A 70,042-nucleotide genomic window follows, 5' to 3' on the forward strand; every position below is an offset into this window, starting at 1 on the left:
TACTAATTTATCCACAACTGAATAATTAGTGCTCTGGTTTGTACAGTCGACCAATCAGTAGCATTAGGAGGAGTCACATGGCCTTTCAGTCCTGTTTCAGCAAGTACGACAGTAACAGATGCATCATAACAGCTTTATTAGCCCTAACGAGGTCAGCTGCTAGCTGAGTTAGCTGTTAGTCAAGTTAACTGCTGATTAGTGCTTAATTAACTAAACTTAATAAAGCACTAACAGCTGATAGTGATAATAGAAAAGACTCAATTATAATAATGAACACGTCTCATTAACACCTGATCATGTTAATGATCATCTGATCTCATCATGGACCAGTTCCAACATTTTTACTACCTCCCAGTCCTTCAGACACCAGGATGTGGACAGAGAGGATCATGGGTAGAAACAGTGGAGTGACTCTTTAAGGTGAAGCCTTGTTGTTGACCTACATACCTGGAGGACAGAGGTGACCAGCAGTGATTGGCCGGCCTGGACGGCGATGGTGCTCAGAGTGGTGACAGAGGGAGGAGGCTTCATGCTGCCTCCTCTCCCTCCTCCATCTGTCCTTCCCGTCTCCTGCCGTCCTCCACCCGTCTCCTGCCGTCCTCCACCCGTCTCCTCGGTCTCTCCGGCCGCCATGAGGATCCAGTTACAGGCGGAGGGATGAGCGGACCTCGTTCACTGCTGCCTTCCTCTCACTTCCTCACTGACCCACTTCTCTGTGGAGCTGAACCAGTTTGTGTTCCCACTGTGAACCCGTCCACCCAGACCCAGCCCGGAGGGTCTCCTGTTCTCTAGACGTCCAGTCTCCTACAGAACCTACAGAACCTACAGAACCTACGGAACCAGAGTTTCAGTTCAGCTCTCCAGAGAACGACCCTTCAAATCAAACCTCCCTGAACCCAGACGGACGTCAGTGTCTCAGAGGCTGTGCTGACGTTTCTGTTGAGTTTAACGTGGTTAGAAAATGAACCTGCTCCTCCTGTCAGTCTGTGAAAGGATGACGCTAGCTAACGCTAGCTAATGCTAGCTTAACAGCCACAGCGTGACATTAAAGTCTCTTTATTCTCAATAACAGCAACCAGCTTTCTGCATGAAAAACGACTTCAAGAGACACTAAACAGCCACAAAGACACTAAACAGCCACAAAGAGACGCTAAACAGCCACAAAGAGACACTAAACAGCCACAAAGACGCTAAACAGCCACAAAGAGACGCTAAACAGCCACAAAGAGACTAAACAGCCACAAAGAGACGCTAAACAGCCACAAAGAGACACTAAACAGCCACAGAGACACTTAACAGCTACAAAGAGACGCTAAACAGCCACAAAGACGCTAAACAGCCACAAAGAGACGCTAAACAGCCACAAAGACGCTAAACAGCCACAAAGAGACGCTAAACAGCCACAAAGAGACTAAACAGCCACAAAGAGACGCTAAACAGCCACAAAGAGACACTAAACAGCCACAGAGACACTTAACAGCTACAAAGAGACGCTAAACAGCCACAGAGACACTAAACAGCCACAGAGACACTTAACAGCTACAAAGAGACGCTAAACAGCCACAGAGACACTAAACAGCCACAAAGAGACGCTAAACAGCCACAAAGAGACACTAAACAGCCACAGAGACACTAAACAGCCACAAAGAGACACTAAACAGCCACAGAGACACTAAACAGCCACAAAGAGACGCTAAACAGCCACAAAGAGACACTAAACAGCCACAAAGAGACGCTAAACAGCCACAAAGAGACGCTAAACAGCCACAGAGACACTAAACAGCCACAAAGAGACGCTAAACAGCCACAAAGAGACGCTAAACAGCCACAAAGAGACACTAAACAGCCACAAAGAGACGTTTGAGGTACTGGTACCTCAAACGTGTATTTCAGGACAGTAGATGAGTAAATGTGAAGTAAAACATCTTTGATAAAGTAAAAAACATGAAATACTTTAAAAGTCACCGTCTGCAGCTTTTATCAAACAGTCTGTTGTTTTGGGTTCAAAGCCTAAACACAGTAGTGATCCACTGGATCCCTTTAAAGGATCCACCAGAGGAGAAGCAGCAGTGAAACGTACCTGAATGTTTTCCTGCTGCTGCTCAGCGAAGCCTCGAACACACTGAGAGGAAGCCGGCTGGGGGGCAGGCAGGCAGGGAGGGGGTAAAAATAGCTGCTCTCCACTGGGATTATCACACCGCTGACTGACAGACAGACATGTGCCTCCAAAAGCAAACACCCCCCACACACAGAGTAAATATATCTGACAGCCACAAAGACATAAACACCTTTTAACAGGGCTTCAGTGGACCTTTTTCATTCCAGCAAACATTTCACAGTCAGCAGCCATTAAAGTTAAAACATGATCACAGCAGAGAACACACAGGATGAATTAGTCATTAGCTTCTTTACTCTCTTCTGCCGTGTGACAGCTAGCTGCACAGAAAGCTAAGCTAACAGTAACTAGCTAGCTAACAAACTGGATCAATAACCTCAGAGTGAAGCAGGCTAGCGACACGGCTAATTAGTGACCGTGTCTATGAATGCAATAATATACAGGCCTCATATTCATAGTGATGTATTATAACGTTAGCTAGTCAGCTAACGTTAGCTATTAAAGTTTACCATCACATGAATGAGCAAGTGAATATCAGACAGAATAACTAAAACAGAACACCTGATCTGTTATCGCTCCACAGCGGACTGTTGCTATGGACACAGTTCTGATACCAGAAACAATAAAATCATTTTAAAATCAGAAATCTTGTTTTTAAGTCTTTATTTTCTGTCAGACTGAAGTCGTTCATCCTGAGGATCACGACCAGCAGCGTCTTTGTTGCCAAAGCGTCGTCATCATACAGATTCACAGTGAGCAGCTCATTAACGCTGCTGATACGGTTTCATCCTTCACTTTCTATTCAAACACAAGAAGCACCTCAGCGGTCCGTTCAAGTGTTTCAGGACGCCACAGACTGACCATGCTAACGTGCTAAGTGCCGTTAGCGCCTCCTGCAGGCTGCAGGCGTCAGTACAGACACAAGGAGCAGGTTAGAAATGTAAACTTTGGCTTTTATTGAACTTTATACAAACAGCCGACCTCTGACCTCCACACCCACAGCTCAGACTGGAGGATCATGGGAAACGTAGTGCGTCATGACCACAGAATATAAACACAACAATAAATAATTCAAAACAGTCTGACTGAGAGCTTAAAGAGCTGATCAATAACTGACATCAGGAGGGTTTCACAGGACCTGGACCTGGACCTGGACCTGGACCTGGTCTGGCAGGAGTGATTCTACACTAAACAATAGAAGTCCTGCATTTGAAACCATCCAAAGCATCAAAGGTGAAAGTACGAGTTGTTGCAGTAAAATGTTTCTGATGTTTCTTCACTTGAATAAACTGAGTAAAGATGTAAAGTTAAAACATTCTGGGTTTTAACTCAAGAGTTAAGACCACGTTGGACTGTTTCCCCCCTGGTCCTCTCCCCCACATCCTGGTGTCTGAAGGTAGGTAGTAGAAGTGTTGGAACTGGTCCAGTAGACAGACCTGGAAGTCACTTTTGCTCTCAGAACGCAGGACTTTGGTATTTTAAAGGGTTAGTTCAGATAGAACACAATATTCATACTCAGTAACACAAGCTTAGGGTCCCTGACATCGTTCGGCTCTGTTTGTACCGACTGTCCCTGAAGGCAGCCTGCATCATGCTTTGATGTCACACTGCAAACAGCCAATCAGAACACAGCTCTGCCACCATGTGTTGTGTTTAATGTCCTCTGAGGAAACTTAGCAAAGCCTGGTACTGAAAATGCAGCCGTTTCCATGGTGACAGCGGCATCAGGTGGTCTTGGGGTCTCTCTCTGGGTTCGTTCAGGTTTTGGTCAGAAGCTTCCACACAATAAATGATCCACCTGAGGAATCACAGGAACCTTTGGGGCAGAGCTTTTATTGGCCGTGCCCTACGATTGGCTGAGGGACATCCTGAGCTCCTCCTCCCTCAGGCTCTGGTCCAATCGCAGCGTCTCAGACTCCAGGACGGACGGGATTGGACGGCGTGTGACGGCGGCCAGTGAATCGCTGAGGTCGTGCCTCAGGGAGAGCAGCCATTGGCTGTTCCTGGAGGACTGCTGGATAAACTCCGCCCTCTGCTGCTGGTCCACGGCCAATGAGAGGCGGAGCTGACTCACCTGAGGGAAGGAGACACGGTGACATCATCAGCACCCACCTGACCACTGACAACATCTGAGACTCTTCTTCTGTGGTGCCCTCACCTGGTCCTCCAGCTCCCGTACTCTGCTCCTCAGGCGCTCTTCTTCTGTGGTGTCAGCACACTGCTGCACACATGACAGGTTTACACACACGCACACACACACACACACTCTAATGTACCTGTGTGTGTGTGTGTGTGTGTGTGTGTGTGTGTGTGTGTGTGTGTCTCACCTGAGATCTGCTGCTGTCAGTCAGCTGCTGTCTGAACCTCGAACGCTCGTCCTCCACCTGAAACACACAATACAGAAAACACACAGGTGTGTGTGTGTGTGTACCTGTCCCCGATGTGTGTGTGTGTGTGTATGTGTATGTGTACCTCTCTCAGGTGTGTGTACCTGTCTCAGTGCGTGTGTGTGTGTACCTGTCTCAGGTGTGTGTACCTGTCTCAGTGTGTGTGTGTGTGTGTACCTGTCTCAGTGTGTGTGTGTGTGTGTGTGTGTGTGTGTGTATACCTGTCTCAGTGTGTGTGTGTGTGTGTGTGTGTACCTGTCTCAGTGTGTGTACCTGTCTCAGGTGTGTGTACCTGTCTCAGTGTGTGTGTACCTGTCTCAGTGTGTGTGTACCTGTCTCAGTGTGTGTGTACCTGTCTCAGTGTGTGTACCTGTCTCAGTGTGTGTGTACCTGTCTCAGTGTGTGTGTGTACCTGTCTGTGTGTGTGTACCTGTCTCAGTGTGTGTGTGTGTGTACCTGTCTCAGTGTGTGTACCTGTCTCAGGTGTGTGTACCTGTCTCAGTGTGTGTGTACCTGTCTCAGTGTGTGTACCTGTCTCAGTGTGTGTGTACCTGTCTCAGTGTGTGTGTACCTGTCTCAGTGTGTGTGTACCTGTCTCAGTGTGTGTGTGTGTGTGTGTGTGTGTGTACCTGTCTCAGTGTGTGTACCTGTCTCAGGTGTGTGTACCTGTCTCAGTGTGTGTACCTGTCTCAGTGTGTGTGTACCTGTCTCAGTGTGTGTGTGTATACCTGTCTCAGTGTGTGTGTACCTGTCTCAGTGTGTGTACCTGTCTCAGTGTGTGTGTACCTGTCTGTGTGTGTGTGTACCTGTCTCAGTGTGTGTACCTGTCTCAGTGTGTGTGTACCTGTCTGTGTGTGTGTACCTGTCTCAGTGTGTGTGTACCTGTCTCAGTGTGTGTGTACCTGTCTCAGTGTGTACCTGTCTCAGTGTGTGTACCTGTCTCAGTGTGTGTACCTGTCTCAGTGTGTGTGTACCTGTCTCAGTGTGTGTACCTGTCTCAGTGTGTGTGTACCTGTCTGTGTGTGTGTACCTGTCTGTGTGTGTGTACCTGTCTGTGTGTGTGTACCTGTCTGTGTGTGTGTACCTGTCTCAGTGTGTGTGTACCTGTCTGTGTGTGTGTGTACCTGTCTCAGTGTGTGTACCTGTCTCAGGTGTGTGTACCTGTCTCGGTGTGTGTACCTGTCTCAGTGTGTGTGTACCTGTCTCAGGTGTGTGTACCTGTCTCGGTGTGTGTGTACCTGTCTCAGTGTGTGTGTACCTGTCTCAGTGTGTGTGTACCTGTCTCAGTGTGTGTGTGTGTGTGTGTACCTGTCTCAGTGTGTGTACCTGTCTCAGGTGTGTGTACCTGTCTCAGTGTGTGTACCTGTCTCAGTGTGTGTGTACCTGTCTGTGTGTGTGTGTACCTGTCTGTGTGTGTGTGTACCTGTCTGTGTGTGTGTGTACCTGTCTCAGTGTGTGTACCTGTCTCAGTGTGTGTGTACCTGTCTCAGTGTGTGTGTACCTGTCTCAGTGTGTGTACCTGTCTGTGTGTGTGTACCTGTCTCAGTGTGTGTGTACCTGTCTCAGTGTGTGTACCTGTCTGTGTGTGTGTACCTGTCTCAGTGTGTGTGTACCTGTCTCAAGTGTGTGTGTACCTGTCTCAGTGTGTGTGTACCTGTCTCAGTGTGTGTACCTGTCTGTGTGTGTGTACCTGTCTGTGTGTGTGTACCTGTCTCAGTGTGTGTGTACCTGTCTCAGTGTGTGTACCTGTCTGTGTGTGTGTACCTGTCTCAGTGTGTGTGTACCTGTCTCAGTGTGTGTACCTGTCTCAGTGTGTGTGTACCTGTCTCAGTGTGTGTACCTGTCTCAGTGTGTGTACCTGTCTGTGTGTGTGTACCTGTCTCAGTGTGTGTGTACCTGTCTCAGTGTGTGTACCTGTCTCAGTGTGTGTGTACCTGTCTCAGTGTGTGTACCTGTCTCAGGTGTGTGTACCTGTCTCAGTGTGTGTACCTGTCTCAGTGTGTGTACCTGTCTGTGTGTGTGTACCTGTCTGTGTGTGTGTACCTGTCTCAGTGTGTGTACCTGTCTGTGTGTGTGTACCTGTCTGTGTGTGTGTACCTGTCTCAGTGTGTGTACCTGTCTCAGTGTGTGTACCTGTCTGTGTGTGTACCTGTCTCAGTGTGTGTACCTGTCTCAGTGTGTGTACCTGTCTGTGTGTGTACCTGTCTCAGTGTGTGTACCTGTCTCAGTGTGTGTACCTGTCTGTGTGTGTGTACCTGTCTGTGTGTGTGTACCTGTCTGTGTGTGTGTACCTGTCTCAGTGTGTGTACCTGTCTGTGTGTGTACCTGTCTCAGTGTGTGTGTACCTGTCTGTGTGGGTGTACCTGTCTCAGTGTGTGTACCTGTCTCAGTGTGTCCCTCAGAGTGTTTCTGTCTCTCTTCAGTTTTTCTTTCTGAGTTTCCAGGTGAGAGGTTTTCTTCTTCAGTCGTTTCTGGTCGAGCTCCAGTTCAGCGACCAGACGCTGCAGGACGACCAGCCTGTCCCCCACAGCCTGCACACGCACACACACACACACACAGTAACACAGTAACACACACACACACACACACACACACACACACACACACACACACACACACACACACACACACACAGGTGTGTGTCAGGTGTTCAGGTGTGACAAACACCTGCTGCTCGGTTTGTTTTGTCTGACTGACAGACTGACGGGCCAATCAGAGGCGCTCTGACCTGGTCTGTGATAGGCTCCGCCCCCAGGCTCTGCTCCTGTTGGTGGGCTCGCTCCCTGTAGCCAATCATCGCTGCCTCCGTCCGCTCCAGAGCCAATCGGATGCGATCCCTGTCCCTCTCCAGCTCCTCCGTCCTCTGAGTCAGAGAGAACACCTGCAGGAGGCGTGAACACACCGAGGGGACGTGAAACACACCTGCAGCATCTGAAAACACACCTGAGATGTGAAAACAGGGTTTTTTACCTCAGCTTCTTTCTGCTTCAGCAGCCTCCTCGTCTCCTCTTTCTCCTGCAGCAGAGAGACCTGCTCCTCCTCCTCCTCCTCCTCAATAAACAATTCACAACATTTAAATAACATAAATGACCTGAAAATGTTTGATATTTTCTCTTAATCTGTGTAGAAAGGAGAACACCTCCTCCTCTCACCCCTCCTCCCTCTTCATCTGTCTCTCGGTTCCTCCTCCTCCTCTGTCCGTCCTCCTCCATCATGGCCACTGTGGCTCTGACCCTGCTCAGCTCGGCCCCGCTCTCCTCCGCCTCCCTCCTGGCCTCCTCCACCCTGGACCTCCACTCCTTCTCAATCTCCACCTCTCTCTCCTTCAGCATCTGGATTTCTCTGGATAGAGCCTTCAGCTTCACCTCCTGCTGCTCCTCCATCTCCTCTACTCTGCTCCTCTGCTCCTCCTCAGCCTTCTCCTTCGCTCGTCGGGCATCCTCCAGCTCCTCCATCATCTCCCTCCTCCTCCTCTCCAGGGCCTTGGCTCTGGCTCTCAGCTCCTCCTCCTCCCCTCTCTCCCTCTCCACCTCCTCCTTCCTCTCCTTCAGAGCGCTCCTCAGACGCTCCCCCTCTGCGTGGCTCTCCTGTGTGGACAGAGAACCGTGTTGGTGTCTAAATGACTGCTAACTACAAGTGTTGGAATTGGTCCAGTCGATCACCTCAGAAGCAGCCGTTATACACACCAGACTCCATTGAGAAAAGAAGTAATTTTACGTCCCAAAGGATCACGTTGAATGTAGCCTGGTGTGTGTGCTGTTCTCTAAAATCCCTGTTTTAGTGAATGTAGCCTGGTGTGTGTGCTGTTCTCTAAAATCCCTGTTTTAGTGAATGTAGCCTGGTGTGTGTGCTGTTCTCTAAAATCCCTGTTTTAGTGAATGTAGTCTGGTGTGTGTGCTGTTTGTGGTTAAACCAAAAGGATCTTCCAGGTCTCTCTCTGTAGGGATCCTTTCCATGATGCTGTCACACACTTAGAATAACACTCTGAGCCTGTCAGTGGATCAAACAAGCTCTTTTAGTGGACCTACTGTGATCAGGTGCAGTTGTCCCAAAGGATCACGTTGCAGCCATTGCAGCCCGTTTGGTGTCTGCTGGCTGAGGTGATCTACTGGACCAGTTCCAACACTGTTACTACCTACCAGTCACTCAGACACCAGGATGTGGACACAGAGGACCAGGGGGAGAAACAGGGGAGTGACCCTCTAAAGCAATAAAGTAAATGCACCAGAGGCTCAGTGCTGGGAAGTAACTTTGGACTTTTACTATGCAGTGCTTATTTTCCTCCTCCTCCTCCTCCAGTTTTTGTCTCGTGTCCTTGTAGTTTCCCTGGTGCAGCCTCAGAGCGCCCTCTGGGGGCCATAACCACTGCTAACTACCTTCCCCTGTAATAAACACAAACACAGACTACAGTGAAGCAGGTGTCCAGCAGGAGGCGCTGTACCTGCAGGAGGAGCTTCAGCTTGGTCATCTCTTCCAGGGCGGCCCTGAGACCCTCCTTCATCTGCTGCTTCTCTTCCTCCTTCTCCTTCACCTCCTGCCTCGCCCGCTCCCTGCGCGCACTCAGATCACTCACCTGAAACACACAGGACTCACATGCTAACAGAGACGGTCCGAGATGCTAATTGTTAGCATGTTAGTATACAGTAGATGCTGTGCAGCTAGCATGTTAGCATTAGCATAAAGCCTGAGTACAGCTGAGGCTGACTCGTGGGCTGAAACGGTTCACTGATGCTTTGCTGCAGTAAAATGACCAATAACAAGCTGTAAGCAGTCTCTGTTACACACTAAAGTACTGCATTGATATTGTTCCTATAGATTTGAACTATTTGTTTAAAGGTCACACAAATACACTGTTTTTGTCAGTGGAGTCTGGTGATATAACGGCTGTTTCTTACCAGACTCCATTGACAAAAGCAGTAATTTTATCTATTATACAACTTTATGTACTATTTCTTACATCACAGTACTTTGTGACTGATAGTAAAATGACTGTTTTTGTGAATGGAGTCTGGTGTGCTGTGTGCTGTACCTGACCCTGCAGGGAGCTCAGGGTCTCCACCATCACCTCCACACTCTGCTGCACTCCTCTCAGCTCCTCCTGCACCTCCTCCCTCCTGCTCCGCTCTTTCTGCGCCTCCTCTCTCAGGGCTGTCGCCTCCTCCCCTGTCCTCATTAACTTCTCTTGTGCTTGCTCCTTCTCCTTTTCTTCCTTTTGCGCCTCCTCTGTGATGACCGTCAGCTCATTCCTGGTCCTCCTCAGCTCCTGCTGCACCTCCTCCCTCCTCCTCCACTCCTTCTGCGCCTCCTCTCTCAGAGCCATTGACTCTTCCCTCCTCTCCATCAGCTCCTCCTGCACCTCCATCTTCTCCCTTTGTTTCTTCTGCACCTCCTCTCTGAGTGCAGACACCTCCCTTCTGCTCCTCAGCTCCTCCTCCTTGAGGGCTGTCGCCTCCTCCTGCGCCTCCTTCTTCTCCCTTTGCTCCCTTTTTACCTCCTCTCTGAGAGCTGTCACCTCCCTCTCAGTCCTCCTCAGCTTCTCCTCCATCTCCTCCGTCTCCCTCACTACCTCCTCTCTAAGTGCAGACACCTCCTCTCTCCTCCTCCTCACCTCCTCCCGTGCTTTCTCCCTCTCCTGCTGCACCTCCTCTCTGAGAGAAGTCACTTCCCTCTCTCTCCTCCTCAGCTCCACTGACAGTCCTGCCTTCTCCTCCTCCAGCTCCATCACTCTGGACCTCCCTCTCTCCTCCACCAGAAGGTGCTCCTGTTTCTCCTCCTTCAGCTCATCCTCCAGCCTCCTCTTCTCCTCCTTCACCCTCTTCAGTACCTCCTCCTCTCCCTTCCTCCTCTCCTCTGTCTCCTTCAGTTTGTCTTCTATCCTCCTCCTCTCCTCCTCCTTCCTCCTCAGCTCCTCTCTTTGCTCCTGCTTCTCCTTCTCCATCTCCTCCCACCTGTACTCCAGCCTCCTCCTCTCCTCCCTGGCTCTCCTCAGCGCCTCCTTCTCTTCCTCCCGGTCCTCCTCCACCTCCCTCACTCTCTCCTCCAGCTTCCTCTTCTCCTCCTCCACCTCCCTCACTCTCTCCTCCAGCTTCCTCTTCTCCTCCTCCTCCCTCACTCTCTCCTCCAGCTTCCTCTTCTCCTCCTCCTCCACCTCCCTCACTCTCTCCCCCAGCCTCCTCTTCTCCTCCTCCACCTCCCTCACTCTCTCCTCCAGCTTCCTCTTCTCCTCCTCCTCCACCTCCCTCACTCTCTCCCCCAGCCTCCTCTTCTCCTCCTCCACCTCCCTCACTCTCTCCTCCAGCCTCCTCTTCTCCTCCTCCACCTCCCTCACTCTCTCCTCCAGCTTCCTCTTCTCCTCCTCCACCTCCCTCACTCTCTCCTCCAGCTTCCTCTTCTCCTCCTCCACCTCCCTCACTCTCTCCTCCAGCTTCCTCTTCTCCTCCTCTACCTCCAGCCTCCTCTTCTCCTCCTCCACCTCCCTCACTCTCTCCTCCAGCCTCCTCTTCTCCTCCTCTACCTCCAGCCTCCTCTTCTCCTCCTCCACCTCCCTCACTCTCTCCTCCAGCTTCCTCTTCTCCTCCTCCACCTCATTCACCCTCTCCTCCAGCCTCCTCCTCTCCTCCCTGGCTCTCCTCAGCGCCTCCTCCTCTTCCTTCCACTCCTCCTCCATCTCCCTCACTCTCTCCTCCAGTCTCCTTCTCCTCTCCACCTCTGTTTTCCTCAGCACCTCCCTCTCTCTCCCCTCCTCCTCCCTCTCCTCCAGCATGGCTCCTAGCTGCTGCACCTCCTCCTCTTGCTCCTTCAGGTTGTGATTGAGCTTCGCCGCCTCCTTTGCGCTCCTCTCCGCCCTGTCCCTCCACTCTTTCACCTCCTCCTCCAGCCTGTCACAGACCTCCTCCCTCTCCCTGGCTCTCCTCCTCACTCCCTCTCTCTCTGCCTGCGCCTCCTGCAGCTCCCTAGCCTGGGAGGAGATCTTGTCCTCTTTTTCTCCTCCCTCCCTCCTCTCTTTCTCCAGGAGCGCCTGTGTTTCCCTCAGCAGCGCCTCCAGCCACTCCTCCTTCGCCTCCTTCTCCTTCAATTTGTCGTTCACTTCCTGGAGCTCCCTCCCTGCCTCCTCCTCTCGCTCCTCTGCCAGCCTCAGCCACTCCTTCAGCTCCTCCACCTCCTCCTCCCGCTCCCTCACGGCACTCATTTGTCGCTCCAGGCTGCGCTCCCTCCGCTCCACCTCCTCCTTCACCTCCTCGCACTCCTCCTTGGCCACGCTCAGCTTCACCCTCAGCAGCTCCACCTCCCCCACCTCCTCCTTCAGCCTCTTCATCTCCTCCTGGGCTCTCCTCGCCTCACCCTTTAGTCTCTCCACCTCCTCCTCCCGCCTCCTCCTCCTCTTCTCCTCCAGTTCGGAGGTTTCTTTTCTCAGTCTGTTCATGTCCTCCTCCACCTCTTCCACCCTCCTCCTCCATCTCCCCACGTCCTCGTCTGCCTTACTCCTCAGTTGCTCCTTCTCCTCCTCCTTCTCCCATTCCAATGTCTTCACCCGGTTGCAGAGCGCCTCCATCTCCTCCTCCCTCTTCACCTCCTCCCTCTGCGCCTCCTCCTCCAGTCTCCTCCTTTCTCCCTCTGCCTGCTGGATTCTCTCCTTCATGTGGCTGATTCGCGCCTCCCTCTCCGTCACCTCCTCCCTCAGTCTCTCCACCTCTCTTTGCACCTCTTCCTCCTCCTCCGTCAGTCCCTCCGTGCGCCTCCTCAGGGCCTCCAGCTCTCCGTCCTTTGTGCCCAGCTCCTGGTTCAGAGCCTCCCTCTCCCTCTGCCATGCCTCCTTCTCCTCCCTCTGCTCCTCTTCCTCTTCCTCCCTCCTCCTCCTCCTCAGCTCCTGCGCCTCCTCCTCACTCCTCTCTCTCCTCTCCCGCTCCTCTTCTCTCCCGGCCGTCGTCCTCTCCAGTTCTGCTCTCAGACAGCCGACCTCCCCTTCACACAGGAGGGAGGAGTATGAGTACAAATACCACAGGTACTGCAGTCAGTACTGCAAACACTACCACAGATACTGCAGTCAGTACTGCAAACACTACCACAGGTACTGCAGTCAGTACTGCAAACACTACCACAGGTACTGCAGTCAGTACTGCAAACACTACCACAGGTACTGCAGTCAGTACTGCAAACACTACCACAGGTACTGCAGTCAGTACTGCAAACACTACCACAGGTACTGCAGTCAGTACTACTGTGTGCTCTCTCACAGCCTGTAGCGTGTTCTCTGTGTGATCACTGACCCTGTAGCGTGTTCTCTGTGTGATCACTGACCCTGTAGCGTGTTCTCTGTGTGATCACTGACCCTGTAGCGTGTTCTCTGTGTGATCACTGACCCTGTAGCGTGTTCTCTGTATGATCACTGACCCTGTAGCGTGTTCTCTGTGTGATCACTGACCCTGTAGCGTGTTCTCTGTGTGATCACTGACCCTGTAGCGTGTTCTCTGTGTGATCACTGACCCTGTAGCGTGTTCTTGGCCTGCTGCAGCGTGTGGATGTGTGTGACCAGCTGACTTCGGTGCAGCTCGGCCTCAGAGAGCTGCTGCTGCTGCTGACTGAGCTGCTGGTGGAGAGACGCCGACAGACATCTGAGAGAGAGAGGACACGTGTGACCATATCAACACGGAGACTCAGCAGCAAGCCCCGCCCCAAAGCCTGGGTCTGTCTGTGTGGTTTATGATCGGGATTATAGTCGGGATTAAAGGGTTTATGATCGGGATTAAAGGGATTATAGTCGGGATTAAAGGGTTTATAGTCAGGATTAGCAGATTATAATCAGGATTAAAGGGTTTATAGTCAGGATTAGCAGATTATAATCAGGATTAAAGGGTTTATAATCAGGATTAGCAGATTATAATCAGGATTAAAGGGTTTATAATCAGGATTAGCAGGTAATAATCAGGATTAGCAGGTAATAATCAGGATTAAAGGGTTTCTAATCTGGATTAGCAGGTTATAATCAGGATTAAAGGATTTATAATCGGGATTAGCAGATTATAATCAGGATTAAAGGGTTTATAATTGGGATTAGCAGGTTATAATCAGGATTAAAGGGTTTATAATCGGGATTAGCAGGTTATGATCAGGATTAAAGGGTTTAAATCGGGATTAGCAGGTTATGATCAGGATTAAAGGGTTTATAATCAGGATTAGCAGGTTCTGATCAGGATTAAAGGGTTTATAATCAGGATTAGCAGGTTATAATCAGGATTAAAGGGTTTATAATTAGGATTAGCAGATTATAATCAGGATTAAAGGGTTTATGATCAGGATTAAAGGTATTGTGTTCAGGTGTGTTGGGTCCATGTCAGGTCAGGTGCCCCCCCCCCTCACCTGAGCTCCTGCAGCTCCTCCTCCAGCTGCTCCTGGTGTCTCCTCAGGCCGTCCTGCTCCTCCTGCAGCCTCCTCCTCTCCCTCTGATGCTCCTCCTGCTGTCGCTCTCTCCTCCTTGCCTCCTCCGCCGCCTGCCGCAGCTGCTCCTGCATCTCCTTCAGCTCCTGGCACACCGCGGCATGCTGGGAGGACAGCTGTGGACGCCATACATGACATCATACATCACATGACACGTCGGACAGGTGAGGAGTCACGTGACTGTCAGCTGCTCCTCTTCACCTCCTCCAGCTGTCGTCCATCTTTGTCTCTGTCCTCCTTCAGGGAGTCCAGCTGTCTCTCCTTCTCCTCCATCGCTCTCTCCATCACTCTCTCTCCTTCCCTCAGCTGATGAACGGCATCAGACTCCGCCTCTCGCTGCGCTCTGAACGAATCAGAAAAGAGATCAGTATTAAAGCTTTATAATCAGGATTAAAGCTTTATAATCAGGATTAAAGATTTATAATCAGGATTAAAGGGTTTACAACCAGGATTAAAGCTTTATAATCAGGATTTAAGTTTTGTAATCAGGATTAAGGGTTTATAATCAGGATTAAAGCTTTATAATCAGGATTAAAGATTTATAATCTGGATTAAAAGGTTTAAAGCTTTATAATCAGGATTAAAGGGTTTATAATCTGGATTAAAAGGTTTATAATCTGGATTAAAAGGTTTATAATCAGGATTAAGTCAGGGTTTATAATCAGGATTAAAGCTTTATAATCAGGATTAAGGGTTTATAATCAGGATTAAAAGGTTTATAATCAGGATTAAAGGGTTTATAATCAGGATTAAAGCTTTATAATCAGGATTAAAGGGTTTATAATCAGGATTAAAAGGTTTATAATCAGGATTAAAGCTTTATAATCAGGATTAAAGGGTTTATAATCAGGATTAAAGCTTTAGAATCAGGATTAAGGGTTTATAATCAGGATTCAAGGGTTTATAATCAGGATTCAAGGTTTGTAATCAGGATTGAGGAGTTTATAATCAGGATTGAAGAGTTTATAATCAGGATTAAAGCTTTATAATCAGGATTAAAGGGTTTATAGTGAGGATTAAAGCTTTATAATCAGGATTAAGGGTTTATAATCAGGATTCAAGGTTTGCAATCAGGATTCAAGGTTTGCAATCAGGATTCAAGGTTTGTAATCAGGATTAAGGAGTTTATAATCAGGATTAAATAGTTCATGATTAGGAATAAAGGGATTATGGATTTAATTACCTGAGCTGGCTGCAGTCCAGGTTGAGGGTTTTGACCTCCCTCTGCAGAGAGCTGACCTCTGACCTCAGAGCCTGCAGCTGTGATTGGCTGTCTGACAGCTCACACTCCAGCTGGAAACACACACACACACACACACACACACACACACACACACACACACACACACACAGGTGATGGACTACAGGTGTCCTGCTCTGGAGCCTTTGAGCCAGGCAGCATCAGTACCTGCAGCAGCTGTTTGTTCAGCTCCCTCTTGTCCGAGGCCAGAGCCCAGTTCAGGGCGGCCATCTTGTCCAGGGCGTCCCGTCCCTCCTCCACTTCCTGCTTCAACACACACTCGGAGGACGAGAGGCGCAGCACACACTCCCTGGACTGAAGGAGGGACGGAGGCACTGTGAAGCTCGGCCTCGTTCCTGATGCTACAACTTTAAAATGTTCAAAGTCATTTACCTTCTGCAGGGCGTCTCTGGCGTCGGCAGCCTCTTCTTCTGCCCTCTGCCCGTCCAGCTCCTGCCTCTCCAGCGCCCCCTGCGGGAGGACAGAGGAAACACAGACCGTGATCCGTCCGTCCGAAGCAGGCGGCACGCGGCGGGCCGGCGAGTAAACCCGTACCTTCAGGGCGTGGATCTCCACCCGGTGGAGGGTTTCTCTCTCCGTCAGCTGGACGTTCTCCAGCAGCTCAGACTCCACTCTGAAACCAGACCAGTCCAGCATGAGTCAACCAGCAGCACCACGGCCTCGCTGTGAGGCCAGATTAAAATCAGAGTAAACCAGATTAAACCAGATTAAACCAGAGTAAACCAGATTAAAATCAGAGTAAACCAGATTAAACCAGAGTAAAATCAGAGTAAACCAGATTAAACCAGATTAAACCAGAGTAAACCAGATTAAAATCAGAGTAAACCAGATTAAACCAGAGTAAAATCAGAGTAAACCAGATTAAACCAGAGTAAACCAGATTAAACCAGAGTAAACCAGATTAAACCAGATTAAATCAGAGTAAACCAGATTAAACCAGAGTAAACCAAATTAAACCAGATTAAATCAGAGTAAACCAGATTAAACCAGATTAAAATCAGATTAAACCAGAGTAAACCAGATTAAATCAGAGTAAACCAGATTAAACCAGATTAAAATCAGAGTAAACCAGATTAAACCAGATTAAAATCAGAGTAAACCAAATTAAACCAGATTAAATCAGAGTAAACCAGATTAAAATCAGAGTAAACCAAATTAAACCAGATTAAATCAGAGTAAACCAGATTAAAATCAGAGTAAACCAGATTAAACCAAATTAAACCAGAGTAAACCAGATTAAACCAGAGTAAACCAGATTAAATCAGAGTAAACCAGATTAAACCAAATTAAACCAGATTAAATCAGATTAAACCAGATTAAATCGGAGCAAACAGATTAAATCGGAGCAAACAGATTAAATCGGAGTAAACCAGACTAAATCGGAGTAAACCAGATTAAATCGGAGTAAACCAGATTAAATCAGAGTAAACCAGATTAAGTCAGATTAAATCAGAGTAAACCAGATTAAGTCAGATTACCGTCTGTGTGTTTCGGCCTCCAGCTGTCTGCTCCTCTCCTCCTGTCTCTCTCTCTCCCTCCTCAGCCTGTCGTTCTCTCTCTGCGCCTCCTCCTCCCTCCTCAGCGCCTCCTCCAGCTGCTGACGCAGAGAGGACACCTCCTCACGCTCCCTGAGACACACACACACTTTGCTGAACGTCCAGGTACACTGATATCAGTCTGTCTGTGTGTGTGTGTGTGTGTGTGTGTACCTGCTTAGCGTGTCCAGAGTGTGTGTGTGCTCCAGCTGTGTGTGTGTGTTGTCGTCCTCCAGCTGTTTCAGTCGGAGCTGCAGAGCTGATTTCTCCTCGCCAAGCCGCCGCAGAGATAGCTCCGCCCCCTGCCACAGACACACACAGACACACACACAGACAGACACACACAGACAGACACACACACACACAAAGACACACACAGACACACACACAAAGACACACACACAGTCACACACACACACACACACACACACACACACACACAGACACACACACACACACACAGTCACACACACACACACACACACAGACACACACACACACACAGACACACACACACACAAAGACACACACACACACACACACAGTCACACACACACACACACACACAAAGACACACACAGACACACACACACACACACAGTCACACACACACACACACACACACACACACAGGTGTGAGGGCGGCCCTCTGACTGAGCTGCAGGAGGCTGTGCTCTCTGTGGGACTGACCTGTAGCTCCTGCTGTGTCCACTGGAGGGCGCTCTCAGTGTGGGACAGCACAGACAGCAGGGAGGACACGTCCAGGTCCAGGACTCCTTCTGAGGGGACGCACAGAGACCTCCTGCTGCTGCTGGGGGGGGCCGAGGTCAGGACTCTGGACTGGAGACACACACACACACACACACACACACACAGTGACCTCTGACCCCTGTGTGACCCCTGACCCCTGTCTCCATGGTTACGGCTCCTCTCACCAGTCTGAGGACAGCCTGGCCGACAGACTGCAGCCTCCTCTCCATCTCCTCCCTCTGACCCTCCTCCTCCTGCAGAGACAGAGACAGCTCCCCCATCCTGGGGGGAGACAGGGAGGAGACAGGGATGGAGGAGAGAGGAGAGAGGAGAGAGAGAGGGGGAGGAGAGAGGAGGAGAGAGAGGGGGAGGAGAGAGAGACAGAGGAGAGAGGAGAGAGGGAGGAGAGAGGAGAGAGAGAGGGAGGAGAGAGAGACGGAGGAGAGAGACAGGAGAGAGGAGAGAGAGGGGGAGGAGAGAGAGACAGGAGAGAGGAGAGAGAGGGGGAGGAGAGAGAGACAGAGGAGAGAGGAGAGAGGGAGGAGAGAGGAGAGAGAGAGGGAGGAGAGAGAGACGGAGGAGAGAGGAGAGAGAGGGGGAGGAGAGAGAGACAGGAGAGAGGAGAGAGAGGGGGAGGAGAGAGAGACAGGGGAGAGAGGAGAGAGAGAGGGGGAGGAGAGAGAGACAGAGGAGAGAGGAGAGAGGAGAGAGAGAGACAGAGGAGAGAGGAGGAGAGAGAGGGGGAGGAGAGAGAGACAGGAGAGAGGAGAGAGAGGGGGAGGAGAGAGAGACAGGGGAGAGAGGAGAGAGGAGAGAGAGGAGAGAGGAGAGAGAGAGGGGGAGGAGAGAGAGACAGAGAGAGGAGAGAGAGGGGGAGGAGAGAGGGTGAGACAGACCTGAGTAAACTGCTGTTACTCTGCTAGCTAACGTTAGCATCTGTGTACTACTGAACAATCAGCAGGAGGAGCAGGAGGAGGAGCAGGAGGAGGAGGAGAGACTTACTGTGCATTCAGCTGTGAAACTTCATTCTCATGAAGACGCTTCAGCTCTGAAATCTCCTGCTCCTCTTCCTCCTGCTGCTCTTCTTCCTCCTCCTGCTCTTCTTCCTCCTCCTCCTCCTGCTCCTCTTCCTCCTCCTCCTCCTGCTCCTCTTCCTCCTCCTCCTCCTGCTCCTCTTCCTCCTCCTGCTCCTGCTCCTCTCTGGGCTCCAGCTCTCCTGAGGAGGAGGTTCCCAGGGTGGAGGAGGAGGAGGAGTGTTTGGTGGGAGGAGCGCTGAGCTTCAGGGAGGAGGAGACGGAGTCCCAGCTGGAGAGGAGAGACGAGGAGAGACGGGAGAACTCTGCCCTCAGCTGCCACAGGTCCCTACAGACACAGACGGGTTAGTTAACTCACAGACGGGTTAGTTAACTTAACTCACAGACGGGTTAGTTAACGGTTACCTGTCGGCAGCGGTCTTGACGGTGTGACAGTGTCGTCTCAGAGCGACCACAGACCTCCAGACTGACAGCAGTCGAGCCTGCTGCTGACCCACATGACCTGAACGCCACTGGACACACACACACACACACACAGACACACACACACACACACACACACACACACACACAGACACACACACACACACACACACACACACACACACACACACAGACACACAGACACACAGACACACACACACACACACACACACAGACACACAGACACACACACAGACACACACACACACACACACACACACACACACAGACACACACACACACGGTCAGTCTGGAGCTGTCTGTGTGTGTGTGTGTGTGTGTGTGTGTGAGGTCAGAGGGTTAGGGAGTAACTCCAGACCTCCTTCTCTCTCTGCCAATCATCCTCTCTCTGCTCCGCCTCCTCCACGGCTCTCGTCCAATCAGAGGTCAGCTTCTGGAGGTCCTCCCTTAGTTCCTGGTTGGCCTGCTCTGATTGGCTGAGCTGCTCCCGGAGGAGAGCATTCGTCTCAGCCAGACCAACGGACCTGAGGACATACACACACAGGTGAGACTGAATCACACACACACACATACACACACAGGTGAGACTGAATCACACACACACACATACACACACACACACACACACACACACACACACACACACACACACACACACACACGTGAGACTGATTCAAACACACACACACACACACACACACACACACACACACGAGACTGAATCACACACACCTCTGTTGTTCCTCCTCCAGCCTGATGAGGGCGCTCTCCAGAGAGTGACTGTGTTCATCTCTGATCCTCCGCTGCAACACACACACACACACACACACACACACACACACACACACACACACACACATCACTACAGTACACCAACACTTGGACTGAAGCACAGCCATGTTTCTGTTTGAACTATAGTCGTACTGCAGTAATACTGTAAGTACCGCTGGTAGTACTGCAGTACCGCTGGTAGTACTGCAGTACCTTTGGCAGTACACTTACCTCTGTGCTGAGCAGCTGTGTGTGTTCATCCTGCAGCTGGAGCTCCAGATGTTGACATCGATCTCTGTACTCCAACACCTGCAGACACAAACAGTACTGTCACTACTCTGCAGTATCACTACAGTATCAGTATCACTACAGTAACACTACAGTATCAGTATCACTACAGTAACACTACAGTATCACTACAGTAACACGACAGTATCAGTATCACTACAGTATCACCACAGTATCACTACAGTATCATTACAGCATCAGTATCACTACAGTATCAGTATCACTACAGTATCAGTATCACTACCGTATCACTACAGTATCAGTAACTCTACAGTATCAGTATCACTACAGTATCAGTATCACTACAGTATCACTACAGTATCACTACAGTATCAGTATCACTACAGTAACACTACAGTATCAGTATCACTACAGTAACACGACAGTATCAGTATCACTACAGTATCACCACAGTATCACTACAGTATCATTACAGCATCAGTATCACTACAGTATCACTACAGTATCAGTATCACTACAGTATCACTACAGTATCAGTAACTCTACAGTATCAGTATCACTACAGTGTCAGTATCACTACAGTATCACTACAGTATCAGTATCACTACAGTATCACTACAGTATCAGTATCACTACCGTATCACTACAGTATCAGTAACTCTACAGTATCAGTATCACTACAGTGTCAGTATCACTACAGTATCACTACAGTATCAGTATCACTACAGTAACACCACAGTATCACTACAGTATCAGTATCACCACAGTATCACCACAGTATCACCACAGTATCACCACAGTAACACCACAGTATCACTACAGTATCAGTATCACTACAGTATCACCACAGTATCACCACAGTATCACCACAGTATCACTACAGTATCACTACAGTATCACTACAGTATCACTACAGTATCAGTATCACTACAGTAACACCACAGTATCACTACAGTATCAGTATCACCACAGTATCACTACAGTATCAGTAACACCACAGTATCACTACAGTATCAGTATCACTACAGTATCACCACAGTATCACCACAGTATCACTACAGTATCACTACAGTATCACTACAGTATCACTACAGTATCAGTATCACTACAGTAACACCACAGTATCACTACAGTATCAGTATCACCACAGTATCACCACAGTATCACTGCAGTAACACCACAGTAACACCACAGTAACACTACAGTATCAGTAACACTACAGTATCAGTATCACTACAGTGACACTACAGTATCACCACAGTATCAGTATCACTACAGTATCAGTATCAGTATCACTACAGTATCAGTATCACTACAGTGACACTACAGTATCACCACAGTATCAGTATCACTACAGTATCAGTATCAGTATCAGTATCACTACAGTAACACTACAGTATCAGTAACACTACAGTATCACTACAGTATCAGTATCACTACAGTAACACTACAGTATCACTACAGTAACACTACAGTATCAGTATCACTACAGTATCACTACAGTATCAGTATCACTACAGTATCAGTATCACTACAGTATCACTACAGTAACACTACAGTATCAGTATCACTACAGTATCACTACAGTATCAGTAACACTACAGTATCACTACAGTATCAGTATCACTACAGTAACACTACAGTATCACTACAGTAACACTACAGTAACACTACAGTATCAGTATCACTACAGTATCACTACAGTATCAGTATCACTACAGTATCAGTATCACTACAGTAACACTACAGTATCACTACAGTAACACCACAGTAACACCACAGTATCAGTAACACCACAGTAACACCACAGTATCAGTATCACTACAGTAACACCACAGTATCAGTATCACTTCAGTAACACTACAGTATCAGTATCACTACAGTAACACTACAGTATCACTACAGTAACACCACAGTAACACCACAGTATCAGTAACACCACAGTAACACCACAGTATCAGTATCACTACAGTAACACCACAGTATCAGTATCACTTCAGTAACACTACAGTAACAGTATCACTACAGTAACACTACAGTAACACCACAGTAACACTACAGTAACAGTATCACTACAGTAACTCCACAGTATCACTACAGTAACACCACAGTAACACTACAGTAACACTACAGTAACACTACAGTAACAGTATCACCACAGTAACACTACAGTATTACTACAGTAACACCACAGTATCAGTATCACTACAGTATCACTACAGTAACACTACAGTAACAGTATCACTACAGTAACTCCACAGTAACACTACAGTAACAGTATCACTACAGTAACACTACAGTAACACCACAGTATCAGTATCACTACAGTAACACTACAGTAACAGTATCACTACAGTAACACTACAGTATCACTACAGTATCACTACAGTATCACTACAGTAACACTACAGTATCACTACAGTATCAGTATCACTACAGTATCACTACAGTAACACTACAGTATCACTACAGTATCAGTATCACTACAGTATCACTACAGTAACACTACAGTAACAGTATCACCACAGTAACACTACAGTATTACTACAGTAACACCACAGTATCAGTATCACTACAGTATCACTACAGTAACACTACAGTAACAGTATCACTACAGTAACTCCACAGTAACACTACAGTAACAGTATCACTACAGTAACACTACAGTAACACCACAGTATCAGTATCACTACAGTAACACTACAGTAACAGTATCACTACAGTATCACTACAGTAACACTACAGTATCAGTATCACTACAGTATCACTACAGTAACACTACAGTATCACTACAGTATCACTACAGTAACACTACAGTATCACTACAGTATCACTACAGTAACACTACAGTATCACCACAGTAACACCACAGTAACACCACAGTACTACAGTCGTAGTACTCTCTAGGGTCTCACCTTGCCCTGCAGGCGGTGGAGGAGCAGGGCCTGTCTGGCCTCCCTCTCCCTCCCCTCCCTCACCTTCCTCCTCCACCCCCTCTGCTCCTCCTCCACCCTCAGAGAGAGGGCGAGTGAAGGAGACATCGACTGGTACAGCTGGAGAAAGAGAGAAGGCGGGGGTGTAATGGTTTGATTGACTGACCCTACTGATCACATGACCTCCTCCTCCCCCCTCCTCCTCACCCTGTCGCTCAGAACTCTGCTCCTCGACTCCAGCTCCTCCCTCTCTGCCCGACTCTCCGCCAGCTCCTCCTGCAGACGACTCACTTCCTGTTTAAGCTCCGCCTTCTCCTGCTGCCAACCAATCAGCAGCTCCGACTCCATGCTGACAGGTGGAGACAGACAGACACTTTAGTGTTTACTTCACTTCTAAGCACTTTCAGGGTTCCATCTTCAAAGGTGAGAGGACGCCGTGTGTCTGAGACGGTTGCCCTCATGACTCCTGTTTCTGTGAGAGCAAGACTGTTTTAGTTTCACCACAAACAGTCAATACGTCGCTCATCATGCACACCAGACTACATTCACAAAAACTGTGATTTTACCTCACAGCACACAGGAGCTGCTGGTCTGCTGCTGCCTCCATATGTCAGTGTGTTTGTGTTATTGTGTGACTTTGGTGTTTCAGAGGGTTTGTTCATATCCAACAGAATATCTGTGTAACACACAATAACACAATAAAACTAACTGATGGACGCAGCAGCAGAGCAGCAGCTCCTGTGTCCTGTTCTCTAAAATCCCTGATTTAGTGAATGTAGTCTGGTGTGTGTGCAGAGAGCGATAGAACGGCTGTTAGTGGTTAAACCAAAAGGATCCAGGTCTCTCTCGTGTGACTAGATGTGACTATAGCCCATGTGGACTGGGTTTGTGTCTGTGGGGGTGACTGTGGGTCCTTTCCCTCCCCCACACAGATAATAAATACATAAAAAGTTAAAAAAAACTTAAAGCTCTGCAGGTTTGGGTTGAAGGGCTTGTTGCTATGACAACGGCTCCAGGTAATCCAGGTGACGTGGTAACTAGTTAGGGGTAGTTAAAGAGGTGGATAATCCGGGTTTACCCGAGTCAAGCTCTGGTTGTGATCCACATGAAGACCAGGACCCGGGTGGACAAAATAAGAGAAACAGCACACAGGACCAAACCTCCAGAAGCAGGTGACAGAGCAGATCTGTCTCCCCGGAGCCAAGAGAGTGTGTCCGGGCAGAACACCACCAGACCGACCACAAACCAGCGCAGAACCCGGTCAGTCCTCACTGGAATAGCTAGCCTGTTAGCATGCTAACAGCAGGAAACAAAGGGTTCGTACCTGACGCCGCCGCACGAGCTTCACACTCCGATAAAAAACGGCATTGAAACACTTTAAAACTACAAATCTGCTGACAGCTAAGAGCTAACGGCTAGCAGTACCTGTTGTTAGCACATTCAAACCGGGAAACTTGACTTTCCACCCCGGAAACGGATGGGTCAGGTGACCGGAAACAGCCGTTGTACTCAAACAGCGACACCTTCCGACTGTGGATGACCGGAAGTAATACCAGAAAAAAAACAATAAAAAATCAATAATTTGCCATGAAATATGACAAAAATATGAAAACATGTATTCAATATATTGAAATGTCTGTTTTGATTTGCTTCTGTATCTATTTATATTTGTAGTAAAGATTTAGATCGACTTCAAACGTGTATTTTGGAATTAAAGAAATTAAAAAACCAAAGCGTTTTATATGGAAAATAAACCCAAATAATAACATGAGATAAATCAGTTAATGAGGAGAGTTTATTAGCACATGAAGATAAAACAATAATATATTAATATTATTCCCCTGAAACAGACATCCAGGATTCAAACACAGACAATAAATTACTGTTTGACTGTACAATAATATGGTAAAAAACAGCTGTAGTAGTTTAATATCTGATTATTACAGAACAGACACTTTATTAATGGTCAAAGGATTTATTAAATATTTAAGCAGAAGCTGTCGAGTATAAAAAGGTTTAAAAAGCTTTTCTTTGGTTTTACAGGCGTTTACAGTTTATTACGTCAGAACATCTGAAACTGTCTGAATATAGATTCTAATATCTTTTTTCAGCAGCTCTGATTTTCATAGTAGCTTATCAGTTATCAAACATCCAATAACAGTTAAAACTGTTGAGTCACTTCTGTTTTGGAAGGCAACTCTCAAAATAAAGTGTGCTCTTATTTTGAAAATACACTGTACAGCTCAGTTATTTCAGCTCTTTGCAGTGATCTGGAAATCTGCAGTTAGTTCAGATTCAGCAAATTCACGCCATCGACCAATAAGAAACGGTCCTGACAGAGCTGGGCTGTGATTGGACGGCGAATCCAACATGGAGGGCATCACCTGTGTGTCACAGGACAGGAGCTTAGCTTCTGAGCTAGCTAACATGCTAACTAGTCACTTCCTGTTTAGCCTCCGTGACTTAATCAGCAGCTGAAACAGTGTTCACTTTAACCTGCTGTGGTCTGTGGGCTTATGGGAAATGGTGTTCATTAAAGGCCGTAAAAAACAGAAATATTCAATAAACAACAATTTTAGCATGTGGAGCGAACGAGTCCCTGCTGCACGCCTGGGTTTATAGCTGTAGAATTGGCACAAATGTCAATGAAGTTTTGAATGAGCTTTTCTCTCAAGTCTTTACTTCGAGCCTCCAGCTCGACTTATTTCAAAGGGACACAAGCTGTGAACTTTAACAGTCTTAAGCTTTTATTGTTCTTCTGTTTGCACATTTAAGGGTCAGATTCAGTCTGGTGATTAAAGTATATTTGTCAAGATTTTCCTCAGGTTACAGATGCTGAAGAGTTCATGTTTAGTCACAGTCACACAGACACACTGACTGATGGAGGCAGCAGCTCTAAAATCCCTGTTTTAGTGAATGTAGTCTGGTGTGTGTGCTGTTTGTGGTTAAACCAGAAGGATCTTCCAGTGATTCTTATTGAAATGTTTTGGGGGAGTTTTTATGTCATTAGAAGCAGAGTCTGATTAACAGTATTGGGTTTGGGTGGAGCTCATGTTGAATCCTTCAGAGTAACTTCCTCCTCCAGAGGACGTCATCATCATGTGACGTCCCTCCAGAATAAAGCTCCAGAAAACAGAGGCTGCAGAACCTCATAGAGAACCTGTCTGTTTTTAAGGTTCCTTCAGTCTCACTGATCCACTGAGAGACTGAACATCCAGGGGTTCATCCTCTGCAGACAGGAGCTGCTGTCTGCTGGTTCATCCTCTGCAGACAGGAGCTGCTGTCTGCTGGTTCATCCTCTGCAGACAGGAGCTGCTGTCTGCTGGTTCATCCTCTGCAGACAGGAGCTGCTGTCTGCTGGTTCATCCTCTGACTGAGCTGTGATAGTCGGACAGAAACAGTTTTTCCTTCTGGTTCTTTAAACTGAAATGAGCTTCACTGTTTCCTCTTTGATGGAACGTCCTCCAGGTGAACCTGACTGGGGGTTCTGACCCCCCAGACTTCTTTCTTCTCTGAGAAGGTTGTTCTGTCCACTGGGGGGCGCCGTCCTCAGCAGAGGAGCTTAACAGGACTACAAAGTGCTACATGGAGGAAGCGTGTGCAGGGTTGGGGTCAGTAGGTCCGGAGTCTGAACACCTTGCTGAGCCTGGAGGTGGCGCTGGAGTACACGAGGAAGGAGCCGTCCGCCGTGCTGAAGTGCTCCCAGTCTCTGCAGCCGAAGGTCGGCAGGCTGTGGACCGGGACAAAGCCCTCATAGCCCTGCCACCTGGACACAGACAGACGGTGAGCAACAGACAGCAGCAGACAGCAACAGACAGCAACAGACAGCAACAGACAGCAACAGACAGCAACAGGCTGCAACAGACAGCAGGAGAGAGCAACAGACAGCAGCAGACAGCAGGAGACAGCAACAGGCTGCAGGAGACAGCAACAGACAGCAGGAGACAGCAGGAGACAGCAGCAGACAGCAACAGACAGCAACAGACAGCAGCAGACAGCAGGAGAGAGCAACAGACAGCAGCAGACAGCAGGAGACAGCAGCAGACAGCAACAGACAGCAGCAGACAGCAACAGGCTGCAGGAGACAGCAACAGGCTGCAGGAGACAGCAACAGGCTGCAGGAGACAGCAACAGACAGCAGCAGACAGCAGCAGACAGCAACAGACAGCAGCAGACAGCAACAGGCTGCAGGAGACAGCAACAGGCAGCAGCAGACAGCAGCAGACAGCAGCAGACAGCAACAGACAGCAGCAGACAGCAGCAGACAGCAACAGACAGCAGCAGACAGCAACAGACAGCAACAGACAGCAGCAGATAGCAGCAGACAGCAACAGACAGCAACAGACAGCAGCAGATAGCAGCAGACAGCAACAGACAGCAACAGACAGCAGCAGACAGCAACAGACGCCCACAGACAGGAAGTGTGAACCTGTAGACGACGCTGTTCAGAGAGTATGAGCTGCCGTCATGTGAGTTGGCCACAACCAGGAAGTTTTCGTCCCCGATGGTGAAGAACTCCCAATCCACCGCACTGACACAACAACAATACGTCAGCCAATCAGGACGAGCTCATATTTATCATACAAACATGAAGAATTAACGTATCGTACGGGACATTAAGCAGGGGGGGGCAGTGGGACAGGTGTACGGGACATTAAGCGGGGGGGGGGCAGTGGGACAGGTGTACGGGACATTAAGCAGGGGGGGGGCAGTGGGACAGGTGTACGGGACATTAAGCAGGGGGGGGGCAGTGGGACAGGTGTACGGGACATTAAGCAGGGGGGGGGCAGTGGGACAGGTGTACGGGACATTGAGCGGGGGGGGGCAGTGGGACAGGTGTACGGGACATTGAGCAGGGGGGGGGCAGTGGGACAGGTGTACGGGACATTGAGCGGGGGGGGGGGCAGTGGGACAGGTATTCGGGACATTGAGCGGGGGGGGGGCAGTGGGACAGGTGTACGGGACATTGAGCAGGGGGGGGGCAGTGGGACAGGTGTACGGGACATTAAGCAGGGGGGGGGCAGTGGGACAGGTGTACGGGACATTGAGCAGGGGGGGGCAGTGGGACAGGTGTACGGGACATTAAGCAGGGGGGGGGGCAGTGGGACAGGTGTACGGGGGGTCACCTGTGCGTGAGGATGTCCTGGTAGCGGATGAAGGTCTGTGTGAGCGTGTTGAGCTCGTACACGGTGGAGTTGATGCTGTACAGACTCGGGCCTCGACCTGACACCTTCTGACTGTTGGCCACGGCGAGGAAGAACCTGCTGTCGATCTGAAACGTCTCCCAGTCCGTCGCCCCCACCGTCTGCAGAGAGAGGACGGACCAGGGAACTGTCGTCAGAGCTTTTATTAGCACCAGGGTCACTCCCCTGTTTCTACCCATGGTCCTCTGTGTCCACATCCTGGTGTCTGAGTGACTGGTAGGTAGTAAAAGTGTTGGAACTGGTCCAGTAGATCACCTCAGCCAGCAGACACCAAACGGGCTGCAACGTGGCTCTAACCTGACGCACAGACACTCTGACTGATGGAACCAGCAGCTCCTGTGTCCTGGGAGCTAAAATCCCTGTTTTTGTGAATGGAGTCTGGTGTGTGTTAATGGTAATTTCACTCTTTATCAAACGGTGTATCTCTGGCTGAGTTGATCTACTGGACCAGTTCCAACACTTTCACTACCTACCAGTCACTCAGACACCAGGATGAGGACACAGAGGACCAGGGGGGAGAGACAGGCTCAGAAACACTAAAGGTCACTCTGTATTGTGGCACTTTGACACTTTTCTCTCAGCTCTCTTGTGCTGGTCGATGCTTCCTGATAGCTTGTTTCAGACTTTACACATTAGTGTTCTTCCTGTCGTTGGTGTAGTGACTCCTGCAGCCTGTGGGAGGCGCCAGGAGTGTGTGTACCTGTGGACTGAGATCTCTTTGCAGAAGTGTTACCTGTGCAGGTGTAAACAGTGTGCTGGTGTTGGTCTAATGTGTCTCTGCTGGCTGTGAAGGAGAATTAAAGGTTTTCATGAAGCTTTAACACGTTTTTTGTGGTTTTAAAATCCAATAAAAGTCTTCAGGGGGATGATCCTCCCTGACGGACGAGTCCAAACAGCCTGCTGCTGGAAACCCCCTCACACACACACACACACACACACACACACTTGTACACACACCTGTACACACACCTGTACACACACCTCATTAATTACACTCCCCTGGTTTCCTGTGTTTTAATTGGAGGCCTTCGTTTCCTCTCTAATGAGAGAATCATGAACTAACGGAGCATTAATGTGAAAGTGATTTAGCGGAGCTGCCTCCAGGTGAGTCGGACCTTCACCTGCAGGTACATTAGAGGAGCAGCTCAGGTGTGTTCAGCCCTGAATACTGGTCGTATACCTGTTTTCATCATGGTTCACCAGTTTAATCTGTTTGTTGTGCTTATTTTACACACTGTCAGGTGTCCTCAGGTGTCCTCAGGTGTGTCATATGTATCATTAGGACCTGAGAACAAACGCACCAGTCACCTGCACAGGTAGACACCCACCTGACTTCAGACTGAAGAATCATAATTACAACAAAGAAACCTGATGAAAACAGAACTTCTAATCATGATGAAAAGTGAGACGGATCTCTGAAGCCAGAGTGACGGCACAGATTCAGATCCTGGACCCAGACCGGATCGACGCCACTGACCGGGATGTTCTGGAAGGTCTGGAAGCAGCCGTCCAGCCAGACGTAGACGGTGGAGCTGATGGTGGTGGTCTGACCGTCAAAGGTGTTGGCAACCGCCAGGAAGTGGTACGGTCCCACAGAGAAGAACTCCCAGTCATACGCTCCGGACGTGGACAGCGTCTGGTTCACCTCGAACAGCTGAGGGGACACGAAGCATGTGACAGGAAGCATGTGACAGGAAACATGTGACAGGAAACATGTGACAGGAAGTGTCCAGAGAAGACGGGACAGCACACAGCAGAGTGAGGACAGCAGGTTTACGGGGACACCGTTACCTTGGTGTTTGGGTTCCACCTGTAGATCACACTGTGGATGTTGTGGTTGGAGTCTCTGGCTGAGGACACACGGAGACATGTTTGAATCTCTTTAAAGGGCAACTCTGCTATTTTTAAACCTGTCTGTACATACTCTGGTGGTAGGTACTAAATGTGTTGGAACTGGTCCAGTAGATCACCAACGTTGACAGAGATAGACCACAAACAGCCGTTATATCAAAAACACCAGACTACATTCACTAAAACAGGGATTTTAGTTAGGCAGCAGCAGAGCAGCAGCTCTAAAACCCCTGTTTTAGTGAATGTAGTCTGGTGTGTGTGCTGTTTGTGGTTAAACCAAAAGGATCTTCCAGGTCTCTCTCTGTAGGGATCCTTTCCATGATGCTGTCACACACTTAGAATAACACTCTGAGCCTGTCAGTGGATCAAACAGTTTGAGTTTGGTGGAGACTTTCTGCTTTTAAAGGAAAACGTTGCAGTGGACTCGACCTGTGAGATGGAGGACTGTGTCCTGAGACATTTCTACTTCCTGTTTACCTCGTCTGTGATTGGCTACCACCAGGAAGCTGTGGTTGTGGATGTGGAAGGCCTCCCAGTCCAGAGCGGCGTGAGTCTCCAGCATTTGGTGACGCAGGAATCTGCGCCGCCGTTGGTTCCACCGGTAGATGACTGACAGCTCAGGCTCCGCCTCCCCGGAGTTCGCCACCACCAGGAAAGTCTGACGGAGGAAACAGTAACTCATCCACCTGTGTGTGTGTGTGTGTGTGTGTGTGTGTGTGCTGACTCCAGTCCAGTCAATTTGTTAGTAATAAAGGATCATTCCACTGTTTCTCCCCCTGGTCCTCTGTGTCCACATCCTGGTGTCTGAGTGACTGGTAGGTAGTAAAAGTGTTGGAACTGGTCCAGTAGATCACGTCTCTCTCTCTCTTTGCTGCTGCATCATCATTAGTTAGTTTGTGTTACTGTGACTTTGGTGTTTTACAGGATCAGTTCAGATCCAGATACACTGACTGATGGAGGCAGCAGAGCAGCAGTTCCTGTTCTCTGAGCTACAATCAGTGTTTTTGTGAATGTAGTCTGGTGTGTTTGAAGAGAGTGGGACCAGTTCCAACACTTTTAGTACCTACCAGTCATTCAGACACCTGGATGTGTACAGCTGAAGCTTCTCCTTTAAACTTTATGATTGATCATGAGGCTCCTCTCACCCCGCCGTCGACGGTGAAGTGTTTCCAGGCTCGAGCCTCCTGAGTGCTGATGTTCTGGTACAGTCGGAACGACCCGTCCCTCCATTTGTAGATCCCCGATCCGGGATGGGAGTCCCTGCGGGGCCAGACATCAGGGTTACCATGGAGACCACACACAGGAACACCTGAGCGACCATCAGGTCGTCGTGCGTCCGTCGTACCTGTTGGCCGCAGCCATGAACATTCCTTCGGACGGGATGGAGAAGACCTCCACGTCGAAGGTCTCCGAGCTGGTGTACAGGTCCTGGTAGTCCTCTACGTAGTCCAGACGCTCCGGGTCTGCAGAGGACAGGAGGACAGTCAGTGTGTTAGTGTGTAGTGGAGGTCTATAGTGTCTGAACCTGACCAATCACAGGAGGGTCCTGACTGAACCTGACCAATCAGAGGAGGGTCCTGTCTAAACCTGACCAATCAGAGGAGGGTCCTGACTGAACCTGACCAATCAGAGGAGGGTCCTGACCGAACCTGACCAATCAGAGGAGGGTCCTGACTGAACCTGACCAATCAGAGGAGGGTCCTGTCTAAACCTGACCAATCAGAGGAGGGTCCTGTCTAAACCTGACCAATCAGAGGAGGGTCCTGTCTAAACCTGACCAATCAGAGGAGGGCCCTGTCTAAACCTGACCAATCAGAGGAGGGTCCTGTCTGAACCTGACCAATCAGAGGAGGGTCCTGACTGAACCTGACCAATCAGAGGAGGGTCCTGTCTGAACCTGACCAATCACAGGAGGGTCCTGTCTGAACCTGACCAATCAGAGGAGGGTCCTGACTGAACCTGACCAATCAGAGGAGGGTCCTGTCTAAACCTGACCAATCAGAGGAGGGTCCTGTCTAAACCTGACCAATCAGAGGAGGGTCCTGTCTAAACCTGACCAATCAGAGGAGGGCCCTGTCTAAACCTGACCAATCAGAGGAGGGTCCTGTCTGAACCTGACCAATCAGAGGAGGGTCCTGACTGAACCTGACCAATCAGAGGAGGGTCCTGTCTGAACCTGACCAATCACAGGAGGGTCCTGTCTGAACCTGACCAATCAGAGGAGGGTCCTGACTGAACCTGACCAATCAGAGGAGGGTCCTGTCTAAACCTGACCAATCAGAGGAGGGTCCTGACTGAACCTGACCAATCAGAGGAGGGTCCTGACTGAACCTGACCAATCAGAGGAGGGTCCTGTCTGAACCTGACCAATCAGAGGAGGGTCCTGTCTGAACCTGACCAATCAGAGGAGGGTCCTGACTGAACCTGACCAATCAGAGGAGGGTCCTGTCTGAACCTGACCAATCAGAGGAGGGTCCTGACCGAACCTGACCAATCAGAGGAGGGTCCTGACCGAACCTGACCAATCAGAGGAGGGTCCTGTCTGAACCTGACCAATCAGAGGAGGGTCCTGTCTGAACCTGACCAATCAGAGGAGGGTCCAGACCCTCCCTGACTCTGCTCTCACTCTGCAGCAGCGTCCTCCAGCTGAGTCCGTCACAGATGAACAGGCCTCTCCTCTGGGCGTTGAACCACAGCTGACCCTCCTGCGGCCCCGAACACGACGGAGGAGCTCCCAGGGTCACTCTGGCCTCGGCCTCTGAAACACAGCAGTCCTGTTTTACTCCCACAGCGTCAGAGGAGCTACGGTGGGCGGTAGAGGACAAACCTCAGCAGGGTGAAGGGTTCTCAGCTCTAGACAAGAACTCAGAACCTTCACTGAGGTCAGAGTGCTGGTAGCAGGCAGCAGAGGCACCATGAGGTAGACCAAAGCTGTTTCAGTAAATGATCTGATATCTGATCACCATATTGATTTATTGATCTGACAGAAACCTGCTGCACCATGAAGAGTATGTTAGCCTTAATGAAGCCACTCCTCCAGTCATACTAATACTCACATTCCTCCAGACTCTGGACGAGGAGGTGGACCTGCAGCCATCTTTAACTCTAGTTTAACAGTCCAACCTAGACCTAAACCTAACTAGAACTCCTTTGGAAGCCTTGTTCTTAGCTTCTCTCTTCCAACCTGGAAAACACTGACACCAGTCTTAGTTGTCACAGTGTACCGCCCTCCTGGTCCAGACTCTGAATTCTTAACTGAGTTCTCACAGTTTCTATCAGATTTAGTCCTCAGTGTGGACAAAGTGATTCTAGTAGGTGACTCTAATATTCATTAGGACGATGATAATGATGGTCTGAGCTCTGCTTTTGTCTCACTACTGGACTCAGCTGGCTGTAAATGAACCAACTCACTGTTTTAACCCTGGACCTTGTTCTGGCTGATGGTGTAGAAGCTGAACAGTTAACAGTCTTTCCACATAACTCTGTTCTATCGGACCATCACCTGATAACTGCTGGTTTCTTCTTACTGGACTATGAACCATATGACAGGGAGGTCCTCACTAGATGCCTGTCTGAAAGTGGGATTCCTTCAGTACTTCAGCCAGTGCCATGTCTCCATACAACAGAAGACCCCCATGTGAATCTTAGCCCCCCCAAACTGATTACCTGGTCAATAGTGCTGCAGGCTCCCTGCGAATGACTCTAGATGAACCAAGTCGTCCCGTTTTTTGGTTTTGAGCCACAGAGTTATGTACTAACCAACGACCCCGAAAATACTATTTTACAAGTCAAAGTCCTTCATCTTAAAGTGACAACAGCGGTCTGATGAATGCAGTGAGGTAGAAAGGTCTCTGTGTGCAGGAGGATAAACCCTCACTGAGATGGAAAGTCCCCTCAGCGTGGGATCGATCCCACAGTGACAGAAACATCTCTGAGCGTCTGAAGCCGGCTGACAGCTAATGACGGGGAGCTAATGAAGGCTTTCGTCTCTGCCTCAACCACACGTCTTCATTAGGAGCAGACACAAAGACATCATTACACATCATCCGTCAACATCACCTGAAGGGAGAGGACGGCAGCTGATAAAAGACACGAGACACAACAACCTCTGATTTAACACAAAGACACACGACTGAACCTCAACAGGAGGGCAGAAAACAGCTGAACCAGCATGACATCACTGCCAGTATAAGGCAGTCCAGGAAGCACCTCCTGTTAGCTTGTTGGTTTTAGCCTCTAATTCTGTCAAACAGTCTCCATAAAAGTAAGCTGAATTAGCTGTTAGCAGCTCCTGTCTGCAGTGGACTCATGAACATACAGACGACCATCGCTGGATCACTGAGAGACTGAAGGAAACTTAAAAACAGGCAGATTCTCTATGAGGTTCTGCAGGGATAAGGACCAACATTTGACCTGGGAGCTGTTAGCTTTAGCCTCAGTCTGTCAGTCTGTTACTTCTGTTCAGAAATGAAACAGTCTGAGGGGTTAAAAAGTGACAAACAGCTCAAAGTGATGGGATGTTGACAGGGTTTTCTTTCAGACTTCATAAGAGTCCAGGTTAAAAGGTTGGGAGCCGCTGATTAAGGGTAAATGTAAATCAAAGTGAAGTTTGAAGTGAAGTGAAGTTTACATTGTTGTGTTTGCAGTGCACTCAGCCGTGGGCAGGTACGTAAATCAAACACACCGCAGACAGCTTACCTGATTCAGGTTATATGAACTCTGAGTCACAAAGAGTCAGATATCCTCCAGAGACAGACGCAGTTCAGTCTGCTGAACTTTATTAACTCTCTGAGCCTCAGGCTGCTCATAAACTACTCACACACTTTATCTCAACACACAGCCACAGGAAATCCTTAGATCATGTTTCACCTCCCTGCGTCCAGCACCAAACTCCTTTCCAAAAGTAGTCATTTTAAGCCAACCACAGAAAAGTGGGGAGGTAGTTTTAGGACATCTTTAATGCCAAACCGTGTTCTGGCTGCTGAAAACTGTTGTAATCAATATCTCCAATTACAGATTTTATTTGCTAATATTTGTTAGCTAGGGAGCTATAGCTTACAAGGTAAAACATAAGAAAGAAACAGAAGGAAAGAAAGAAAATATAAAATGCAAAATGGTTGTAAAAGGAAGAGACAGCGAGCTGTGCTAAGCTAAATATGGTTAGCTAAGAACAGCTAGCATAGTTGGTTTATTATATTGTTTGAAATAATAATAATGAACTAATGATGGATTACCATGACAGTGACTAGAGAACACGTAGCATACGCTGGCTGGCTAGACGGATATCTACGTACTGTTGTGGGTGAGTCTGGACTTGGACAAGGAGGTAAATCACTTTAATATATCCCATAGTTGCTGGACTCTTTATTAGATTTGTTCGCTTACACTTGTTAATTTCAGTGAACTTTGTAAAGCACTGTGAGACTCTGTTGTGATATTGGGCTATACAAATAAATTGAATTGGATTGAATTGAATAGTTGCTTGTTTGCTAGCAAGCTAAAGTGTCAGCTACACAATGTTAGCTCTCTTGCTAACACATTAACACATTTAAGTTGTCCACATTGTGGATGATAGTGTATCATCAGCAGTCCCATCAGTATCTTATAGCTTTATTTTAGGTTACTCATTCTATTCAACTTCCTCATTCTGTTTTAAAAACCAGCCAAACTCCCCTTCTGAATCTGGCAATTTAATGTCTTCGTTGCATATTGGCAAAGTGAAACCTTTAAAAAAAGTCTTGACAAATTTTTATAAGACAGTTTGGTGTTTTGGTAAATTCGGCTTGTGTTGTTGCCCCCAACCATATTCAGTTCACCATGTGAGGTTCGATGGAAGCACTAAGGATAATGGGCTTTGATGGACCTAAGCTAGTAGTTTCCCTCTGCTCCTAGTGTTTGTGCTAAGCTAGGCTAACCGCCTCCTGCATCTATGGACACAGAGACAAAGCTTATATCTAAACGTTCAGTAGAGTTGTGACTGAAAAGACTCCATGCAGGCGCTGGACACAATAACATGAACACACCTGTACAATGTTTTGGTTTTTAAAGCAGAAAGTGGGTACCTGTCCATACGTTGTCATGGAAACACACATCAAACAGTAGGGCAGACCCCAGCTGTCAATCAAACTGCAGGTTAAACAGACACATACACACACACAGTGGAACATGAAACCAACAGCTGTAATGGACTGTCAATCTCACACACACACACTCACACACACACACACACACACACACACACACACACACTCACACACACTCACACACACACTCACACACACACACACACACTCACACACACACACACACTCACACACACACACACACACACACACACACACTCACTCACACACACACACACACACACACACACACTCACACACACACACACACTCACACACACACACTCACACACACACACACACACACACACACACACACACTCACACACACACACACACACACACACACACACTCACTCACACACACACACACTCACACACACACACTCACACACACACACACACACTCACACACACACACTCACACACACACACACACACACACACTCACACACACACACACACACACACACACACACACACACACACACACACTCACACACACACACACACTCACACACACACACACACACACACACTCACACACACACACACACACACTCACACACACACACACACACACACACACACACACTCACACACACACACACACACACACACACACTCACTCACACACACACACACTCACACACACACACACACACACACACACACACACACACACACACACACTCACACACACACACTCACACACACACACACACACACACACACACACACACTCACACACACACACACACACACACACACACACACACACACACACACACTCACACACACACACACACTCACACACACACACACACACACACACACACACACACTCACACACACACACACACACACACACACACTCACTCACACACACACACACTCACACACACACACTCACACACACACACACACACACTCACACACACACACTCACACACACACACACACACACACACTCACACACACACACACACACACACACACACACACACACACACACACACTCACACACACACACACACACACACACACACACACACACACACACACACACACACACACACACACACTCACACACACACACACACACACACACTGAAGGAACCTTAAAAACAGACAGGTTCTCTATGAGGTTCTGCAGCCTCTGTTTTCTGGAGCTTTATTCTGGAAGGATGTCACATGATGATGACGTCCTGTGTTAGCATGATAAGATGACATGGCACCTCTTAGCATGTGTGTGAGCTCACCTGTCACTCACTCAGAACCCTGACTCTTCCAACACTGTTCAGCCATGTTTCCCCTCCCCTGCTGGCTCATGTGGATATTTAGGCCCCTGTTGGGGTTTACTGGCATTTCTTAAAGCCCATTCGCTCCTCACCGTACGGGTAAACTGGTCCTTGGTGGTCTGGCTGGAGGGGGGGGGACTTTAGGACCTGTGGGACGGACAGCTCGGCCAGGCTGGGGTCAGAGTTCGGGCACAGTCTGGGCGTGGCATCTGAACCAGGAAGTAGAACCAGCTGGCGAAGTAAACCCTGTGTGAACAGGAGGTCAAACATTCTTATCTGAAGGCACCAGGAGCCCCAGAGGGTCTATCTGAGGTCCTGATCTGGATCACAGACTCACAGAGAAGCGTCCCCTCATCCTCCTCCTGCTGCAGATGAAGAACCTGGACCCTTTGGTGCTCAGAGTGCCGGGGAAGGACTGGACCTGTTTACTGGGAGACAGGAAACCAGTTAATGCACCAGACTGACATAAGCCGGTCTGAGCCGGTCTGAGCCGGTCTGGAGGTGACTCACAGCTCCAGGGGCAGTCCACAGTCGACGGTCAGCGTGGCGTACAGTCCGGTGATGGCCAGCACCACGGTGTGCCAGCGGTTATCGTCCAGTCCGACGTCCTTAAAGGTTGTTCGGCTCCGCTCACCAAACCCAGGGGGCGTGACCAGGAAGTGGAGGCGGTTCTCTGACACACGTAACCCGAGCAACAGCGAATCAGATCCTTCCTCCACCACAGAGAAGATGTACTCATTCCTCTGGATACAGAGACAGGAAGATCAGGTTAGACCGGACCAGATCAGACTGGACCAGACCAGACCGGACTGGATCAGACTGGACAAGACCGGACTGGACCAGATGAGACTGGACCAGACCGGACCAAACCAGACCAGATCAGACTGGACAAGACCGGACCGGACTGGATCAGACTGGACTGGACCAGATCAGACTGGACCAGGCCGGATCAAACCAGACCAGATCAGACTGGACTAGACCGGCCCAGACTGTATACAGGTCTACTGGTTCACCTTCTGTCTCAGTCTCGGTATCTTGATGGTGGCGACCAATGAGAACTCAGCGGGGAAGTAGTCACAGTTGTTGAAGATTTGGGAGGCGGGGAAACTCAGCGCTGTCGCCATGGTGCCGGCCAATCGGAGACCTCTGGACCCTCTGGACTGCACCATCTGCACCTGATTGGTCATTTGATTGATTATTGGTTTATTCTCCACCATCACGTCAATGTTCATCCCTTGTTCTTTCCTCTCTCCACCCCTCTAGGTGTCCTACCTGTGTGGGCGGGGCTTGTTCTGGGCGTGGCAGCGCTCTGGTCAGCAGGTCGAGGGGCAGCAGGTCTGCGGAGGAAACACAACAATGTTTTTAAACACACAACAGCTGCACACTGGAACTCATGCAGCAATATTTTATATTCTTGAGTCAGATTAAGATTAAGTCAGATCATCACTCTGTGAATCACTCTGTGAAGCACTCTGAAGCACTCTGTGAAGCACTCTGTGAATCACTCTGTGAAACACTCTGAATCACTCTGTGAAACACTCTGAATCACTCTGTGAAACACTCTGAATCACTTTCTGAAACACTCTGAAATACTCTGAATCACTCTGTGAAACACTCTGTGAAACACTCTGTGAAACACTCTGTGAATCACTCTGTGAAACACTCTGAATCACTCTGTGAAACACTCTGAATCACTCTGTGAAACACTCTGAATCACTCTGTGAAGCACTCTGTGAAACACTCTGAATCACTCTGTGAATCACTCTGTGAAGCACTCTGTGAAACACTAAATTACTCTGTGAAACACTCTGAAGCACTCTGTGAATCACTCTGTGAAACACTCTGAATCACTCTGTGAAACACTCTGAAGCACTCTGTGAATCACTCTGTGAAGCACTCTGTGAAACACTCTGAATCACTCTGTGAAACACTCTGAAACACTCTGAAGCACTCTGTGAAACACTCTGAAGCACTCTGTGAATCACTCTGTGAAGCACTCTGTGAAACACTCTGAATCACTCTGTGAAACACTCTGAAACACTCTGAAACACTCTGTGAAACACTCTGAATCACTCTGTGAAACACTCTGAAACACTCTGAAACACTCTGAAGCACTCTGTGAAGCACTCTGTGAAACACTCTGAATCACTCTGTGAAACACTCTGAAACACTCTGAAGCACTCTGTGAAGCACTCTGTGAAACACTCTGAATCACTCTGTGAAACACTCTGAAGCACTCTGTGAAGCACTCTGAATCACTGTGAATCACTCTGTGAAGCACTCTGAATCACTCTGTGAAACACTCTGTGAAGCACTCTGAATCACTGTGAAGCACTCTGTGAAGCACTCTGTGAAGCACTCTGAATCACTGTGAATCACTCTGTGAAGCACTCTGAATCACTCTGTGAAACACTCTGTGAAGCACTCTGAATCACTGTGAAGCACTCTGTGAAGCACTCTGAATCACTCTGTGAATCACTCTGTGAATCACTCTGTGAAACACTCTGAATCACTCTGTGAAACACTCTGAAGCACTCTGTGAAGCACTCTGTGAAGCACTCTGTGAAGCACTCTGAATCACTCTGTGAATCACTCTGTGAAACACTCTGAATCACTCTGTGAAGCACTCTGTGAAACACTCTGTGAAACACTCTGAATCACTCTGTGAAACACTCTGAAGCACTCTGTGAAGCACTCTGTGAATCACTCTGTGAAACACTCTGTGAAGCACTCTGAATCACTCTGAATCACTCTGTGAAACACTCTGAAACACTCTGAATCACTCTGTGAAACACTCTGAATCACTCTGTGAAACACTCTGAAACACTCTGAAACACTCTGAAGCACTCTGTGAAGCACTCTGTGAAACACTCTGAATCACTCTGTGAAACACTCTGAAACACTCTGAAGCACTCTGTGAAGCACTCTGTGAAACACTCTGAATCACTCTGTGAAACACTCTGAAGCACTCTGTGAAGCACTCTGAATCACTGTGAATCACTCTGTGAAGCACTCTGAATCACTCTGTGAAACACTCTGTGAAGCACTCTGAATCACTGTGAAGCACTCTGTGAAGCACTCTGAATCACTCTGTGAATCACTCTGTGAATCACTCTGTGAAACACTCTGAATCACTCTGTGAAACACTCTGAAGCACTCTGTGAAGCACTCTGTGAAGCACTCTGAATCACTCTGTGAATCACTCTGTGAAACACTCTGAATCACTCTGTGAAGCACTCTGTGAAACACTCTGTGAAACACTCTGAATCACTCTGTGAAACACTCTGAAGCACTCTGTGAAGCACTCTGTGAATCACTCTGTGAAACACTCTGTGAAGCACTCTGAATCACTCTGAATCACTCTGTGAATCACTCTGTGAAACACTCTGTGAAGCACTCTGAATCACTGTGAATCACTCTGTGAAACACTCTGAAGCACTCTGTGAAGCACTCTGTGAAGCACTCTGTGAAGCACTCTGAATCACTCTGTGAAACACTCTGAATCACTCTGTGAAACACTCTGAAGCACTCTGTGAATCACTCTGTGAAACACTCTGTGAAACACTAAATCACTATGTGAAACACTCTGAAGCACTCTGTGAATCACTCTGTGAAACACTCTGTGAAACACTCTGAATCACTCTGTGAAACACTCTGAAGCACTCTGTGAAGCACTCTGTGAAACACTCTGAATCACTCTGTGAAACACTCTGAAACACTCTGAAGCACTCTGTGAAGCACTCTGTGAAACACTCTGAATCACTCTGTGAAACACTCTGAAGCACTCTGTGAAGCACTCTGAATCACTCTGAATCACTCTGTGAATCACTCTGTGAAACACTCTGTGAAGCACTCTGAATCACTCTGTGAAACACTCTGAAGCACTCTGAATCACTCTGAATCACTCTGTGAAGCACTCTGAATCACTCTGTGAATCACTCTGTGAAGCACTCTGTGAAGCACTCTGAATCACTCTGTGAATCACTCCGTGAATCACTCTGTGAAACACTCTGAATCACTCTGTGAAACACTCTGAAGCACTCTGTGAAGCACTCTGTGAAGCACTCTGTGAAGCACTCTGAATCACTCTGTGAATCACTCTGTGAAGCACTCTGAATCACTCTGTGAATCACTCTGTGAAGCACTCTGAATCACTCTGTGAATCACTCTGTGAAGCACTCTGTGAAGCACTCTGAATCACTCTGTGAATCACTCCGTGAATCACTCTGTGAAACACTCTGAATCACTCTGTGAAACACTCTGAAGCACTCTGTGAAGCACTCTGTGAAACACTCTGAATCACTCTGTGAAGCACTCTGAATCACTGTGAATCACTCTGTGAATCACTCTGAATCACTCTGTGAAGCACTCTGTGAAACACTCTGAATCACTCTGTGAAGCACTCTGAATCACTCTGTGAAGCACTCTGTGAAGCACTCTGTGAAGCACTCTGTGAAACACTCTGAATCACTTTCTGAAACACTCTGAAACACTCTGAATCACTCTGTGAAACACTCTGAATCACTCTGTGAATCACTCTGTGAATCACTCTGTGAAACTCTGTGAATCACTCTGTGAATCACTCTGTGAATCACTCTGTGAAACACTCTGAATCACTCTGTGAAGCACTCTGAATCACTCTGTGAATCACTCTGTGAATCACTCTGAATCACTCTGTGAAGCACTCTGAATCACTCTGTGAATCACTCTGTGAAACACTCTGAAGCACTCTGTGAAACACTGTGAATCACTCTGTGAAACACTCTGAATCACTCTGTGAAACACTCTGAAACACTCTGAATCACTCTGTGAAACACTCTGAATCACTCTGAATCACTCTGTGAATCACTCTGTGAAACACTGAATCACTCTGTGAATCACTCTGTGAAACACTCTGAAACACTCTGAATCACTCTGTGAAACACTGAATCACTCTGTGAAGCACTCTGTGAAACACTCTGAATCACTCTGTGAAACACTCTGAATCACTCTGTGAAACACTCTGAAACACTCTGAATCACTCTGTGAAACACTCTGAAACACTCTGAATCACTCTGTGAATCACTCTGTGAAACACTCTGAATCACTCTGTGAAACACTGAATCACTCTGTGAAGCACTCTGTGAAGCACTCTGAATCACTCTGTGAAACACTGAATCACTCTGTGAAGCACTCTGTGAAACACTCTGAATCACTCTGTGAAACACTGAATCACTCTGTGAAACACTGAATCACTCTGTGAAGCACTCTGTGAAACACTCTGAATCACTCTGTGAAGCACTCTGAATCACTCTGTGAATCACTCTGTGAATCACTCTGTGAAGCACTCTGTGAAGCACTCTGAATCACTCTGTGAATCACTCTGTGAAGCACTCTGAATCACTCTGTGAATCACTCTGTGAATCACTCTGTGAAGCACTCTGAATCACTCTGTGAATCACTCTGTGAATCACTCTGTGAAGCACTCTGAATCACTCTGTGAATCACTCTGTGAAGCACTCTGTGAAACACTCTGAATCATTCTGTGAAGCACTCTGAATCACTCTGTGAAGCACTCTGTGAAGCACTCTGTGAAGCACTCTGAATCACTCTGTGAATCACTCTGTGAAGCACTCTGAATCACTCTGTGAATCACTCTGTGAATCACTCTGTGAATCACTCTGTGAATCACTCTGTGAAGCACTCTGAATCACTCTGTGAATCACTCTGTGAAGCACTCTGAATCACTCTGTGAATCACTCTGTGAATCACTCTGTGAAGCACTCTGAATCACTCTGTGAATCACTCTGTGAAGCACTCTGAATCACTCTGTGAATCACTCTGTGAAGCACTCTGTGAAGCACTCTGAATCACTCTGTGAATCACTCTGTGAAGCACTCTGAATCACTCTGTGAATCACTCTGTGAAGCACTCTGTGAAGCACTCTGAATCACTCTGTGAATCACTCTGTGAATCACTCTGTGAAGCACTCTGAATCACTCTGTGAATCACTCTGTGAATCACTCTGTGAAGCACTCTGAATCACTCTGTGAATCACTCTGTGAAGCACTCTGTGAAGCACTCTGAATCACTCTGTGAATCACTCTGTGAAGCACTCTGAAGCACTCTGAATCACTCTGTGATGGGTAAATATATGAAATAATTAACAGAGTAATGTACGAAGTAACAAATTAAATAATTTAGTAACAAGATAAAGAGAGAAAAGTGTGAAGTGAGCTTTAGGTTTAGAGTAAACACAGTGAAATATGAAGCAACAAGAATTAGTTTGTAAGATTAGTTCCTGCATGAGTGTCAGTGTTAGTTAGCTACAGACAGACGGACTGACAGACAGACAGACAGACAGACTGACAGACGGACAAAGATAAACAAGGCGGATTAAATGTTGATGGATCATCTGACTGAGTGAAGCTGTGATCTATCAGATCTCTACCAGGACATTTTCCTCCCACTGATTGATCAGTGTGCTCAGCTGATGTTAATCTGGCGCTCAGGTTATTTTTATCAGGACATCTCAGCTGTGGGTCTAAAATTAAAAGCGCAGCTGACTTACAGATATCAGCTTCCTGTGTTGGCACTGTCATACCGACAGTTTCATTTCTTAACAGGCGTTTGAGTTCACGAGGACGTCGACAGGCGGCTGGAGGAACCAGTCAGTGGCTGCAGACAGCTTCACCCTGCGTACTCATTTAGAAAGAGATAGAGGAAGTCCTCTGAAGTCACAGAGTACCCAGTGATGTCATGATGTACGAAGTGATGTCATGATGTACGAAGTGACGTTATGATGTACGAAGTGACATCATGATGTACGAAGTGATGTCATGATGTACGAAGTGACGTTATGATGTACGAAGTGACGTCATGATGTACGAAGTGACGCCATGATGTACGAAGTGACGTATGAAGTGACGTCATGATGTACGAAGTGACGTATGAAGTGACGTCATGATGTACGAAGTGACGTATGAAGTGACGTCATGATGTACGAAGTGACGTATGAAGTGACGCCATGATGTACGAAGTGACGTCATGATGTACAAAGTGACGTACGAAGTGACGTCATGATGTACGAAGTGACGTCATGATGTACGACATGATGTACAAAGTGACGACATGATGTACGAAGTGATGTCATGATGTACAAAGTGACAACATGATGTACGAAGTGACGTCATGATGTACGAAGTGACGTACGAAGTGACGTCATGCTGTATGAAGTGACGTACGAAGTGACGTACGAAGTGATGTCATGATGTACGAAGTGATGTCATGATGTACGAAGTGATGTCATGATGTACAAAGTGACAACATGATGTACGAAGTGACGTCATGATGTACGAAGTGACGTACTAAGTGACGTCATGCTGTATGAAGTGACGTACGAAGTGATGTCATGATGTACGAAGTGACGTCATGATGTACAAAGTGACGACATGATGTACGAAGTGATGTCATGATGTACAAAGTGACGTCATGATGTACAAAGTGACGACATGATGTACGAAGTGATGTCATGATGTACGAAGTGACGTTATGATGTACGAAGTGACGTCATGATGTACGAAGTGACGCCATGATGTACGAAGTGACGTATGAAGTGACGCCATGATGTACGAAGTGACGTATGAAGTGACGTCATGATGTACGAAGTGACGTATGAAGTGACGCCATGATGTACGAAGTGACGTCATGATGTACAAAGTGACGTACGAAGTGACGTCATGATGTACGAAGTGACGTCATGATGTACGACATGATGTACAAAGTGACGACATGATGTACGAAGTGATGTCATGATGTACAAAGTGACAACATGATGTACGAAGTGACGTCATGATGTACGAAGTGATGTCATGATGTACAAAGTGACGTTATGATGTACAAAGTGACGACATGATGTACGAAGTGACGTCATGATGTACGAAGTGACGTACTAAGTGACATCATGCTGTATGAAGTGACGTACAAAGTGATGTCATGATGTACGAAGTGACGTCATGATGTACGAATTGACATCATGATGTACGACGTGACGTATGAAGTGACGCCATGATGTACGAAGTGACGTTATGATGTACAAAGTGACGTCATGATGTACGAAGTGATGTCATGATGTACGAAGTGACGTTATGATGTACAAAGTGACGACATGATGTACAAAGTGACGACATGATGTACAAAGTGACGTCATGATGTACGAAGTGACGTACTAAGTGACATCATGCTGTATGAAGTGACGTACAAAGTGATGTCATGATATACGAAGTGACGTCATGATGTACGAATTGACATCATGATGTACGACGTGACGTATGAAGTGACGCCATGATGTACGAAGTGATGTCATGATGTACAAAGTGACAACATGATGTACGAAGTGACGTCATGATGTACGAAGTGACGTACTAAGTGACATCATGCTGTATGAAGTGACGTACGAAGTGATGTCATGATGTACGAAGTGACGTCATGATGTACGAATTGACATCATGATGTACGACGTGACGTATGAAGTGACGCCATGATGTACGAAGTGACGTCATGATGTACAAAGTGACGTACAAAGTGACGTCATGATGTACGAAGTGAAGACATGATGTACGAAGTGATGTCATGATGTACAAAGTGACGACATGATGTACGAAGTGATGTCATGATGTACAAAGTGACAACATGATGTACAAAGTGACGACACGATGTAAGAAGTGACATCATGATGTACGAAGTGACGTATGAAGTGATGTCATGATGTACGAAGTGACGTCATGATGTACGAAGTGACGACACGATGTAAGAAGTGACATCATGATGTACGAAGTGACGTCACGATGTAAGAAGTGACATCATGATGTACGAAGTGACGTCATGCTGTATGAAGTGACGTACGAAGTGACGTCATGATGTACGAAGTGACGTCATGCTGTATGAAGTGACGTACGAAGTGACATCATGATGTACGAAGTGACGTCATGATGTACGAAGTGACGACATGATGTACGAAGTGACGTCATGATGTACGAAGTGACGTATGAAGTGACGCCATAATGTACGAAGTGACGTCATGATGTACAAAGTGACGTACGAAGTGATGCCATGATGTACGACATGTCGGTCTACTGACGGCAGCAGCTTCAGTGTGTCGGTCTACTGACGGCAGCAGCTTCAGTGTGTCGGTCTACTGACGGCAGCAGCTTCAGTGTGTCGGTCTACTGACGGCAGCAGCTTCAGTGTGTCGGTCTACTGACGGCAGCAGCTTCAGTGTGTCGGTCTACTGACGGCAGCAGCTCCCTGTTTTAGCTGGAATTCCCCTTTAAGCTCCTCAGAGGCTCCTCTGTGTGTTTGGTTACTGCAGTGGATCAATGGAGGATGAATGGAGGATGAATGGAGGATGAATGGAGGATGAATGGAGGGAGGGGACGACATGCACAGAAACACGTCTCACATTTCAAAGACACAAAAAGGAGGAAGCACAAAGCGACAGAAACATGCAGCACATGAAACACGGCGGCTCCACACGTATGTTCGTATGTGCTGCTTTAACAGATCACAGAGCTCAGAGACTGAACGACTGATGGAGGAGGAGGCAGGAGGTCCAGTCTGTCCCACTGGGCCTCAGATACACAGGGAGGAGGTCAAGACACACTAAAGATGAAATACGAATGATTTAAGCAGTGTCACACATGTCTACATAGTTAAACACTGCATTATATAAGTATTATACAAGGTCCCTTGTTCTTTTCTAACCCTTTACTTCCCCTCATTCTTGCTCCCATTGTGTTGTTGACAGAACACAGAAGAAGGTTAACAAAGCTTCAGGACAGACTGCTGTAAAAACCTTTCTCTGTTTGTGCAGCTGCAGAACGGGCTGGAGGCTAACAGGTTCCCTCTGCTCCCAGTGTTTGTGCTAAGCTAGGCTAAAGGTGCCCTGGACCGTCCTGTGCCCTGTCCTCAAAGAGCTCCTGGTTTACAGGTGGTCTGTCTTTAACGCTAATAATTGGCAATAATGACCTAATTAGTTATCCTCTACCTCCTGCTAGCTCAGAGTTAGCTTTTAGCTTCAGTTAGCTCAGAGTTAGCCTTTAGCTTCAGTTAGCTCAGAGTTAGCTTTTAGCTTCAGTTAGCTCAGAGTTAGCCTTTAGCTTCAGTTAGCTCAGAGTTAGCCTCTAGAAGTTCTCTTTAGCTTCTAGCTCTTGTTGCATGTATCCAGACAACTAAATCCTTCAGACTACAGGATAAACATGTGACCAGCTCGTTAGCTAACAAGACCCAACATGTAAATCAGACTGAGTTATTTCAAGTTGCATGTTTTTGCTAGGCTAAACAACACGCACCAAGTGTTTCTCACTCAGCCAGCAGAACCTCACCTACAAATCTGTCAGTCTAGAGTCTTTCTTGTGTTTCTGTTCGGTGTGGAGAACAAGACGTGACTTATTTCTATAAAACAGTTGGGTGTTTTGGTAAATCCAGCTCGTTTGGTTTTGTCCAATCATGTTTTTAATAGAATCTGAACTTTAACATGGAGATCACCACCCTGTAGAGTTTGGGTTGTGTTGAAGCTAGGCTAACAGTTTCCCTCTGCTTCCAGTCTTTGTGCTAAGCTAGGCTAACGCACCATGGATGCTGCGTGCTCGTACCTGTGCACGGTCTCCAGCTCTGGCTTTGGACTGTGGCGGCGAGCAGCACCCAGGCGAGCAGCAGGGAGCGACACGCCCACATCACGCCTGCGTACCGTCAGTGACGTGGGTTTGATTCCATCGTCCAGCAGAGAGACGACCTGCAGCAGGATACGTCTGTGTTCAGAAAAATACATTTATAAGAAAGTTTTAGAATATACACAGAAAAGAACTCATCTATATGTAATCAGTCAATCTATACTTTGATTTGATTTATTCCTCTTTTTAATTCCACCTTTATTTCTTTATTCTCCTGAGCCTCCGTACCGATCAGGGTTTTGACGCTGCAGACATGGCAGCAGAAGTAGCTGGTTCATTAAAAGGTGAAGGTCTGGCCTTATTTTCTCTACAAGATATTTGTGACCCGACGTCTCGGCACAGCAAACATTTGTATTTGATTTTGTTCTGATGTTTTTAGTCTGGAAAGTCAAACCTGGGTCAGAGGTCAGAGGTCAGAGGTCATCCAGCCCGCTCAGGAACCGTCTGTCTGTCTGACCAAACGTTCGTCTGAAGGTTTCACCGTCGTCTTCTTCTTCAGCGCCGATCCTTCTTCTTCTCTCTCCTGTCTTTCTCCTTTTCTTCCTCTCTGGTCTTTAAAACCGTCCTGCTTTTCTTTCCTCTAAACCTTCTCCAGATAAAACCAGGTGGGGTTCTCGTCCTCTTCTTCTCCTCTTTGAAAAAGCCCGTCCATCTTCCCTCGGGGCCGAGGAGGACGCAGACGGCTGCTTGTTTCCTTCAGCTCTCAGCGTCTGACTGATGTTCAGGCTCAGGTGAGACTCACTGAGGAGAGAGAGGGAGTTTACCTGCAGGTGAGTCAGCCTCGCTCGCCCCACATTTCCATATAAAAGACTGGGAGGAGCAGAGAGAGAGAGGGGGAGGGGGGGAGTGTTTGTGTGTGTGTGTGTGTGTGGGGGGGGGGTGAGGAGGGGAGGGGAGGGAGGTGAGGAGGGGGGGGGCTACCTCCCCTTTAACTCTAAAACACTTTGATCCACCTGAAGAACAAAAAAAACATCTGAGAATCTGACGTCTTCTCACCCCTCACCTCACCCCTCACACCTCACCTTACACCTCACCCCTTACCTCACACCTCACCTTACACCTCACCCCTTACCTCACACCTCACCTTACACCTCACACCTTACCTTACACCTCACCCCTTACCTTACACCTCACCCCTTACCTCACCTCACCCCTCACACCTTACCTTACACCTCACCCCTTACCTTACACCTCACCCCTTACCTCACCTCACCCCTCACACCTCACCTTACACCTCACCCCTTACCTCACACCTCACCTTACACCTCACCCCTTACCTTACACCTCACCCCTTACCTCACCTCACCCCTCACACCTTACCTTACACCTCACCCCTTACCTTACACCTCACCCCTTACCTCACCTCACCCCTCACACCTCACCTTACACCTCACCCCTTACCTCACACCTCACCTTACACCTCACCCCTTACCTTACACCTCACCCCTTACCTCACCTCACCCCTCACACCTTACCTTACACCTCACCCCTCACACCTCACCTTACACCTCACCCCTTACCTGACACCTCACCCCTTACCTCACCTTACACCTCACCCCTTACCTCACACCTCACCTCACCCCTCACACCTTACCTTACACCTCACCCCTTACCTCACACCTCACCTCACCCCTCACACCTTACCTTACACCTCACACCTCACCTTACACCTCACCCCTTACCTGACACCTCACCCCTCACCTTACACCTCACCCCTTACCTCACACCTCACCTCACCCCTCATACCTTACCTTACACCTCACCCCTTACCTCACCCCTTACCTCACCCCTTACCTGACACCTCACCCCTCACCTTACACCTCACCCCTTACCTGACACCTCACCCCTCACCTTACACCTCACCCCTTACCTCACCCCTTACCTTACACCTCACACCTTACCTCACACCTCACCTTACACCTCACCCCTTACCTGACACCTCACCCCTCACCTTACACCTCACCCCTTACCTTACACCTCACACCTTACCTCACACCTCACCTTACACCTCACCCCTTACCTGACACCTCACCCCTCACCTTACACCTCACCCCTTACCTTACACCTCACCCCTTACCTCACCTCACCCCTCACACCTCACCTTACACCTCACCCCTTACCTGACACCTCACCCCTTACCTCACCTTACACCTCACCCCTTACCTTACACCTCACCCCTTACCTCACCCCTCACACCTTACCTCACACCTCACCTCACCCCTCACACCTTACCTTACACCTCACACCTCACCTCACCCCTCACACCTTACCTTACACCTCACCCCTTACCTTACACCTCACCCCTTACCTCACACCTCACCTCACCCCTCACACCTTACCTTACACCTCACACCTCACCTTACACCTCACCCCTTACCTGACACCTCACCCCTTACCTGACACCTCACCCCTCACCTTACACCTCACCCCTTACCTCACACCTTACCTTACACCTCACCCCTTACCTCACACCTTACCTTACACCTCACCCCTTACCTCACACCTTACCTTACACCTCACACCTTACCTTACAGTATCAGTACTTTACTGTAACAGTATCAGTACTTCACTGTAACAGTATCAGTACTTTACTAGACACAATAATAAAATCTTTATTTTACTGAATCTGTTGATTTATTTGATGAGTTTTAACGTTACAGTTTCGTGTGTCAGAGAAAAACATCAGATCTGATCTGAAGATGAAACAGAAGAAGAGGAGGAGGAAGAGGAGGAGGAGGAGGAGGAGGAGGAGGAGGAGAGATGAAAAGCGACAGAAGAAGAGGAGGAGAAGTGACTGATCTGCTCTGCCTCCTCCCTCAGGTGTGTTCATGATCACTGCACAGGAATTCCCCAGGTGAGCTGAAGCTCCGCCCCCTACCTGTCTGACCCCCCCCCCCCACACACACACACACACACAAACACACATGCTGACACACCTGAGGCACACACACACACACACACACACACGCTGCACAGGTGTGTGTGGACGTCACAGGTCACCTGTTGTGTTCACTGCAGATAAATCAGATTCACACTAATTATCTCTGATAAGCGGCCATTTTCTTTTCTGTTCTGTTCTTCAGGTGCAACATTTAGATAAACAGTAACAATAGAAGAGGAGAAACAGGGTGGTGAGTACAATAGACCACATCGAGACTAACAACAGGTCTGTGTTTGATTTACTTCTGGTGGAGCTAGGCCATTAGCCTAGCTTAGCATAAAGACTGGAAACTGGTGGGAACAGTTAGCATGGCCCTGTGCAAAGGGAACAGATCCTCCTCCTGTTTAACAACATGTTATATCTGGTTTGTTTACAGCACCACATTAGGACCTTTAACACACGGCCCAGCTTTACGGTGCACTCTCATTAGAACAAGTCTTGAATAATAAAGTCGTAGATTTGCAAGAAAAAAACTCAAAGTCTCCACGATTTTGTTTTTGGTCAGAGAACCTCAGCTTCACTTTTCGATCGATCAGAGGCCCAGAGCACTACATTACCCATGAGCCTCTGTGACCACTGCAAAGCATTTTGCTGTTGTAGATGTTGGATTCAGACAGAAATGTGAAGTGAACTGACGGACAGAAAATCTCTCATTAACGTGAAGCTCTGTGATTGGATGTTTGCTGGTGAAATGCACCCTGGGAGCTGTAGTTTGCCTTCTCTCCTTCAGTTTTTATGCCCACAGACTTCATTTGATCAAAGAGCCAGATATTTTCCATAAGAGCAGTAGATCAGTTAAACAGTGCTTTAGGCCGATGGCTGAATGTTAGCTGGCTGCTAAACGACTCCGGTGCTTCACTCTTGTCTCTGCCTGCTGGAGTGGATCCAGGTTCACATTTAAACCCGGATTATTAGGGCTTTAGCTGCTCTCTGTGGATCCACACACATCACAACAGAGCTGATCCGACGTTTCATGTCTGAGAAAACATGAACCCGACTCACAGCAGCTTCAGTTTCTTCACAGTTACATGTATTCATATCACGTCTGGTCTTTCAAAATGCCTCTTACGTTTAAATTCACCTTTTTGGATGTTTGGAACATGTCAGGATTCTGGTTTTATGACTTTGGTGGAGCAGATTGTAAACTTGATAATCCTGGTTAAATAAGCCTGAGAGCAGAGAGGATGGCTCTGTGTTTGTGTCGTTGGCTCGTGAGGAGGTAACGGTGGTGTGTGATGAAGGGCGCGGCAGATGTGTTGACTGACGGCAGTTTAAATGATCAGAGGAGTCACACTGAGCCAAACTAAACTCAGCTCTGTTCGCTCTGCTTCAAACACAGCAGGGAAAACAAGGTGCTGCTGAACTACGTCTGAAGGAAAAAGACTGAAAACCTCCAACACGGCATCTAAAGCAGTGTAAACCTGCTCAGGTAGGAGACGGGAGGACGTCACACCGACACATCTGACGGCCACGACAGCTGTTATCAGTTAGCAAGCTGGTTAGCTCAGAGGGCTTTTCCCGCTCACTGCCTTTAATGAGAAGATCACGGTGAACCTTCGCCCTGAGCTTCGTCAGTCGGGGTTACTAAGCAGCCGCCGTGGGCTGAAACTGAACACCGGCGTTTCCTCTGGAGATCAGAGCTGCAAACACCCAGACAGCATCAGTGTGAGGAGGCAAGATAAGAAAAGTGTTTCTGTGGCAGCCGACAGGTGACTGATCTGTGATAAACCCCCCCGAGGGCAGGAAACCAAAACAAGAGCCTCCAGCCTGCACCGACGGCTGAGGACTACTAACAACACTGTGAAGTACTAATACTACACTGTGAAGTACTAATACTGCACTGTGAAGTACTAATACTGCACTGTGAAGTACTAATACTGCACTGTGAAGTACTAATACTGCACTGTGAAGTACTAATACTGCACTGTGAAGTACTAACAACACTGTGAAGTACTAATACTGCACTGTGAAGTACTAATAACACTGTGAAGTACTAATACTGCACTGTGAAGTACTAATAACACTGTGAAGTACTAATACTGCACTGTGAAGTACTAACAACACTGTGAAGTACTAATACTACACCGTGAAGTACTAATACTGCACTGTGAAGTACTAACAACACTGTGAAGTACTAATACTACACCATAAAGTACTAATAACACTGTGAAGTACTAATAACACTGTGAAGTACTAATACTGCACTGTGAAGTACTAATAACACTGTGAAGTACTAATACTGCACTGTGAAGTACTAACAACACTGTGAAGTACTAATACTACACCGTGAAGTACTAATACTGCACTGTGAAGTACTAACAACACTGTGAAGTACTAATACTACACCATAAAGTACTAATAACACTGTGAAGTACTAATAACACTGTGACTTTCCTCCTCTTCAGCCTGCACCTCCTCCTGAATTAACCTTCTCCTCTCCAAGACCAGCCGCCACCGTGACCAACAGGATGTTGGGCCTCAGCTCGGTTGACCTCCACTGAAGAGACTCTGGTGTCAGTGGAGTAACACAGGACGTCACACACACACTCACACACACTGAAACACACACACACACACACAGAAACACACACACACACACAGAAACACACACACACACTGAAACACACACACACACACACACAGAAACACACACACACACACAGAAACACACACACACACTGAAACACACACACACACTGAAACACACACACACACACACAGACCCCCCCCCCTAATGACAGCCAGTGTAAACACTGGGCAGCTTTAACAGCTCTGATGGTCTCTGATGGTCTCTGATGGTCTCTGATGGTCTCTGATGGTCTCTGATGGTCTCTAATGGTCTCTGATGGTCTCTGATGGTCTCTGATGGTCTCTGATGGTCTCTGATGGTCTCTAATGGTCTCTGATGGTCTCTAATGGTCTCTAATGGTCTCTGATGGTCTCTGATGGTCTCTGGGCTCCTTTGATGCTGAGTGTTGTTGTCTGAGCAAGTCCAGACAGGAAGCAGCTGTAATCGCACACAGGTCGTCTGACTCAGGTGCTCTTCTCCTCCCTCCACTGTAAGCCCCCACGTCTCTAAACACTACAATACCCATGAGCCTCAGCTGTTGTTGCTGGGTGAATTCAGACCATTTTAATTCGTCTCCATGGTTACTGAATTCATCGCAAACTGATTTAGACTCCAAAAAGTAACTTAAACACGACAATGTGAGGCTCTGCCAGTGGACATGTTAGTGAAATGCACCCTGGGAGTCGTAGTTTTTATGTCCACAGGCTTCCAGATTATTTCCTGAGGAGTTCTTCTTCTGTTCTGACCTCATCGTTCACAGCAGTTTAAGGGTCAGATTACAAGCTACACAGTACAAAATAACATAAAACACAGCTAATACAGAAGCATTAGCATCACAATGTACTTAACGTACCAAAAGTAAAAGTTCTGAAGAAGAAACATGCCCCGTTTCAGAACACCATCTATCATATAATCAGATTTTAACTATTCATTCAACATCACGTTTTATTTAGTTTGGACTGCTAGCTCCATGATGCTAACTAGCTCGCTCTTTGTAAATCACTTAATCAGCTAATGTTATGAAGCAACCAAAACCAGATCCATGCTGCGTAGCTAAACTGACTAACCTTAGCTTAGCTCAACGCTAGCTAGCTGGTCGCCCCCGCCTTCTGTTACAGTTTACAACAGTTTATCAGACATAAGTTAGCATCATAGATCACGTTAGCTGGTGACGTCATTTGGTGAGCTAGCAGCTAGCATATCCACTCTGACAGTATTTAGCTAGCAGTTAGCATATCCACTCTGACAGTGTTTAGCTAGCTCTAATGTTAGCGAGCAGCTAACCGAAGGTCCTCCATGAATCTAACGTCCTGCTGACGCTGACGTTAGTTTTCCTCTGACGTCGGTCTCCTTCCTGTTTGGCTTCACCAGATCAAACTTTATTTTGTTCTGACGTGGACTTTGTGTCGGACTCTGGTGTTACTAAGCTAACGTTAGCTAGTTAGCTCTAATCTGATCATGTCAGCAATAAGAAGTAATCAATACATGTGTTACACACAGAAGCTTCAGTGTAGCAGCTGGTTTCTATCCTGCTGAGGGTTTCAGCTGGATGTATTGATTATTGATTATATGACGCAGTAACAGTACCTAATCAGTAGAAGTGTCAATCACACACACGTCACACGTTCTTCTCCCTCGTTTTATTTTAATGAAGCATTTTCAAATTAAAAGAAACTCTTCATCCAAACTCTCATTGTCCAGAAACAGAAAAGCATTAAGATCGTCCGTCTTCACTTTAAACGCTGAAGCTAAAAGCAGCCGAGCTCCCGAACACAACGCTTCCTGTGGGAGGATAAAGTGCATCGAGTCGACGGAGCAGCAGGAAGTGTGATCGGTTCACCTGGAGAAGCCCGTTCACACGTCCTGTTAGCGTACGTCAGCTCTCTGAGGGGGAACTGTTGCTGCCTCGGCCGCTTTGACTCTTTATTTGGGTTTTAGTCGTTTCTGACTGCATCGTTTAGACTGAAGCTAAAACAGGACCTTTATTGTGAAAGGGTACCACACACTCTTCCTGTCTGTCTGTCACACCTGTCTGTCTCTCTGTACTGATCTTGTGTGCAGGATGTTGTCAGTGTGTCCTTTTGATTATTACTGATGTTTATTGATTACTGATTGTGTATCTGATACTGATCGTGTGTCACGTGACCTGTGTGTTACCGCTGGCCTCAGGTGGATGATGATGATGATGATGATGATGATGATGAAGAAGATGATGATGATGATGATGATGATGATGACGATGAAGCAGTCCGTTCAGAGGACGACCTGTATGATGTCACTGCGAGGACGATCACATGACTTAACGGCTCCTCCTCTCTCATCGGCCTTCAGTGACTCTGGAGTAACGTGTGATTGATCCTGGACATCCATCAATCAGTTTATTGATCCGTCTGTCTCAGCAGCGCTCTGTGTGTGTTTTATTTGTTTCCACGGTGACGAGGAAGAGGAAGCCCAGATCTTCGTTCAGTCTACAGATGTTTGTGTGTACAGGAGGACACACACACACACACACACACACACACACACACACACACACACACACACACACACACACACACACACACACACACACACACACACACACACACACACACACACACACACACACAGAGCGCTGGGTGCCGTCGCAGAGTGATGACATCATCTCTACAGGCCCAGCGACTTGCGTACGATCTTCTGGGCGAGTTTGTAGAACTGCTCTCTGTCCTCACGCCACATCTTAGAGGCATCGACGTTCGCCCCACTCTCATCGTTAGGCTCTGAGGAGACAAGGAGACGAGGAGGCAGGAGAGGAGACAGGAGAGGAGGCAGGAGAGGAGACAGGTTTCTATTTTCAGTTTTGGATGCAGTATCACTGAGATGTCAATGTGTCTGAACATGAAATGGAAATCACATGGCGTGTGTGAGGCGTGTGAGAGGCGTGTGTGAGGGCGTGTGTGAGGGCGTGTGTGAGGCGTGTGAGAGGCGTGTGTGAGGGCGTGTGTGAGGGCGTGTGTGAGGCGTGTGAGAGGCGTGTGAGGGCGTGCTCTGTACCTGCTAACATGCTGACCACAGACAGCAGGATCTTCTCCACGCTCTGGACTGGACTCCACCTCTCTGCGCTGCTCTCATATCCCATGGGATCGTCCCCAGGAGCGTGAAGGATGGAGATACAGACCCGACCGTCGGGGTAGACTGCAGGAGAGGACCACAAGGGACTGTGACAGGGCACCAGACCATCAACTGCTGTTTCCATGGTAACAGTGTAACCTGTACCCACGGTAACGGTACCAAGGGCGTTACCAAGGGCGTTACTAAGTGCTGGAGCGCTAAACTAGGTGTCCTTACAGAGGAGTCTACTGACGGGACTGATCGCTGTCCAGGTGTTAGTCAGAGCCCCAAAGTGTGTCTCCATGGAAACAGATAAAACACTGGCTGACCCCCAACAGGATCACACGTTAATCAGACGAGAGCTTCGCTGACACCACAGAGATGCTGAGGGGGGTTACAAAGACCCCTCCTTCCTGTCTGGACTCACTGTTTTCTTCTTCATGTGTTTTATCTCCATCAGCTGCTGTTTGTTGATGGAGGATCAGACGATACAGTTACAGCAGGAAGTTCAGCTCAGGGCCATGCTGGTCTGTGTGTGTGTGTGTGTGTGAGTGTGTGTGTGTGTGTGTGTGTGTGTCTGTCTGTGTGTGTGTGTGTGTGTGTCTGTGTGTGTGTCTGTGTGTGTGTGTGTGTGTGTGTGTGTGTCTGTGTGTGTGTGTGAGTGTGTGTGTGTGTGTGTGTGTGTGTCACTGTGTGTGTGTGTGTGTGTGTGAGTGTGTGTGTGTGTGTGTGTGTGTGTGTCACTGTGTGTGTGTGTGTCTGTGTGTGTGTGTGAGTGTGTGTGTGTCACTGTGTGTGTGTGTGTGTGTGTGTGTGTGTGTGTGTGTGTGTGTGTGTGTCTCTGTGTGTGTGTGTGTGTGTGTGTGTGTGTGTGTGTGTGTGTGTGTGTGTGTGTGTGTGTGTGTGTGTGTCACTGTGTTACTGTGTCCCCGTCCTGTAATCAGTACTGAGCGTGCTCAGACCGTCTCCCTGTGGTGACATCATGGCTCAGACTGCAGTCCACTAATCACAGCACTAATGACAGCATGCTAGCGACATGCTAACAGCACGCTAACGGCAGCGGGGGCGGAGCGGCGTGTTCCGACAGGTCGGAGACGTCTCCGACAGCTGAAGGGTGTGGACGGGTTTGTGTCCCTGAGTGTGTGCGGTGAGAGCAGACTTACTGTTGGGGTGAAACATGTCGCAGGTGAACCTCATCTTGGGAGGGCTGAGAGGGTAGTCGGAGGGGAAGCTGAGGACGGCGGGAAACACTCCACCTTCAAAACACGTGTCCTGAGGACCCCTGAGACACAGACACACCCGGTCAGCTTCTCAGGGGCACCGACCCCCACCAGCACACACAACCCCCGCACCTCTGGTCGGCCATCGGCTCGGCCAATCGGCACGGCCGAGGCAGCCGGTTTATCGTCCTGTGGAACTAGTCTGAGAGCGTCTGGAGGAAACTGACTCGGGAAGCATGGCAGCAGTCAGGAACGCTGCAGTGTGTGACAGCGGCACACCTGAGGACGGTGCCAGGTAATTATGGGATGCAGCGTCGCTGATGTCACACCGAGCAGGAATGTTAAACTGTGGACGAGCTGCAGGTTAAATTGAAGGGCAGACCGAAGCTGCTGGCACGCCGACCCCTACAACAACAAGATTAAGGACAGCAGGAGAGCAGCAGCTCTAAAATCCCTGTTTTAGTGAATGTAGTCTGGTGTGTGTGCTGTTTGTGGTTAAACCAAAAGGATCTTCCAGGTCTCTCTCTGTAGGGATCCTTTCCATGATGCTGTCACACACTGATGCTCAGTAATAATAACTTGTGAGGGAACGGCGCCACCTGCTGGTCACACCTGACATCACACCTGTACCTACGGCAGCAGCACAGGGTCAGTCTGGTAATACCTGCAGGAGAGTCGTGTTCAGAAGAGACAGCTGACAGGTGTGCTGTCACGTGACCTGGCGTTACATGTGTCGGTCACGTGACAGCAGGCTGGTTAGCAGACTAAAGCTGTCAGAGCTGCAGTGACACTCCAGTGACACTCCAGTGAAGTCCAGTGTGAGGGACAAGCACTGGACTTCACTGGAGTGATGAGGAGTCTGAATCAGTGTGAACTCACATGATAAGAGCCTCCCACTCAAAGAAGTTCTCCTCATTGGCTGGACCTGCAGGAGCACACACACACACACACACACACACACACAGACACAGACACACACACACACACACAGACACACACACACACACACACACACACACACACACACACACACACAGCTTTGTGTTTGTTCAGGTAAATGAGAACATTTATCTTATTGATCATTTATTATTTATATCTTTATAAATAATAATATTATACTTATTAACATCTTTCACTTTAAACTAAACATCATTGATTTGTGGAGAAAACAATCACCACATGAATCGATACTGAACTCAGTCTCACCTGCTACAATCCCCTCAGGTGGGTTCAGAGTCAGCTCTGAAACACAGAACACACTCAGGTGACATCAGGTGACCTCTGACCTTCACAGGTAAACACTGACGGCTGAGCTAACATGCTAACAGCAGGTGGGCGTAACGGCTGCTAACAGGGAGCTAGCTAGCTGACATGCTAACGGCGTCAAACTTTAGCACATTATCAGTAAACACACCGTCACAGATTACATTTTAATGAACTCTAATCTGTCAAAACAGAACTAAGCTAAAGCTAATCTCCCAATCCTGCTAGCTAACTCTGGCTAGCTGTCCTCAGGCACACCAAACTTCTTTGAAAAAACCATCAAGTTTATGGTTATTAAAGCGTAACAAATAATTCATGTCGTCGCTGTGGAGCACTGAGTTTTCCTCGCGCATTAATGACCTCTCGTGTTTATTTCGGTGACTCAAACAGCTTCATCATTAACTGCTCGAGTTACTTTCATGTTGTCGTTTCAGAACAAACCGCGTAGTGTCGAAGTTGCATCATTGCCGTCTACAAGCGACAAACCCATCATCTCCCTGTGCCGCTAAGCCTGGTGGGTAAACGATACTGAAGCAGAATCTAAGTTGATATTTCACCGTTTTATTGTCCTGTTTTATTCCTGGTGAAATACGTCAGCGACACTGCCGCAGAGCAAAGCAAACACAGAAGTAGCAGATTGTTGACTGGAGTTTGGTTCAGGAGGGCTACGGGAGCTCTCGGCTCGGGACGCTTTGCTAACGTTCCGAGTTCTCCCATTGGCTGATCTCGGTGTTCCGGTCACTCACGTTTATACTCCGCCATGAGTCTCTTGAGCGCGGTGCCGGCCATCGGAGGTCTGAGAGAACACAACTCTGCTCCAACTTTGACTTCTTTCACTCCGCAGCGAAGCCGTCGCCACAGCTGATCCGGCGCGCATGCTCAGATGGTGAGATGGCGACTTCCTGTCTGTGTGAGTGTGTCAGCTGACAGCGCCCCCAGCGGACAGGAGGGACAGTACATCAAGTGCTGGACAGCTCTGATCATGGTACTAATACTAGTACAGTACTAGTACAGTACTAGTAAAGTACTGGTACTGTATGCTGTGACACTTTCATGTCTGTTCACATTTACCTTCATCTCATTTTATTACTCCTCAAACAAACAGAAGCAACGACATGTTTAAATGTGTGTGTGTGTGTGTGTGTGTGTGTGTGTGTGTGTGTGTGTGTGTGTGTGTGTGTGAGGATCTGATAAGGATCTGATCACCAGCGTCACAGGATCGATACCCACCAGGTGAAGCAGCTTGTTGCCCCTGAAGCTCTGAACTGATCACCTTTCACAGAGTTCAGATTTTTTTAGGTGACCCCCACTGGTTGACCCCCACTGGTTACCCCCCTGCTGGTTGACCCCCTCTGGTTGACCCCCGCTGGTTACCCCCCTGCTGGTTACCCCCACTGGTTACCCCCCACTGGTTACCCCCTCTGGTTGACCCCCTCTGGTTGACCCCCTCTGGTTACCCGCCTGCTGGTTGACCCCCTCTGGTTGACCCCCTCTGGTTACCCCCCTGCTGGTTACCCCCACTGGTTACCCCCCACTGGTTACCCCCACTGGTTACCCCCCACTGGTTACCCCCTCTGGTTGACCCCCTCTGGTTACCCCCCACTGGTCGACCAGGTGGAGCGGGCCTGTTGCTAGGACACCAGACAGCCTGTTGGTTGAGTGAGTTTATTTGTTGTGGTGATAACTACAGCCGTCGTGTCTCTTACATGTCATCATGTCACAAACTGATATATTTATAAAAATTAGAGAAACATCATCTACATACAACTAATACAAAACAATCAGGAGTGAGTCCTCTGGTTTAATATGGGGGGCGGGGGGGTTAATACTGTGACAAGTGCTGGAGAGACAGAGATCTCCATGACGACGGATGCTCACATGATAATATTCTACTGATGAATCTGTGCATTAAATAAGTCTAAAAATAAAACCTTCTTAAGAACAAACAGGTAAGAACACAAACACACACCTGTGAACTCTGAACGCCTCTTTGGTAAAAACTCAATCAGCCCTTTAAATAAATGTTCAAACACAAACAATCAGCTGGAATGTGGCAAAACAAACAAACAAAAAATAAAGTTTAAAGACGCGACTTCGACGTCAGCGTGAACTCCAACAGGTGAACTCACCTGGGACCGCTTCATCGCCAGGAGGCGAGCGGCGCCCTGGTGTGTTAAAGCTCGTGAGGAAATAAAACAATAAAACAAACTGCAGGTTTTTACGCTCGTCAGACACGATGTGACGGCCGATCGATCGTCTGATTGATGGGACACGACATCCTGACGGAGCTCGACCTCTTGAAACATTACATCGTACCTCAACATTCAGAAATGCAGATTTCGTCACTTTGAGGTACGATTTCATGTTTTCTTGAAACTAGACGAGATCAAATCTGTCAGTGACTTCGTATCTCGACATCCACCAAACTGTGAGAGCGTAAATTAATCTCTTCATTACAAGACCTGTGTCAACTATGAAATAATTTAGTGATGTGAAATCTCCTGATGACAAATATAATCTCACAGCACATTTTGTTGGTGACACATTGTAATTATGGGCTTTTATTTTGTCACTGAGATTCTCAGTCATAATTACATCATGTAAAATCTCTAAGTGCTCATTCTGCTAACGAACGTCTTTTTAAGGCAGCCATTTTGAAACCTAAACCTAACCCAACTGCGACCGTTTCATAACGTTAACCATGTGTTTATTATTGTTACCATGATGACGAAGGTCCGCTACGCCTGTCTGCTACCCGCCAACCGTCATATATTATATATAACAGTTTCAGTGGTGCCCACAGCACGTTACCAGCCCCCGCCACCAAACCTATTTCTGTGAGCTCAGACTGGAAAAGCATCGGCATGTTGCTTTAAGTCAAACGGCGTAAGGCAGAGGTGACGTTAGCTGTAAGATGTTTAGTCGAAGTCAGTGATACAAATCAAGACAGAGAGAAAAGTGTCCAAACAGAAGAAAAGCCGACACGTTCGGCGTCTCTCAGCCGAACACGTCAAAGGGGAGCAGCTGGATTATAGACTAAAACTTGGTTATTATATCATTTCCTGTTCCCATCCTGAGCCTCACACTCACAGACAGCTCCGCGCTAGCATTAAGGCATTCGTGTCAACTTAAACTAGCAACAACACAAAACTGTTATTACCCAGAAACCCTGTGTGGTGGAGGAGCCTCCGTTAATCTACACAGCGGCTCAAAACACTTTTAATTCTCTCCTGACGTTAGCTAACATTTGTTACTGTGACGTTAGCTAATGTTTGTTGGGGTGATGTTAGCTAATGTTTGTTGGGGTGATGTTAGCTAATATTTGTTATGCTGACGTTAGCTAATGTTTGTTGGGGTGACGTTAGCTAATGTTTGTTGGGGTGACGTTAGCTAATGTTTGTTGGGGTGACGTTAGCTAATGTTTGTTGGGGTGACGTTAGCTAATGTTTGTTGGGGTGACGTTAGCTAATGTTTGTTGGGGTGACGTTAGCTAATGTTTGTTTGGGTGATGTTAGCTAATGTTTGTTGGGGTGACGTTAGCTAATGTTTGTTGGGGTGACGTTAACTAATGTTTGTTGTTATCTGTCACTCTTAAGCTCATGTCATGCTACGAGAGTTTTAATGCACTCCTCACATCCTAAACCTCTGCTGCTCATCAGCTAATGTTTTTTAGCTGGTGAGCTAACATTGGTAAGGGTGACGCTAGCTAACAAATGTTATTTAGCTGTTTGTTGAAGGTGGATTGATGTAGTTTTTCTGTCTCCACCACACCGTTAGCTGCAGCGCTAACACGATAAGTAAGGCACTTTAGTATCGGGTGACCAGACTGTGAATGTGAGGCTTTCTGCCTTCATCACTCTTCCTCTTCCATCGTTCCATCCTCTTCCTCACCTGGACTCCCACAGGGAGCAGGTCTGGTGAACATACAGTACAGTTTCATGGCTGAGTTACACACACCTGCAACAACTACAGCTCCCATGAGCCTTTGGGGCCGCAGCTGAATGATATTTACTTCAGGGCTCTTCATCATAAAGGTTTTGTTCGGAGCAAAGGCTGTTTCCTTAGCATCCAACTTTTAAATGACCTGCAGAATTATTTGAACTAACTAATTATGACCGTTGTAGGTCTCAAACACTGTTTAACTGTAATTTAGCCTCTTCGTCATTCGATGGGCTCCGTGCTAGCCAGTCTAACATGTTTTAGCCTCGTTAGTATTGGAAATTCATGACAATCTGCCGTAACTCTGAACGGCATGTGTGGCGCTCAGTGTGAACCATGCAGTGATTGGCTAGTTCTATGCTAGCCAGCTGTGATTGGCTGTTTCAGACCGGATCCAGTTTCTAAATCATTATGAAATAATATGATCAGCTGCAGCTTTAAATGTGACCTCAGAATGGAGCCCTGAAGTAAACGGCCTCACCTGGGGGGGCGGGGCTGCTGTTCTCCACAGCTGTCAGGTGGGCGGAGTTTAGCACACTTTGATAAATAAAGAAAATCATATTTTGTGGTTTCATGGAGGAATTTGGACTCAGTGTTATTTTAAATCTCCAAACCACGCCCACCTGCTCGTCCAATCACAACAACTCAGTCTGACATTTTCAGGTAAGGTTTTCCTGCTCAGGTGTGACAGGCTGAAGAGGAGCACCACCACCTCCTCCTCTTCCTGTGGGAGTCCAGACCAACGGCGCTTTATTCCTCCTCCTCCTCCTCCTCCTCCTCCTCTCCGGCCATCACCTCCACCAGCAGCTCGGCGGTGCAGGTCGCCTCCCCCAGACTGTTGACCGCCTTCACCGTGTACTTGGCATCATCGTCGCCCGACACCTGCAGGTTCACATCAGCGGATATCAGAGTGAGTTTCTGACATAGCGTGACTGAAGGAGTCATTTAGTGACTCAGAACAGAGGAACTGAGTGTGAGTCTGAGGAAAAACATCTAAATATCACATTAAAAGTGCTTCCTGTTGTGTTAAATCAGAAACAGACTGAGTGAATCAAGGCTGAAACCTTCAGGTGTTTTTAAACTCAGGTCCTATTCTGGTGTCTGAAGGACACAAACACACCAGACTACATGGACAAAAACACTGTAGTCACTTTAGCTCACAGAACACAGGAGCTGCTGGTCGACTGCTGCTTCCACCAGCTGCTGACTAACTCATAAAATCCCTGTTTTAGTGAATGTAGTCTGGTGTGTGTGCTGTTTGTGGTTAAACCAAAAGGATCTTCCAGGTCTCTCTCTGTAGGGATCCTTTCCATGATGCTGTCACACACTTAGAATAACACTCTGAGCCTGTCAGTGGATCAAACAAGCTCTTTTAGTGGACCTACTGTGATCAGGTGCAGTTGTCCCAAAGGATCACGTTGCAGCCATTGCAGCCCGTTTGGTGTCTGCTGGCTGAGGTGATCTACTGGACCAGTTCCAACACTTTTACTACCTACCAGTCACTCAGACACCAGGATGAGGACACAGATGACCAGGGGTAAACACTTGAACATCACAGTTGACTTCTGACCTCTGAAATGACCAGACTGCAGTTTCCTTCCTCGTCGTAGTCGATCTGGAAGTGTCGGGTCTCTTTGATCGGCTGGTCGTCTTTGTACCAAACCACCTCTGGATCGGGGTAACCTGGACACACAGACCAGTCAACTCTCAGCATTTCCTGTCCTCCTGGTGTACTTCTTGTTCTCCCAATGTACTTCCTGTTCTCCTAATGTACTTCCGGATGCACTTCCTGTTCTCCTAATGTACTTCCTGATGCATTTCCGGTCCTCCTGATGTACTTCCTGTTCTCCTAGTGTACTTCCTGTCCTCCTAATGTACTTCCTGTTCTCCTAATGTACTTCCTGATGCACTTCCTGTCCTCCTGATGTACTTCCTGTTCTCATAATGTACTTCCTGATGTACTTCCTGTTCTCCTAATGTACTTCCAGATGTACTTCCTGTTCTTCTAATGTACTTCCTGATGCACTTCCTGTCCTCCTGATGTACTTCCTGTTCTCCCAATGTACTTCCTGTTCTCCTAATGTACTTCCTGTCCTCCTAATGTACTTCCTGTTCTCCTAATGTACTTCCTGTCCTCCTGATGTACTTCCTGTTCTCCCAATGTACTTCCTGTTCTCCTGATGTACTTCCTGATGTACTTCCTGTCCTCCTGATGTACTTCCTGTTCTCCTGATGTACTTCCTGATGTACTTCTGTCCTCCTGATGTACTTCCTGTTCTCCTGATGTACTTCCTGATGTACTTCCTGTCCTCCTGATGTACTTCCTGTCCTCCTAATGTACTTCCTGTTCTCCTGATGTACTTCCTGATGTACTTCTGTCCTCCTGATGTACTTCCTGTTCTCCTGATGCACTTCCTGTCCTCCTGATGTACTTCCTGTCCTCCTGATGTACTTCCTGTCCTCCTAATGTACTTCCTGATGTACTTCCTGTCCTCCTAATGTACTTCCTGTTCTCCTGATGTACTTCCTGATGTACTTCTGTCCTCCTGATGTACTTCCTGTTCTCCTGATGCACTTCCTGTCCTCCTGATGCACTTCCTGTCCTCCTGATGTACTTCCTGTTCTCCTGATGCACTTCCTGTCCTCCTGATGTACTTCCTGTTCTCCTAATGTACTTCCTGATGTACTTCCTGTCCTCCTGATGCACTTCCTGTCCTCCTGATGCACTTCCTGATGTACTTCCTGTCCTCCTGATGCACTTCCTGTTCTCCTGATGCACTTCCTGTCCTCCTAATGTACTTCCTGTTCTCCTGATGCACTTCCTGTCCTCCTAATGTACTTCCTGTTCTCCTAATGTACTTCCTGATGTACTTCCTGTCCTCCTGATGCACTTCCTGTTCTCCTGATGCACTTCCTGTCCTCCTGATGCACTTCCTGTTCTCCTGATGCACTTCCTGTCCTCCTGATGCACTTCCTGTTCTCCTGATGCACTTCCTGTCCTCCTGATGTACTTCCTGTTCTCCTGATGCACTTCCTGAGCGTTGTGGCCTCGTACCTTCGATCTTGCAGTCAAAGCGAGCAGCGCTGCCCTCCACCACCTCCACGTCTTTGATAACGGAGCTGAACGTGGGTTTACTCTCCGTCTTCTGCTCGTACTCCAAACACTCCAGGAACTGGTTGTCCTCTGACACACAACACAGGAAACGCCTCAGCTACTAAAGTCACATGTTAATCTGTTGCTAGAAAAAATCTGTAGCGTCGTCCAATCAGGAACAATCAGATCTGTAAACAGGAAGTCAGTCAGGACCTTTCTACTGGTCTCTACTGGTCCCTACTGGTCTCTACCGGTCTCTACTGGTCCCTGCTGGTCCCTGCTGGTCTCTACTGGTCTCTACTGGTCCCTGCTGGTCCCTGCTGGTCTCTACTGGTCCCTGCTGGTCCCTGCTGGTCTCTACTGGTCCCTGCTGGTCTCTACTGGTCTCTACTGGTCCCTGCTGGTCCCTGCTGGTCTCTACTGGTCCCTGCTGGTCTCTGCTGGTCCCTACTGGTCTCTACTGGTCCCAACTGGTCTCTACCGGTCTCTACCGGTCTCTCCTGGTCTCTACTGGTCCCTACCGGTCTCCACTGGTCTCTCCTGGTCCCTACTGGTCCCTACCTTCGGTGGGCGAGCCCTTCTTGGCGCTGACTCCAGCCATCATGGCCATGGACGACAGTCTGCCGATGGCTCGAACAGCGTGACCCGTTTTCTGCCACAGAGGAAAAAACAGTCATCACTTCCTGTTCTCCCGTTAAAGGGGTTGATTGATTGGTTGATTGATGATTGATGATTGATTGATAGATTGATTGGCGTAGATTCATCTGCTATTTTTACCTGCCATTTCCTCCTCAGGATGTACTTCTTCATCCTCTCCTTGGACAGTTTCTTGGCCTTCATGGTGTTGGTGTCCTGCTTCAGCCAGGTGTGTTCAAAACACTGAGAACAGGTGAGCCGAGCCCTGACACACACACACACACACACACAGACACAGACACACACACAGACAGACACACACAGACACACACAGACACACACACACACACACACACACACACAGACAGACACACACAGACACACACACACACACACACACACACACACAGACACACACACACACACACACACACACACACACACAGACAGACACACACAGACACACACACACACACACACACACACACACACACAGACACACACACACACACACACACACACACACACAGACACACACAGACACACACACACACACACACACACACACAGACACACACACACACACACACACAGACAGACACACACACACACACACACACACACACACACACACACAGACACAGACACACACACACACACACAGACACACACACACACACACACACACACACACACACACAGACACACACACACACACACACACACACACAGACACAGACACACACACACACACACAGACACACACACACACACACACAGACACACACACACACACACACACACACAGACAAACAGACACACACACAGACAGACACAGACACACACACACACACACACACAGACACACGCACACACACAGACAAACAGACACAGACACACACACACACACACACACACACAGACAAACAGACACACGCACACACACAGACAAACAGACACAGACACACACACACACACAGACACACACACAGACAAACAGACACACACACACACACAGACACACACACACAGACACACACAGACACACACACACACACACAGACAAACAGACACACACACACACACAGACAAACAGACACACACACACACAGAGTCAGACTTGAGCTCTAAAGTGGGAACTAAAGGTGGTGTTTTTAGTGTTTTGTATTTTCTGGACATGGTTCAGGTCTCAGGTGATGTGGTTCAGGTCTCAGGTGATGTGGTTCAGGTCTCAGGTGATGTGGTTCAGGTCTCAGGTGATGTGGTTCAGGTCTCAGGTGATGTGGTTCGTGAATGGACGTGTTTGTGTGTGAAGGTCTGACTCGTGTGTTCTTACTTCATGTCTTTCTGCAGCAGGTTGGTGATGAAGTCTTTGGCGTTCTCCGAGATTTCATCAAAGGCCTCGTCCTCAAAGTCCCAGGAGGCCGAGGTCACGTTGGCCAGAGTCTCGCTGTCGCTGTCGCCCATGAAGGGGGACAGACCGCTCAGCCTGAAGACGACACACAGGCCGGGCTGATGCTAACCGAGCGACTACTACTGCCACAATAAGTAGTTAAAGAAATCAAACTAAAATGCTAAATGAAATAAATAAAACTAAGCGATGCTAAGCTAAGATAAAGCTAAGCTAAAAAGCAGGAAAAACTAAAGAAAAAGAATAAAGGTAAAAGAAGCTGCAGCCAAATTAAAGACATGAAGCAAAACAGAACAAACGGACCCATTTAGGTGAAACTTAACAAAACTCAAGAGACTAAACAGAATGACGTGAAATAAAGTCACTTTTGTAAAGAATGATGCTAAGCTAAGCTAAGCTAAGCTAAGCTAACCCACACAGAGATGGCTGGACGCTGAGTGTTGCTTAAACAGACTCACAGTATGTAACAGATGACTCCTATACTCCACATGTCGGTCGGATAGCTGATGGCTTCGTAGTTTATCACCTCTGGAGCCACAAACTCTGGAGTCCCAAACAAAACCTTCAGAGTTCCTGCGTTTTCTGTCGGACACACAGAGTTCAGACGATCAGTCATCAATCACTGTGGGGGGGTCATTTTAGGACGTCTCAGGCTGAGCTCTAAACTGACTTGACTGTGCTGAGGCTCAGCTACATGCTAATGCTAGCACATCAGCTAATTGCTAATGGTAGCATACCAGCTACATGCTAATGCTAACATGTTGGCAGACAGTGTTGAAGACATCAAAGCCATGAAGGAACACGTGGGATCATGTGATCACGAGTGAGCAGAGCTGCCAGCGAAGCAAACGCTGTCCTCTTTGTTTACCGCTTCACTCTGGATGTCTTCATTAATCTACCGAGTAGAAAAGGATCAACACCAAGAACAGAATGAGGACGTGTGTCCCAGCTTTGGACTGGTTCTGTATGTCGGCCGGTACCTAGCCGCCTGGCGAGGCCGAAGTCGATCAGTTTGATCTTGCTGCCGGTCTTGTTGACGCACATGATGTTCTCCGGTTTGAGGTCCAGGTGGACGATGCCCTGTTTGTGGATGAAGCTGACTCCGTCGATGATCTGCAGCATGTATTTGATCACCTCCCTCTCTGTCAGCTCAAAGTCCTCGTCGATGATCCGCTCAAACAGCTCGCCGCCTGAGATCCTGTCAACGACAAGGACGACATCTGTGAGTGTTTCGGTGAAGATTAACTGAAAACGACCCGTCCTGGTTTCGATGAGTCCTTCTCAGAACCGAGGAGACACAGTTAGCTTACTGAGGTGGTTATCGTACGTCATTTAGTAGCAATATACAGAAGCTAACATTAGCTAAGGGCTAGCATGGTGTCAGCTAGCTGAATAACACATTTAAGAATGAACATTACATGAGCGTTACGGGCTCACTAACCCTCTGACCGCTGCGTCGTTCTGTCCAATAGCTGCTAACGGCGACGGTGGAAGAATAAATGTGATTGGCTAAAAGAGACAGAAGCAGCGTCTTAAATCACGACAGCTGTCGTCATCACTGTGGTTCTTTAGAGGAAATGTCCAAAGAGAAGTTCTCCACAGAACCACACATTCACCCGCACAGAGGCAAGCTGGGTAATGTTACGCTAGCTGAATGCTAACATGTTTTGAACCTCACGCAGCAGACGGACAGACCCTCTCACTGATAGGGTTAGGGTTAGGGTTAGGGTTAGGGTTAGGGTTAGGGTGGTGAGACTAGCAGAGGGAGGCGGTGAAG

The 70,042-nt window shown here is 48.0% G+C and overlaps 5 protein-coding genes across 7 annotated transcripts in view; all 5 read right to left on the reverse strand.

The window, feature by feature from the left end:
- Positions 1-670, reverse strand: part of ccdc141 (coiled-coil domain containing 141) — a 31,302-nt gene extending 30,632 nt beyond the window's left edge. The window contains exon 1 of the mRNA XM_070837578.1: positions 448-670. Coding sequence (XP_070693679.1) covers positions 448-633 — 186 coding nt within the window. The 5' untranslated portion in view covers positions 634-670. The remainder of the gene's footprint in view (positions 1-447) is intronic.
- Positions 671-3,048: 2,378 nt separating this feature from the next.
- LOC139208923 (trichohyalin) lies at positions 3,049-24,350 on the reverse strand. Of its 3 annotated transcripts, none has more exons than XM_070838701.1 (28): positions 24,240-24,350; positions 23,123-23,264; positions 22,898-23,035; positions 19,965-20,042; positions 19,695-19,765; positions 19,321-19,486; positions 18,924-19,030; positions 18,487-18,846; positions 17,670-17,766; positions 17,425-17,574; positions 16,909-17,036; positions 16,678-16,827; positions 15,734-15,812; positions 15,572-15,649; positions 15,347-15,493; positions 15,122-15,231; positions 14,140-14,281; positions 13,861-14,054; positions 12,988-13,115; positions 9,533-12,465; positions 8,945-9,076; positions 7,656-8,090; positions 7,474-7,554; positions 7,232-7,384; positions 6,885-7,034; positions 4,444-4,500; positions 4,275-4,334; positions 3,049-4,190 (listed from the first exon to the last, which is right to left on the reverse strand). In XM_070838701.1, the coding sequence occupies exons 2-28, from the start codon at positions 23,261-23,263 to the stop codon at positions 3,963-3,965; spliced, it is 6,693 nt and encodes a 2,230-aa protein (XP_070694802.1). In that variant the 5' UTR covers position 23,264; positions 24,240-24,350; the 3' UTR covers positions 3,049-3,962. The 3 variants fall into 3 exon arrangements, with proteins under 3 accessions (XP_070694802.1, XP_070694801.1, XP_070694803.1); XM_070838700.1 differs by having other exon boundaries at positions 4,275-4,337; XM_070838702.1 differs by lacking the exons at positions 3,049-4,190; positions 4,275-4,334; positions 4,444-4,500; positions 6,885-7,034; positions 7,474-7,554 and having other exon boundaries at positions 7,242-7,434.
- A 2,176-nt stretch (positions 24,351-26,526) lies between these two features.
- LOC139208924 (thrombospondin-type laminin G domain and EAR repeat-containing protein-like) lies at positions 26,527-48,106 on the reverse strand. Its single transcript, XM_070838703.1, has 15 exons — positions 48,025-48,106; positions 38,666-38,730; positions 38,407-38,568; positions 37,904-38,136; positions 37,731-37,821; positions 37,486-37,639; positions 32,597-32,728; positions 31,316-31,433; positions 31,116-31,230; positions 30,448-30,628; positions 29,911-29,969; positions 29,597-29,773; positions 28,042-28,220; positions 27,345-27,446; positions 26,527-26,681 (listed from the first exon to the last, which is right to left on the reverse strand). Exons 1-15 carry the CDS (start codon positions 48,104-48,106, stop codon positions 26,528-26,530), a joined length of 2,004 nt encoding a protein of 667 aa, XP_070694804.1. The 3' UTR covers position 26,527.
- An 8,003-nt stretch (positions 48,107-56,109) lies between these two features.
- On the reverse strand, positions 56,110-60,060 carry ube2g2 (ubiquitin-conjugating enzyme E2G 2 (UBC7 homolog, yeast)). The gene is made up of 6 exons (XM_070838711.1): positions 59,932-60,060; positions 59,129-59,164; positions 58,802-58,847; positions 57,866-57,984; positions 56,646-56,786; positions 56,110-56,371 (listed from the first exon to the last, which is right to left on the reverse strand). The coding sequence occupies exons 1-6, from the start codon at positions 59,972-59,974 to the stop codon at positions 56,259-56,261; spliced, it is 498 nt and encodes a 165-aa protein (XP_070694812.1). The 5' UTR covers positions 59,975-60,060; the 3' UTR covers positions 56,110-56,258.
- A 3,804-nt stretch (positions 60,061-63,864) lies between these two features.
- The window catches only part of mylka (myosin, light chain kinase a), a 48,772-nt gene continuing 42,594 nt past the window's right edge, over positions 63,865-70,042 (reverse strand). The window contains exons 27-34 of the mRNA XM_070837579.1: positions 69,246-69,463; positions 68,724-68,847; positions 68,191-68,343; positions 66,996-67,119; positions 66,780-66,870; positions 66,180-66,308; positions 64,695-64,807; positions 63,865-64,006 (exon numbers count right to left, since the gene is read on the reverse strand). Of these exons, the coding sequence (XP_070693680.1) occupies positions 63,875-64,006; positions 64,695-64,807; positions 66,180-66,308; positions 66,780-66,870; positions 66,996-67,119; positions 68,191-68,343; positions 68,724-68,847; positions 69,246-69,463 (1,084 nt within the window). The 3' untranslated portion in view covers positions 63,865-63,874. The remainder of the gene's footprint in view (positions 64,007-64,694; positions 64,808-66,179; positions 66,309-66,779; positions 66,871-66,995; positions 67,120-68,190; positions 68,344-68,723; positions 68,848-69,245; positions 69,464-70,042) is intronic.

Source organism: Pempheris klunzingeri, chromosome 10, assembly GCF_042242105.1.
Source record: "Pempheris klunzingeri isolate RE-2024b chromosome 10, fPemKlu1.hap1, whole genome shotgun sequence".
NCBI classification, from domain to species: domain Eukaryota; kingdom Metazoa; phylum Chordata; class Actinopteri; order Acropomatiformes; family Pempheridae; genus Pempheris; species Pempheris klunzingeri.

Coding starts and splice junctions, on each gene's coding strand:
- LOC139208923 (XM_070838700.1), bottom strand. CDS start 23,263: ATGGAGTCGGAGCTGCTGATTGGTTGGCAGCAGGAGAAGGCGGAGCTT. Junction 9,077..9,532: donor TGAGCTCCCTGCAGGGTCAG/GTACAGCACACA, acceptor TGTGTGTTTCAG/GTGAGTGATCTGAGTGCGCG. Junction 8,091..8,944: donor AGCTGAAGCTCCTCCTGCAG/GTACAGCGCCTC, acceptor CTGTCCACACAG/GAGAGCCACGCAGAGGGGGA.
- LOC139208924 (XM_070838703.1), bottom strand. CDS start 48,106: ATGTGGGCGTGTCGCTCCCTGCTGCTCGCCTGGGTGCTGCTCGCCGCC. Junction 27,447..28,041: donor CAGGACATCCTCACGCACAG/GTGACCCCCCGT, acceptor TTGTTGTGTCAG/TGCGGTGGATTGGGAGTTCT. Junction 26,682..27,344: donor CTGAACAGCGTCGTCTACAG/GTTCACACTTCC, acceptor GTCTGTGTCCAG/GTGGCAGGGCTATGAGGGCT.
- ube2g2 (XM_070838711.1), bottom strand. CDS start 59,974: ATGGCCGGCACCGCGCTCAAGAGACTCATGGCGGAGTATAAAC. Junction 59,165..59,931: donor ACTCATGGCGGAGTATAAAC/GTGAGTGACCGG, acceptor TCTGTGTTTCAG/AGCTGACTCTGAACCCACCT. Junction 56,787..57,865: donor CGACATGTTTCACCCCAACA/GTAAGTCTGCTC, acceptor CCTCTCCTGCAG/TCTACCCCGACGGTCGGGTC.